This window comes from Balaenoptera ricei, chromosome 3 (assembly GCF_028023285.1).
Source record: "Balaenoptera ricei isolate mBalRic1 chromosome 3, mBalRic1.hap2, whole genome shotgun sequence".
NCBI lineage: Eukaryota > Metazoa > Chordata > Mammalia > Artiodactyla > Balaenopteridae > Balaenoptera > Balaenoptera ricei.
Genome location: NC_082641.1, coordinates 171,722,228 through 171,794,316, shown reverse-complemented (window position 1 = coordinate 171,794,316; position 72,089 = coordinate 171,722,228). Strand labels below are relative to the sequence as shown.

Genomic DNA, 72,089 nt, shown 5'->3' with positions numbered 1-72,089 from the left:
CGAGAGAGGCCGTGATGGAGAGAGGCCCGCACACCGTAGTGAGGAGTGGCCCCCACTTGCCGCAGCTGGAGAGGGCCCTCGCACAGAGACGGGGACCCAGCACAGCCATAAATAAATAAATATAAATAAATAATTAAAAAAAAAAAACAAAAAAACCCCACGAAATCCCTTGAAATGCCAATACAAAGAAAAATGAGTCAGAACATGAAAAAATGTTTTAGACAAGTTGACAACATACATTCTTTGCTCATTTCTCTTTTTGAGACAAGTTCCATCTTATTCACACCCACATGTACAATAGACTGAATAAAATACAACCCCATCACTCGATGGTGATAAAAACAGGAAAGACAAGCTGGTTCCAGAAAATTCCTCTGTTTATTCCTAGTGTCTTGTTGCATCTGGCAAAAAAAGAGCATTTTGAAATATTCTCTAAAGTTTTGTATTGTATTTTATAATAATTTGCTTATTTATCTCAATGTAAATATTAAAAACGCATGAGAAATATTTTAACATTTGGCATTTGACTATTCCTATCTATTTCCTTAATGTTTCCTTTGCCTCGTATGATGATCTTTTGGGATAGACAGCACATACCACTCTTATACTCCCCAGACTCTACAGCCCCATACACATGCAAAATAGCTCGTGCGGATGTGTTAACATACACTTGGTTGAGGCAGGAAGGCTGTAGAATACATAGTTCTTACACCTCAACCTTTTAAGTGTTTTTGGAAAGTAACCCTAGTTTGAGTGCAAGATCCATCGATTTATCAAATGCATTTCAGGTATACCTAGGTATGTCCAGTCAAATGGTAAGGCTATATTACTGGGAGACTATTTACATGAGCAAGTGAAAAGACTCAGTGAAAGAATGTATTATAACCAAGAGTCAGATATAATACGTCAGTCAAATAGAATGTAGATCCCAGAAACATATGCACACATATAAGGACAATTGATTTTTCAACAGAGCTGCAAAGCCAATTTTGAGGAGAAAGGATAGTCTTCTTGACAAATGTTGCTGGAAGCATATAGCACACGGATATTGTGCATAGATAGCCATATGCAAAAGTATGGCCTTTGATCCCTACTTCACATCATATAAAGAATTAGCTAAATGTAGATCAAAACATAAATCTCTAAAACTTGGACAAAATCTTTTTGACCTTGGGTTAAGCAAAGATTTCCTAGAGATGACACCAAAAACAAGATCCATAAACGAAAAAAAGTGATAAATTGGGTTTCATCTTTGGAAGCCATTATTAATAAAAGAAAAGCCACAGGTTGGAAGAAAATATTTACAAATTATATACCTGAAAAGACTTGTGTCTCTAACACATATAGAACTCTCAAAACTCAGTCATCAGAAAAATTTTTTAAAATTAACAATATGGGTAAAAATATTTAAAAAGAGATCCTGCCAAGGAGGTGTACGGATGCAAATAAGCACATGAAGTTGCCCAATGTAATGAATTATTATCTAAATGAAAATGAAAGCCCCAGGAGATGCCACTACACACCTATTGAATGGCTAAAATTAGAAAAGTCCAAGCACACCAAGTATTGGTGAGGCAGTGTAGGAACTGGAAGTCTTTTGCACTGCTAGTGGGAAGGGAAATGGTACAGTCACTTCAGTCAACAGTTTGGCTGTTTCTTTATAAGTTGAACATACACCTACCGTATGATCCAGCCTTTCTGCACCTAGATATTTATGCAAGAAAAATGAAAGCATATGTTCATACAAAGACTTGTACGTGGATCATCATAGCATGTTTATTTTTAATAGACAGAATTGTAACAACCTCGAGCACCCATCAACAGGCGAATGAATAAACATACTGTGGTATATTCATACAGTGAAACACTACTCAGCAAAACAAAGTGATCAACTATTGATACCCACAAAAATATGAGTTACTCTCAAAATAATTACATTGAGTGAAAGAAGCCAGATAAAAGAGTCCTCACTGTGTGAATCCATTTATATAAATTTCTAGAAAACTGCAAACACATCTCTAACGATAGAAAGCATATCAGTGGTCACTTGGGGATGTGGAGGGGTGGAATGTGAGGGAAAATAAGGGGCTTTATGAATGAGGCTTAAAAACACTTGCAAGTGATGGATATGTTCCTTTTCTTGATTGTGTTGGCAGTTCCATGGGTATATGCATATTTCAGAACTTAAATTGTGTTCTTTAAGTATGTGCAGTGTACTGTGTGTCTGTTCTGTTTAACAGAGCCATTACAAAAAGGCTAAGAACAGACGTTTGTCTCAACAAATAAATGTAGCAAAGAACAGAAAAGTCAAGTACAGTATGATCTCTGTCAGTTGAATTTTCCTATAGTTGAGTTCCCTCAAAAAATATATCCCAGTTCTTAAAAGAGGTGGGACTCTTAATAAAAGGTAAAAAAAAAAAAAACCAGCAAAGCCATCAGCAGGGTGAGCTCCAGCTAGTTTTCAATTGTGAGACACGAGGTGCACAGTGCAGACATGCTAGGACGTTTGTTCTTCCTGCCCAATATTTTAGAGAGGATATTAAACACCCCCGTTAAATGCCTGCAAGTGATGGCCAGAGTGGAGTTTGGAGAGTGATGGCTGTGATCTTTAATATGGTTGTGCCTTTGTAAAGAGTCTCACTCAGAATTTCCACGGTAATTTTGGAGTCAACTTTTTTTTGTTTTTTGGATGATATATATGTCTAACTCACCTCAAGAATATATCCACATAGACTTCAAGTTAGGGACCAGCTGGTGTAAATTTGTGTGGTTATCTCCTGACCTAACCTTTTAGCTTCTCTTTGTTCCTTGATTGTAGTTAAGCTTCATCTTGCCTCAGGGCCTTTGTATTTGCTCTTCCCATGTTTTGGAAATATTATTTCCAGAAAAATTGTCCATAAATGATTCCTTTCTATTCTTTGGCACTCATCTCTTCAAGATATTTTTTCCTTGATTGTCCTACTAGCCTAACTTAGTCCCAATTTATCAGATTACCTTACTTCTTTCACAGAATAATAATCAAAACAAATATTATCTTTGGTGTCTCTTTGTATTTAGGTGAACTTTTTCCCAAAGAACTCAAGCCCCACAGTGACAGAGGTTGTTACCTTTCGTATCCCTTATTCTGTGTCTTAGAACTGTGTCTGGCATGTAGTAATCACTCGAGGCCTGTTGACTGTGTAAAGAATATGTGAGTAGATGAACAGATTTGGAGTTATTTGAGGTCGCTCTTAATGATGGCTGGTGTTGGTGATTAAATTAAAACTGTAGGTTTTAGAGTTGGAAGTGATCTTCCTGAGTCTCACAGCTACGGCAAAACTCTCCCTACCGTAGCATCCCTGACAGATGATCAAGTGTGAGCTTGAATAACTGTGTATGAAAGACCCTAGCCAGGGCAACCTCCTAGCTTTCTTCCAAGCAGGCCACAAACTTCCATGGGAGTTTGCTCCCTATTATTCAGCTGTAATTAGGAGAAAACGGTTTGATTTACCCAGAATCATCTTCTCTCAGTCCCCTTGTTCTAGTTCCTAGAGAATAGACAGGACAGAGTTTCCTCTAAATTACATCCTTTGGGTTTGCATTCCTGCCTGTAACAAAATAAGCACCGTGCTATGGCAAAATTCCCCTTGATTGTCTGCCACTTGTTGCTACATTGCTTGTTAGTGTTTAGAAATAATTTGTGTTAATGTTCCACATTATAACTGATGGAGTACAGAAATAAAAGAGATCTCGGGGTTATGTCAGAAGCAATCAGACAGATATTTTAACTTACCCTTTTAATGTATTTAATGCTGACACTGTGAGGAATTGAGTAGTATAGTCACCGCATTATTGCCATTGCTGAAAAAATGTATTTATGGTGAAATTTATGGTAACTTTGAAAGCATTAGCTGATGGGGGAATTGTCAGCTACATCTTAGAGCTCTGAGCATTTCTCAAAAAGTTGTGATACGAAACACCTCTGCCTTTTCTTGTATTTCTGTTATGTTCAGCTACTTCACAAAAAGCATTCTTCATATTCCTGAAATAATGATGGGCTTAGTTGAGATTCTTTTGGGTCCTAAGGGAACAACATGTGTGCATAACAGTGTCGAGTTACACAGAGCCTGGATGTTTGGCTCCAGACTGAAAGCCCCATGGAGTCGTTTTTTCACATCTGTTCACCCATGTGTATGAATGGGAGAAAACCAAAGTTCTGGTTTGTTCGATCAAGGGGAGCCACACTCCTTTTACTTTTGCTGTGACAAACAAGTAAAGAGGTGTAAAACATCTGAAAAGAGCCTCTTAGGGTTTGGTAGAACGCTTAAGTGGGATGTAGAGAATATACAACAAAAAGAAAAGCAAGTGAGTACTGCTGGCAAAGTTTTTCAAGGACAGCTAACAAAATAATAATAGTAGTAACAACAATAGTAAGATTGATTTTAAAAGACTGAAGAGTGGCATGGATTCCTAAGCACTCTACCTGTATTAACTCCACGCCACAGCTCTGTAAAATGGGTGAGGTTATTAAGAGGAGGTTGTTTTTCAAAGAGTAGATGAAACACAAAGAAGTAACACTCCTGAAGTCCCACCACTAATAAGTGGTGGAGCTGGGGAAAAAAGATCCAGGCAAATTAATTTCAGAGTTAGTGCTCTTAACCAGTAGGTTATGTCCCATGGGTAATATTTGCACATTTTGAAATCACTTTACAAATACTATTTTTACCCCTAAAGTACGCAGGGAATACCCAGGGAAATTGGCATTATAATTATTTTTATATCTTTGCCACTAATCTGTTAACTTTTGGCAGTTCAGTATCCTTCCCCAACTTCTTAAAAATTCAGCCTACAATCCAAAACAATAAGAGCTAGTGAAAATAAATATCTTGTAAATCCAGTTCAAGAGAGCAACTAAAAACTAAGGCCCCCAAGGATGTAAAAGAGAAAGCAAAAGAAAAGAAGAGACAAGAAGCCCAAACCTTATGATTAAGCTCCACGTTGTTAGGTAAAGGGGCATTTAATTAATGCTTCTTTAATACCTTGTGCACAGAGGCATGGCTCTACAGAAGCCAAGGAGTCTCCCTTTCATCACGGATTCATGGTATGCTTCTGGCAGGGTCACTTCCTTCTTTGAGCCTCAAAGCTTTTCATCAAGACAGTGAGGGAATTGGAACAAGGTTAGCTCTCACAAGCCAGCTCTCATGTTCTTTCATGTTACCTGTGAGTCTAGGTAAGTGCCGAATGTCTTTACCATGACAGATTATATTTTTTCTTAACCATTTCTCTTCTCCTGATTTTTACATAATTTCTAATACATAGTAGAATAGTAGAAAAGAAAAAATACCACACTGAAAAGTAACTGATACGCTAACTTTCCATTCTCATTTCACTGCCAATTCAGCCAAAAACCTTCTGTAGAATTCTGATGCAGACCATGAAAACACACTGTAAGTGTTCCAAAGTCTTTTCCATATTTGGTAGTCCTGTGATTTCCATTGGCAGAACTATCTTGGACTGTCATCTGAAAATCTACCAAAAAGAAATTAAGTAATAGGAATTCATATCGATGATATTGGAGAAAGAAATCCTTGAACTTATCTTACTGTGTGAACCTTCATCCATGTGCAAGACCAACAAGAAAGGTTCAACTTTAAAGGCAACATATTCCCATGAATAGAAGGGAGAACATAACACAAATAATATACAATGCTAACATTATGTACATACACATATATACAAGTGGTCTTGAAATATATTCCCAGATATTAATTGGATTAAAGTTTGGGGCAATAAAGCATTTCTTCTCATAGAGAACATTATTCTTTAAGGCACATACAGACACACATATCTGCCCTGCTGGCCTCTCACAGTTTCAGTTGATTCCAGTCATGTCCCCAGTTCATTTCCACATATATTTATTCTCGGATTAGTGATTTTTGAACCGGTGTTCATCTCTTTAGAAATACCTGTGCCATGACCGCAGCGTACTCAGATTTCTTTTTGGCATTTGGTGGCATATGATGGGGAAAGTGACGAGTTGTATGACAGGAGAAGTAAAAGGTGAAGCTTAGAGTAAGTAAGACTTTATGCATAGGTCTTAGTCCCAAAAAGAAAAGAGAAGGATAGCAGCGAAAGTCATTGGAATAAAGGATCTCTCAGATGAATCAGCATTAGGATAATTCATTGGTTACCGACTGTCCAGTCGTTTTAGGTTATAAAGTATTCCTGAGTGACTGCATCACTTTATGAAAGGATCTACCTAACTATAGCTTTCTTTTGCTGGAGTTAGTTTATATGGCAATAATATGCATAGAGAATGGCAATTGTGAATTCCTGTCTTCCGCAAAGTGAAGACACTCGTTAAGGTACAAGTTTCCCCAAGACTGCAAATGATTTATCTGTACTATACTGACTGAGACTGTGTCTTACCATTCTTGTTTGTTAAAGGAGATAACAAGGCTAACTTTGAGTAGAGTAATAACAGGATACTTAGAAAATACTTTCAGGTTAAGTTTTGTATACAAAGTTCAGTGTTTACCCACCAAAAGGAAATCAGCTCATTTAGTATTGCAGGAAATGCCTTCATACTTTTTCATTGCCACTAAAGGAATTTAAAACACCTGTTGGATGTATTCCCTCCTAGAATGCCATTTGTACACTTATTCCTAATAGGACCTGTTATTTTAAATGCAAACTCATATTAGAAGGCTCAGAATTGATACTCAGTATTTTTAGTGATCACATGGTTTAGGGTCCTCAGATTTGGGCTCAGACTTGCATTTCAAGCATTGCAAACTGAGCTTGTTAAATGATTTCCTTGCAACCAGGAAAAATTGTTTATCTGAATCTAAAGTCCCATTAAAGAAATGTGATAGTGGTGATAGTGGTTGATGAAGCAGACTAGCATAGCAGCTAGGGCAATTATGGACAAGTTACATTTAACCTCTCTGTGCCTCAGTGTCTTCCTCTGAAACTGAGTTTCTTCATCAATGGTGATAAATACTGGTACCAATCTGACAGAGTTATTGTAAGAAATGAAGGAGTTCACAAATTTCCTAAAGGCTTAATGTTTGGCTTGTCATTACTAAATGCTGGTAATTATTAGGAAAACAATATCCCTCTATTATTTATTATATCAAAATAATAATGATAAGGGCCTGTTATTTTAGTAGTTCTATTTTTTGGTCATATAGTTTAGACTAACTCATATTGTTTAAATGTGAAACCAAGAAGAAAAACAGTTTTGTTTTGTTTTTTTAACCTGGTCAAGGAACCCAAATCACCTAATTCAGAAATGTTTCTAACTTGGCATCTGCTTTGAATCTGTCACAGCCAGAGAAAGTTTTTTGTCTCAGAAAGTGACAGCCTTGTATTTGTGTAGCATAAAAAAGAAGATACATGCTAGATAAGATATAGACCCCTTATCATAGTCATGACACATAGAGTGCAAAACTATTCCTGCTGGGTTCAAACATTGTGATCCAGAGCCTGCCATTGCCTATTATCAGGAGCAGGAAAGCGTAAGAACCGTATGTGTTTGCCCTTAAGTTGGTCTACAACACAGATACTGTCAATCAGCCTCTGATAGTACCCTCCCCGTGGACAAACTTCTGTGCTCTTTTGAGCATGCTCAGATGGAGTCTACCATCAGTGTGGTGGGAATTCACTTGGCTTCAAGTGTGTCCACGTTGAAGGGTGAAATTAACAAATACTAACCAAATTTGTGGCTGTCCAAACTAGGAAAATAGTTAAAGAATCAGGACATGAAGAATCAGGCAAATACTCATTTGGCGTCAACCCAATAAAAAAGCTTCTTGGTGAGAAAAAAGTTGCCAAAGATGAAAGCCCAGAATAGTGCTACTTTAGCCTAACCACAGTGTCAAAGCAAATAACACACATACACACAAACGCAAAAGGAAGCCCTCTTCACACTAATGCCCCAAAGTCCTTTATGGGTCTTCAAATTGAGCAGATTAGGTAGGTTGCCCTTTACGGACTGGGTCCACCTAACAAGACTGCTTACTAACTCTGTTTTGTCATTTAACAGACCTCCCAAACTTAATATACCTTGCAATCAAATACACACATAGTCACTCATGCTTTTCCTGTAGACTTTCCAAAACAGAAAAGGGCAGCTCCACTCTTCCTGGTGCTCAGTTACAAAATGTGATTCATCTTTGACTTTTTCCTTTCTCTCTCCTTTCACATCCAATACAGAAGCAAAATGTGTCAGCCCTATCTTTGAGATAGAACCAGAATTTGACAGTTTCTTGATTTTTCCACTATTACCACTCAGGATTAAGATTTCGTTGTCTGTCATCTTAATTATTATCCCTCTGAAAGGTATCCTTAACACAGTGGCCGGAGAACCCTTTGAGAATCTAAGTCAGAAGAATTATGTGACTTCAGTGTCTTCCCCTTCATCATAGTTGAAGCTGAAGTTCTTAAAATGCCGGAAAGTTGCTACATGATTACCCTCCACATTATATATTTGATCTCATCTCCTCTACCTCTACCCTTGCTCACTCTTTTCCAAACACCTTATACTCTTTAGTCCTTGATGTTCAACAAGTATAGTAGGCAGACATTTTCACTTGCTGTTCCCTTTACCTGAATTGCTGTTCTCTTTACTATCTACAGTACTCATCCACTCACTTTTTTAGGTCTTTTCTCAAATATCACCGTCTCCATTATGAGGCCTTGCTTGGATTCCCTGTAATAACCTGCAGCCCCACTAATACACACTACCTCCTTAGAAGCCTCCCTTCTGCTGTAGAATCTGTTGAATGAATGAATGGAGTGAGCTATGTCTAATTTCCAAAAAAATAAACATCAGTTGTAAACACTTGTTGAGAGATGGGTTCAGGGTATAAAGAATAAAAGAAGTGTAAATTCAGGCCTTACCATTCACCATCCATTCCCTCAGGGTTCTGCTATGGTGTATCTTTGAATAAAAAGCGCAATTTGATAAGACTAATTAATAGCTTAAATTCATTAGACTCCCAAACCTTTTATAGTAGAAATGTGATAAAAATTGTGTCAGAGATTCTCAACAAAGTGTTAGCAAATTGAAGCTACAAAAGTATAAAAACAATTATATACCATGACCAAACAAGATTTGTGTCAGGTATGTAAGCCTGGTTCAACATTTGAAAATTAATTAATATAATTCATCCAAGACAAAAAAAGGAAAAAAAAACATATAAATACATGCGGAAGAAGCATTTGACAAAATCCAGTGTGTACTCATGAGAAAAACTCTCAGTAAACTAGGAACAGAGAGGGACTTTCTTAACTTGATAAATATGATCTACAAAAAAACCAATAGCTAACATCATACTTACTGGAGAGAAACTCAGTGCTTTCCCACTAAGATTAAGCACAAGGCAAGGATGTCCTCCTTTATTATAACTTTTCAGTATTGTGCTGCAAGTCCTTGCTAATGCAATAAGGCAAGAAAAGGACATAAACGGTGTACAGATTGAGAAGGAAGACATAAGGCTGTCTTTGTTCACAGGTGACATGATCATCTATGTAGAAAATCTTAAAGAGTTGACACAAAACTCCTGTAACTAATAAGTGATTATAGCAAGGTTGCAGGATCCAAGGTTAATATACAAAAGACAACTGCTTTCCTATATACCAATAATGAGCAAGTGGAATAGGTTTTAAAAAACCCCACACTATTTACAATAGCACTGCCAAAAATGTAATACTTCAGTATAAATCTAATAAAGTAAGTACAACCTCTATAGGAGGAAAACTACAAAACCGTGATGAATGAAGTCAAAGAATAACTAAATAAATGGAGAGATATTGCATGTTCATGAATAGGAAGACTCGGTATTATCAAGATGTCAGTTCTTTCCGACTTAATCTATAGAAATTCAGTGCGATCCCAATCAAAATCTCAGCAAGTTATTTTATGGATATTGGCAAACTGATTCTAAAGTCCATACGAAGAGGCAAGAGACCCAGAATAGCTATCACCTCATTGAAGAAGGACAGAGTTGAAGGGATGACACTACCCAGCTTGAGGACTTATTATGAAGGTGCAGTAATCAAGACAGGGTGGTATTGGTGAAAGAACAAATAGATCAATGGAACAGAATAAAGAGCCCCAAAATAGACCCACATAAATACAGTCAACTGATCTCTGGCAAAAGAACAAAGGCAATACAATGGAGCAAAGATAGTCTTTTCATCAAATAGCGCTGAAACAACTGGATGTCCATAGTAAAAAAAAAAAAAAAAATCTAGACACAGACTTTATATCCTTCATAAAAATTAACTCAAAATGAACCACAGACCTAAATGTAAAACACAAAACTGTAAAACTCCCAGAAGATAACATAGGAGAAAACCTAGATGACCTTGGGTATGGCAATGACTTTTTAAATATAACATCAAAGGCACAATCCATGAAAGAAAGAGAATTGATAAGCTAGACTTCATTAAAATAGAAAATTTCTGCTCTGTGAAAATCACTATCAAGATAATGAAAAGACAAGCCACAGAGTCGGAGAAAACATTTGTAAAAGACGCATCTTGGGCTTCCCTGGTGGCGCAGTGGTTGAGAGTCTGCCTGCCGATGCAGGAGACACGGGTTCGAGCCCTGGTCTGGGAGGATCCCACATGCCGCGGAGCAACTGGGCCGGTGAGCCACAACTACTGAGCCTGCGCGTCTGGAGCCTGTGCCCCGCAACGAGAGGCCGCGACAGTGAGAGGCCCGCGCACTGCGATGAAGAGTGGCCCCCACTTGCCGCAACTAGAGAAAGCCCTCGCACAGAAACGAAGACCCAACACAGCCAAAAAAAAAAAAAAAGACGCATCTTGTTAGGATAAAGTGGCAACTTGCAAGCTTCTTACATGTGCAACTGGTGTAATTTATTTTGGTATGTAGTGTGAGGTACAGACTTTAGTTTTCAATGTGTGTGTACTTTTCTAGGCATCAATTTTAAAGATTATAACTTGACTTTATCACAATCAAACTTCCCAGACATACTTAGAACTATTTGTGGATATTCTTTTCCGTTTAATTTGTATATGTGTTCATTCATGTAGTAATGCTACAATGTTTGAATTGTAGTGGCTTTATAGTTAAGTTACATAGCTGCCTGCTAATTAACAGATACTCAACTTCTAATAAAATTTATGACTTGTACTTGAATGCCTCCAGATTATGTTCTTCATTCAGACTCTTTACTATTCACTCAATATAAATTCAGAGCTGATATACATTAAAAACTGAACTAAGGTGGCTAACATTTTTTAGTTTTCATCTATATTCCTAGATTTAAAATATGAGAAAGTAATAGAATGCAACATTTTAAAAAACCTCTAATGACTCACATTTTGTATCTCTAATTAAAACAGAATACCCTGTGGAATATCTTTGCATCATTTACCCGGTTTCATTAATTCTGGCTGCTGAAGTTAATTTAAGTTCACTCTGGTAAAATGAGAGCTCAGTATAAGCTTTTAGCATACTCAGTGAGACTTACAAATAGTCATCTGCTAGGTGGTAAACAGTAAACAGTCTTGTTTATTGCAAATAATCTTAGCCAATAAATGTTATTTATGCTCCATTTAAGAATAAAGATGTTAATCTGAGATCACAAAACGATCTTTTTGTTAAAGCTAAAAGCAATTCTGCTTTAATTAGTTGCAGATGCAAATATTACCCAACTTCTTTCTCCTTCTTTGATAGTTGTATAGAAATAAAACGAAATATAAGAATGTAAGCCAAACCCACTACAAATGAAACTGCACTACAGGCCCAGTATCTTCAGTGATTTCTAGATGATTTCTATGCTCAAACCTTCATTCTATCCTCTTTTCCTAAACAGAATTTTTTTTGGGGGGGTGGTTTTGAGTAACTTTTATTACACAAGGGATTCCTATTCTTTATAGAGAAATCATGTAATCAAATAATCCAAAAATAGATTAAAAAGCAGCCATAATTCCACCTCTCAGATATATTATCACTGTATCTATTTTATAGTATAGCTTTCATATATATATTTTTAACATCTTTATTGGAGTATAATTGCTTTACAATGTTGTGTTAGTCTCTGCTGTATAACAGAGCCTCAGCTGTATGTGTATATATATATCCCCATATCCCCTCCTTTTTGCGTCTCCCTCCCACCCTCCCTATCCCACCCCTCTAGGTGGTCACAAAGCACCGAGCTGATCTCCCTGTGCTATTTGGCTGCGTCCCACGAGCTATCTATTTTACATTTGGTAGTGTATATATGTCCATGCCACTCTCTCACTTCGTCCCAGCTTACACTTCCCCCTCCCCATGTCCCTAAACAGAATTTTAAGAAGTTAGCCAAGATAAAATGAGAAACTGATTTAGACTTAGGTCCCAAATTTACAGCTTCAATGATTTAGGAAAATTCCTTGACAGCTATACTGAGCCTCAGTTTTCACATTTGTAAAAGGGTGAGGATTAAAAAAACTGATACTTCTGGAAATGCCTGTCATTCTGATTGGATATTTTTAAAATGTTAACTGAAATTTAAATGTATAAATTATAAAAAGAAGATGACAAAAAGGCCTATTATCATTTTATTACCCTGGTGGTCCACTGATAGGAGAAGGGGCTTCTCTAAGTAGTTTACTTCATCCTGATTTCTGGACACTCCCTTCTTTAATCTGCTTTTGGAGGCAGCGGGTGACATTTTGGCAAGTTTTATTCAATTTCTTTATGCCTTGATTTTAGGAAAGAAGAATAGTAGCTGTGCTGAGCTCTGCCAGGTCAGATAGAATTTTGGAGTATTCTCTGTCTCTCTCTTGTAGACAGCCACTGTCATTTGGTAAGCCATAAGCCTTCCTTTGCTTTGACTGTGGTTAGTGTGTTTGCTGGATTTCTAAAATAGATTTTTAGTGTTTACTTGTTTAGATTGAAAAGATTGGGCTATATTTTTAAAAGTTTATCCCTTCATTTTGGAAGGCCTTTTAAGTTGTGTTATTGCATGCAAGAGAGCTAACGGAATTCTGGACTCCATATTTTCGTTTTTACCTTTTTTTTTTCTCAGACTTTGAACCAACAATGGCTAAGAATGAAAGGAACTCAGACCCAAATATTTTTTCCCTTGTAAAGCACAGAGAATATGGGAAAAAATTAAATTGGGAAATTGTTTTGCTCCTCTTCCTCCTCCTTGTTGGTCAGTTACCTTAGTCGTCCACCTCACTTTGTATTTCTAGCCTGGCTTCAGAAAGACCTGAATTTGATGAACTACACACTGTTGGAGTAGTAGATTGCTAGAAGGAACCAAGATCCAGACAACCTTAAATGGCGGCTTCATGGAATATATTCAAGAAGGATGGTTCAGGGCTTCCCTGGTGGCGCAGTGGTTGAGAATCTGCTTGCCAATTCAGGGGACACGGGTTCGAGCCCTGGTCTGGGAAGATCCCACATGCCTTGGAGCAACTAAGCCCGTGTACCACAGCTACTGAGCCTGCGCATCTGGAGCCTGTGCTCCGCAACAAGAGAGGCCACGACAGCGAGAGGCCCGCGCACCGCGATGAAGAGTGGCCCCTGCTCACCACAACTAGAGAAAGCCCTCGCACAGAAACGAACACCCAACACAGCCAAAAATAAATAAATAAATAAATAAGTAAAATTAAAAAAAAAAAAAAAGGATGGTTCAGCCAATTTCCTCACTTCCATTTGTGAAAGGAGTTCCCTATTCCTAAGAAAATGGACCTATGTCCGACTGACACAGAGGGTGGAGATTTATCCCAGTGCATTTATATATGTATATATATTAAAATTATATATATATATTTATATATATATAAAATGCCTAATGGAAATATCTCAGATGGTCTATTTTGTGTTTTTTCTTTAATTTTACTTATAAAATTGTGACCATTTTTTAACTCAAAAGAGGAGAACCTTAAAAATTAATTAAGAAGACATTCTCAGTAGTCTAAGGTTCAGAGTGACTTGGCAGAGAAAATTGCTGAATGGTTAGGTAACAGTGCTGGTATGCTTGGCTATTGTAACACTTTACATTTGAGTTTCTCTTCCTTGAAATTACAAGAACTATATGACTCAAGAGAGAGACTGATAATTAGGAATATTCTGCTTGCTTTTTATATAGCCTGTTGAAGAACATTTTGATTAATTATTTGGAGGTCATAGGAAGGAACCTTCACGATCTAACTTTTGAACAAGTAGTGTTGCAACACAAAGCTATGACTTCAAATTAAAAAGGAAATTTGAAATGACCTATTTCTTTTGGCATCTCAATCCAGATATCTGTCAGTAAAATGAGTCACTTTTCAGTCAAATGGGTGGTCAGCAATAATTTTTTATTGGGAAGCTGAAAGACACTATTGCCAAACAGAGCATCTGCAGTGTTAACATCTATATTTGAGCATCTTTCGTTTTCCCAAGGGGTGCACATGAGAAGAAGGAAGGCAGAGAAATGCACTTGAATAAAGCTTTTCAGGATGGATAGAACAGACAGCATTCCCAGAGGCAGGTCAAGTTCAACCCAAGAACAACTCTCTCAGTGCTTTCACAAGTAGTTAAAATACAAGACCAGTAGTAACTCAGCTCTCAAATCAGTGCTGAAATCAAGCAGAAGGTTGTTAATATTGATACGGTTAACATACATCAAATAGGATTACTGAATTTTCTGAATCCAAAAGTTCTCCACAGTGTTGACATTTCCTTACTGAACTCCCAGGATTGTTTGGTTTCAAAGTCTGTTGGGCTCAAGACACATTTTGTTTTAAATAATCCTTCATAAAAAGTTCAGCTTTCAGTCTAATATGATTGAAACCCAGCTTGAGTGTGTTTTATAATGCACTGAACTGGAAAGACTATGGGCATTGAATTATTCAAAACATGGTAGGCGAAGGAGTGATATGTGGGGAGGAGGTGATCAAAGAAATCAGTGAGACTTGATATTCTTGTTATCTCATTTTATTTACCTGTTAGAACTCTTCCAAATATTAGAGGAAAGAAATCAATATCAATTTTCACCTGTCACGTTCCACACTTCAATTATTAATGAATGTCAAATTTGACCACAGTTTTCTGTACCACCTGCTCTGCAATAATATTTCTGAGCCTTTATTAAAAATGTAAAATTGTCATTGAATTTCCAAATATGATTCTGCAGTGGCTAATTCAGCTTGTTTTATTAATAAGCAAGTTCTGATGAGTAATACTAATTTAATACGCCTGCATGTAAAGTTAAAGTGTAAATTATTCCCGCCAAAGGTGATGAGACATGACTGATGTGGTGGTAGGGCACTCACCTTCCTGAACGAACCCTGCGAGCACACAATTCTTGGGAGAAGCCAGTACTTCATATAGTAGCAAATCTGATATTATTCTGCATGTCTCCTGTAGCAGTGGAATGCGCACACACACACACACACACACACACACACACATGATCATGGGTGAAAAGACACACATGTGCACCTTAGCTGCTTACATTAATTTCTGAATATAGTTCTCTGGAAAGAAAAAGCTTTACTGATGATTTGTATTTTTATAGTTTATTATTTTATCCATACTAAAACACTTCATGAAATCACTTCCTGTTTTGTTGTCCATAGAATCCTTTCAATTTTGAGATGCTAAATAGAAATCGAAGTAATGATTATAGTCCTTGGCCATGAAGGACTAAGTTACAGAGAACCCGGTGATTGGAGGTCAGAGCTGCCACGGAATTATTCCCTGCTCCAGACACCATTAGAATATCACTGTGTACCCACTTAAGGATAGAATGCTGCTGTTGAGAAACTAGCTATCTTTTATTTATGCTAAAAGGAGAGAACAGTAGGGGACCTTGGCTGCATGAGTGTATGAGGCTTTCTCTGTTTTGTACAATAAGCCAAAAACTATACATGAAATAGCCTCGGGCCTTTTGTCTTTTGTACCCAGCTCTTTCCTGTATTGTCCTGATCAATTACACTTAAATCAACAAGAGTTGCTTGAACATTTTGACAGTTATGTTCCCCATACCCTGAAACATTTTTAAAGGGTTACTGAGATAAAGCTATTTCCAAAAATACTCCCTCCAAATTTTTTCAGGGTGGCATCAATGAAAGTAACTTATATGAAAAAAACTCCACCTTAAGTTCCTGGCCTACCACTCTAAGGCCAGGCAAGCATAAACCTTCATAGCAAAACCTAAGTTTGCTCCCAGTTGAGAATTTGATTTCCATGGTCTTATATAAAAAGTATATGGAGACTTTAATTCCCTATAAGCCCTTTCCAAAGAGTAAATACAGTTCATCATTCGTAAGAGATGATGAAAATTACAATTTTGTTGAATAGGTGGAATATATATTATATATAATATATATATTTATTTTTAATATATATATAAAATATATAAAGTTACTATTCAGAGTCCTAAAACATGGATTTTTCTTACTTACCAAGAATGAACAGTAACTTGATCTCTAAACACAATAAAGCACCTGGTCATAGCAGAATCATAACAAATATTTGATATCAGAATGAATTCACTGTTCAGGTGTAAAGAGGGAATACCTTCAGTTTTCCTCTTTCTTGTACCCCATTATTGCATCCTGGACAGAGGGGATTTTCTTGATTTTAATCTAAAGGAGAAATGTTCACTTTTGTTAAGATGGACATTGACAACCTCAGTAGGCAGAGGCACTGTTTTTATTTGGCTGAATTCATGTTTCTAGAGATAATTCAAGGTGTAATAGGGTTTTCTCTGCCACTCTAAAATCTGAAAATGATAAGCATCTCACCAGAGTTTCAGGACAGCCCATTACCTATTCTGTGGAAAGGATATTCAAAATACCATGCTTCATCAATGTCTTCTTTGACTTATTCATCAATGGACAACTACTGAGTTAAGACAGTGTCTTATCCTTGCTTCAAAAGAATAAAAAAAACCCCACAAACACAAAAAAACTGTTAACGATGAAAACTTATTATGCCAGGCCTTAGTATGGCCTGACGTGAAAATTTAGTTTCAGAGGCTTTTGTGAATATACCAAGGAAAGAGGACCTAGGTGTATCTTATTCCCACAGGCCACCAATAAATATTTGCTAAACGGAGAAAAAATTAATATATAGTATAGGAGAGAACCTGACAGATCCTTAACATTATTGAGTGATAGCAATGCCCAAACTCATCTGTGACCAAACACTATGAAGTATCCTCCTAAGGATAAACTGATTACAAATAAGAAGTGAATATTCAATTATGGAGATACTTTCAGTTTCAGCTCTGATATGCAAAAAGCTTGGAAGTTGTCACTATATCTTGTCCTTACAAGATAATACTGTACAAAATGAAAATCAATGACTTTTCTCAGACGTGATTAATAAAACATGTAGCTACGAAAGAATTTTAAAACTGTAATTATGTATGTGTATATATGTGTCTCTGAAAAATCTGTGTCAAAGAAAACTGAGGCTATCAGTATAAACTCATTTAACTTCTATCTCTTCTTACCTTTATTTCCTCACAAACTTACCAGTATCCATCCAACTCGAAGGATACAAGTGAGGTTTATATACTGTGCAAGGTTTTTTTCTAATTCATATGTCCATGTTTCCCCAGTTCTCTAAATTATTATCTACATCTTCAGGATCTCCTTTATCAGTTCCTTCATTTCAACATATAAGATATAAGTCCTTCTCATTCTAAAAAATTCTTTTTTGCTAATTAATTTCTCTTTTCATCCAAACTCCTTCAGAGCAGCCTATTCCCGCTGTCTTCACTAGCCCCACCTGGCCCCCACAGGCAGCCCTACACCCTCAATTTATTGCAATCTGGCTTTCTTGTCCACCACTTCACTGAACTGCTCTAAGGTCACTGGGAACCTAACTGCCCAAATCCAATGGACACTTACATTCTCTGAAGGATGACACTGTCCTCTACTTCCTCCTTCTTGAAACTCTATCACCTCTCTCCTTCCCAGAATTCTTTCTCTGCTTATTGCTTAAACGTTGTCAGTACTCACAATTCTCTGAAATCTCATCCATTTTCATGATTTTAATGACTGCTAAGTGCTGATGACATTCAAATTTTTATCTTTCCATGTCTTCACCTGCATGTCCGGTTATCTACCAGTTTGTCTCCTGAATTCTACAGGTGCTTTAAAATTCTACATGTCCAGAACTAAAGTCTTTTCCCCAATTCAGTTCTTTATCCCCTATTTCCAAACTCAGTGATACCACCACCCAACCTTAGTCACACAGATGGGGGTTCAGCCTCTGCCTCCTACTTCTTCCTTACTTCCCAAGATCAAGTCTTGCTTGTAATTTCCTAAATAAAATTAGAACTTATTTCCTCCCTTCATCTATACCTTATTTCAGACCCCTTTCTATTACCTGGTCTAGAAGTTACCAAATTGCTGTTTGCTGGAACCAGTTGTTAGGCAGTTCTATTAAAAAAGGACTCTAGGGTCAAATAGCTTTGAGGATGGCTGTGTACCATACGCCTGCTGTGACGGTCCAGAATGAACATTAGCCGACAGCAGCCCCGAGAAGCTGTGCAGTAAAGAAACCTGATTACCTTTACTTAGGCTAGGTTCTCCCTTCTGCCGGCCTATAAACCTTTCAGTAGGGACAGGAGAGGAGGTGGCAGCGTGAAAAGTCCCACTCAAAAATAAAAAACACTGCTCCTCAGAAGAGTGGGGCATAATTGTCTCCAGGCTTCTTCAGATTCCTCATCCATACTGACGTCAGTGGTCTAAAATGCCACCTGAACTTGTCCTTTCCATTCTCAGCTATTTTCTGAGGAAACCAGCTCCACGCACATGGATGGCTAAGACCCGCTCTCCTCCTCCTCGCTGCCTCCTTTAGGGGCGCTTGCCGCTGCCTGGTGACACTGCACTGATGCGCCAGAGCCTGTGCCTGTGGCTCCGTAACACACCCCTCGCACACTCACGGCACTGGACTTCCGCCGTCCTCTCTGCCTTGAGTGTCCTTGCCCTTCACCGGCTGACTCACCAGTTTTTCACGAGTCCTTTAAGACTTAGCTTAGGGACTGCCTCTTTCGATGACTTTTCTTTGCCTCACAGCTCCCCCTCTTCTTCCACAAACACTGACGAAACGCCCTGAACATGCCCGTCACAGCATGTCACGCGCAGGATGAGACATCTGCTGTGCGTCTTCCCCTCTCACTCCACTGCTAAAGGGCCCACGCTACATCTTGCTCATTGTTTCGCTCCTCTAACACTCAATCCATGACTAACGAACTAACTAGTACTCTAGTAGTCCTCTTAGTAACAATCAGGCAGGACCTTTTAGAAGAAATCTGACACTCTAGCTTTTCTCTGATCTCACCTTTCAGTCTGATTGAACTAAAGACTTATCTGTGCATGTTTTACCAGGGAGACATAATTTAATCCAGAGATGTGTCATCATATACTCTTACATACTCTGCCGTTTAAAAATTCTGCTCAGATGGGGGAAGGAGACAGGTGTGCTTTCTGACAGCCCCACTGTTTTGCACTTCTACTGCTCACTGCTCACTGGCTTCTCTCTCGGTGCCTTCCTTAAACCCTTCTTCTCTTAACAAGGAAACAGGATAACAAAGTAATTAAGAGCCTGGGTTCTGCCTATCTATGAAACAGAAACATAACCAAGGACATAGAGAATAGACTGGTGGTTGCCAAGGGGGAGGGGGTGGGAGAGGGTTGGATTGGGAGTTTAGGATTAGCAGATGCAAACTGGTGTATATACAGGATGGATAAACAAAAAGGCGCTACATGGGACTTCCCTGGTGGTGCAGTGGTTAAGAATATGCCAGCCAGTGCAGGGGACACGGGTTCCTGACTTTGCTGCTCCTATGGGACATTACATATATTTCCTATTTTAACACATACCACAGTGCATTATAATTATGATTGCAGATACACGTTCTAACAATTTAAAGAGAATGATAACTTTTTTGCTCTTTACATCTTGCTACTTCCCTTCTCATAATATTTCTTGAAGAGAAACCATAAAAATATAAACAAACACAAAAAACAGAAAATATACAAAATGTGTGCTTTGCGGCTTAACACAAACTTAAGTAAAATTCGTTCTGACAGTATCCAGCATGACAAACTTCCATGGTACAAATGAGAATGGACCAAGGTTTGAGCAGGTACAGGAGACAATCCAGGCATGAACAACACCAAGAAAAGGTAGACAGGAAGTAACATGGTGTGTAGGAAATCACGAGACCAGTCTGATGGGAAGAGACTTAAACAAGACTGAAACTCACTTTCTAAACCTCCATCTCCAATTGGACAATTCGCAAGACACAGGTGCCCCAAAGTGGCCTATTTATTCAATCCCTTTAATGGGGAGGAACAGTTTAAAATTTTACCCGTTTAGTTTGCCCCAAAAGCAACTATCAAATGTTGGCAGGACACAATGAAGGCTTACCTTTGTTAACGTAGTTAAGTCTCTCTCTCTCAGAACTAGCCCATTTAGCTCCAGGTTCCTTATTGCACCCGACGCACTTACACAGCATTCATGAGCTTTACACAACTGGAAGGTCACATCTTTATTTCTTATTGCAGGAACACAACTTCTGGAAACTTTATTTCTGTCACAACCTAAAGCAAAATTATTGTAAAATGAGTGATTTAAACCATACATTTTATCATCATTAAAAAGCATCTAAAAAGAAAAAAAAGCATCTGCTCTGTGCTAAGGATTAGAAACGACTCCTGGCCTTAAAGCCTCATTAAGGAGGGACATGTACAAACTCAAAATTTCAATCACATGAGATAAAGAACCATAACCTTTACGCACAGAGGTTCCTATGGAGGCAAAAAGTTATATCTAAGTGACGGCTTCATGATAACCCTGAAGTACAATTGAGAAAGATGAGGCTATGCAGGGTTGGAGGAGGAGGTGCAGTAACTGCAGAGGGAGCACCTCTGCAAAGACACTCAAGCCTGACACCTGCTGGGCACTGTAAATACTGCAGGTGGGGATGACTAAACGCCAGGGGTCCAAGTGTGAGAAGGGACAGAAAATAGAGATGTTGGTCGAAGCAAGCCTGGGAGAGAGCATGGCTTGTATCCCACAGGTGATGAGCCCTGGGGCTACCACTGGCTGAGTAAGGGTGCCTCCGCTGATTAGAAAAAGGCGCCCCGCTGCTGAAGGACCGATTAGATAAAGGGAGTGATCACAAAAAGCTCCCCTTCCTCAGGGCCAAAGAGCCCCAGGAGGCTTGGCCGAGCACAGTTCAGACTACACGCCTCTGGGCAGAGCACACGCTGGGCGGCTAGTGCGCACTAACTCTGTGTGGGCAAGTCATTAGCAGCATTATTTTAGGTGTATCTTTTCATGTTAGAAGATCACTCAACCCGAGTAGGCATATGAACTGAGAGGAACTGAGTCCAGGGGCCGCAAAACCACCCAGGAGCTTCTGCCATAGTCCGGGCAAAATGTAATGTGGATGAAGAAGCAAATTTACGAGGAGGCCAAAATCTACAAGCTAGACCCACTGGATGAAAGACATAAAGAAAGTTCAGTGAAGGAACTCTGAAGAGAATGGGCTCTGCAATAATTTTTTCTTACAATCAATATAAAATATTAGGCAAAATTAAGTACAGTAGCCTTTAAGGTTCCTTCCAGCTCTAATTTCTTTTGATTTCTAACATTACTCTGGTTAAGTAAAGTCCCTTCAGAGATACAGAAGAGTTCCTACACCTGAATGGGATGCAAAGAATAATCTGACTTCTCTTCACCAGGGGATGAGTTGAACTGTCCTTGCAGAAGAGATAATACATGGTGTGAACCCCAGATCCTAGAAAAGGGCCAGGCACACGATAAGTATACAGCTTTTTGAAAACAAATGAACAATCATTTCCTCTCCTAGATCTTCACACCCTTTCTCTGCTGGCTACTTTCTTTCAGCTTATAAACATCCTCAATATACCCACTTAAAAAGCCCTCAGACCTATGATTCTTTGGATCTTCTTGTGGGTAACCTAAGTCTCTCCCATGCCGTCAAACACCTGTCCTCCCAAAAAGCCCAGATCTGTACCTTGGGCCCAGACCTGTCTACCAGGCCCCTCTAAATCACTGAAGATGAAGTAAGATCCTCTCTCCCCCCGGCCAATCCCTTCGTACTGTGCTCTGTATCTCACAAAAAGATGCAGCTGTAAACTGTCACCCACACTTGCTGCCATCCCTTTTCTAACTGGTCACCAGGCCCCACCCATTCTCTCTCAGATCTGCAAAATCCAGTCCAACCTTTTATAACTTAAGTGGGACCCTTAGATTACAATTCACCCTGCACCCAATCAAGTGCCTTCCACATGGAGGTCCGAGTGAGTCTCTAAACCAGAAGTCCATCTCACTGTTCTTTAGGGTTTCCCACAGTTTTCAGGATAAACATCTAAACTTCTGACAGGACAAACAAGGCCCCTTTCTGTTGGGCCCCACTAGGTTTCCAGTATCAACTCTCCTTTCTTTCCCAAACCCGGAGTTCCACTCGTGTACCTTAGTTTTACCATATTTTCTTATATTTCTCAAACTTTGACACACACTGCTCCCTCCTGCCACCCCAGGAGCTTCTACATATCCTTAGAAAGGATGGCACCTCCTCCAAGAAGCCTACCCTGAACTTTCCCTTCCAAGATTCTGTGCTCTGCAAAGGGGAAAGGTGGGGGGGAGGGATACATTAGGAGTTTGGGATTAACATATACACACGACTCTATATAAAATAGATAATCAACAAGGACCTACTGCATAGCACAAGGAACTCTACTCCATATCCTGTAACAACCTGTATGGGAAAAGAATCTGAAAAAGAATGGATATATGTATAACTGAATCACTTTGAATCACTTTGCTGTACACCTGAAACTAACACAATATTGTAAATCAACTATCCTCCAATATAAAATAAAAATTAAATTAAAATAAAAAAGATTCTGTGCTCTGCAGCACCAGAACTCACTTCTTCCAGAGCACTGACTACTGTGCTTGTGTTTACCTGCCGCCCAGTAGAAGGGGAGATTACCTAGGGCAGAAGCATCGTCTCCAGCAGCCCTTGGTTCTGACAACTCATTCAAGTGCCAGGATACTTTACACACATAACCTGCTTAATTAATTCTAAGAACCCACAGAAAGAGTGGTTTTTCATGTCATTTTACAAGTGTGGGGATTGTAGTTCACAAGTAACCTGCCCAGGCCACAGAGAGCGTAAGCCCTGGAATTCAAACCCTAAGCTGCCTTCACACCGGTGCTCTTTCCACTATATGATAGGACTATTGAAAAAAAGATTTTTTTTTTCCTGAGCCCTGTTTTAGTGGAAAGGAAATAAAGCTGGGATATATCCATTTCCTAATCGCTTTGGCGTGTACCAGGCAAAGTCGTTCAACAGACCAGGTAACATCTGTGGAACAATTAACGATGCTCCAAACTGCGCGAAGTGTTCTACATTGTAGAGTCTACAAGCATTAACAGAATGCGACCTTGTAACCGCCACAGAGAGTGAGTCCTGTTCAGCCCATGCTACAGATGAGAACACTGAGACCCAGAAGCCTTAAGGCACTCGGCCGGGGTCACCGAGCCGGCAGGAGTTCTAGGCCGCACGCCCCGTCTAGTGCACGCACAGCCGGGCACTGGGCACCGGTTCTAGTGCCCACCTCCACCTTGCACCATCTAAAACCCCGCTTCGCAGCGCCCACACGAGAGCCCCTGGAAGCGGGAAGTACAAACCTGTCTCACCAAGCCGTGGCTGGAAGAAGCTCTGGATACAGATCGGGGGCAGAGGGTGCTCAGGGGCGGCGTCCAGCCCACCCCGCGGAGGCGGTCGTCGTTGAAGTCCAGCAGGCCCTCCCGCAGGGAAGCGCGCACGGCGGGCAGAGGCACCGAGTCCTGCAATGCGCACAGGCTCTCACAGTGCCAGAAAAAGTCGGCCGCGCTGTCGCGGCGCAGCTTCACTGAGTGATTATGGGCCGAGCGCGGCCTCGGGGACGCTGGCTGCAGACACGATGCCCACACACGCCTGGAGGCCCCGGCTGGCGTCCCCGCCCCTCGGACGGCCACCGCAGTCCAGGGAGTCATAGTAAGGAGCAAAGTGGTAAAAGTCCTGCATTCTTCTTCTTCTTGCATGATTTCAAAACCGGCATCGTGGGCGTCAGGTAGTCCGGAAATTGGGTTCATTTGCCTCCGCGTTATCTGCCTGCCATCTGCTTCCTGAAATGCAAACAGCTACACAGGGTGATTTGCTACAAGAGAGGGCAGGGAGCTTAAGCACCGGATGCAGGATGTCATTTACATAGACAGCTAGGGAGTGATCGGAACAGAATGTAATTTAGCTCTGTGAAAGATAAATCTAGTTACTTACTCTACAGATTAGTAACAGTTTAAATAAAACTAGGATCGATTAACCCTTTCAGGCCAGTTTATGTGTCTTCTCTAGCCTGTTCACTGTCCCCTTTACTTTCCTTATTTTCAGGAGAGGAAAAACTTCATTTCTATTTTTGCTGCAACACTATTATGCTTAGTGAAATAAGTCAAACAGAGAAAGACAAATACGGTATGTTATCACTCGTATGTGGAATCTAAAAAATAAAGAATAAACGTAACAGAAAGGAAATGAACTCACAGATACAGACATCAAAGCAGTGGTTACCAGTGGGTAGAGGAAAGGGAGGAGGGGCAAGATAGGGGTAGGGGAGGGGATTAAGAGGCACAAACTACTATGCATAAAATAAATAAGCTATAAGGATAGCCAATGTTTTATAATAACTTTAAATGGAGTATAATCTATAAAAATATTGAATCACTGTGTTCTAATATATTGTTATTACAGTATAATGCTGTAAATCCACTATGCTTCAATTTAAAAAATGATCACCACGGTATGTCTAGTTAACATCCATTACCATACATGGTAGAAATCTTTTTTTCTTGTGATGAGGACTTTTAAGATCTACTCTCTTAGCAACTTTTAAATATGCAGTACGATATTAACTATAGCCACATCCCCAGGACTTATTTATTTCATAACTGGCAGTTTGTACATATTGACCACCTTTACCCATTTCACCCACCCTCCACCCCCTGCCTCTGGTAACCACCAGTCTATGTATCTATGAGCTTTTTTAAAAATTCCATATAAAGTGAGATCATACAGGATTTTTCTTTCTCTGTCTGACATATTTTACCTAGCATAACGCCCTCACGGTCCCTCCATGTTGTCACAAATGGCAGGATTTGTTTCTTTCTCATGGCTGAATTTTATATATATAATATATAAATAATTTGGCATATATATATGCCTAATGTCTTTTATCCATTTATCCATCGATGAACACAGGGGTTTCCAAGTCTTGGCTATTGTAAATAATGCTGCAATGAATATGGGGGTACAGATTTCATTTTGAATTAGAGTTTCTGTTTCCTTCATACAAATACCAAGTAGTGGAATTGCTGGATCGTATGATAGTTCTATTTTTAAGTTTTTGAGGACCTCCATACCGTTTTCCATAGTGGCTGCAACAATTTACATTGCTACCAACAGTGCACAAGGCTTCCCTTTTCTCCACACCCTTGCCAACACTTGTTAGTTCCTGTCTTTTTGATATTAGCCATTCTAACAGGTATGAGGTGACATCTCTTTGTGGTTTGATTTGCATTTCTCTGCTGATTAGTGATTTTAGGTGTCTTTTTAATTATCTGCTGTCCATCTCTGTATCTTCTTGGTAAAAATGTCTATTCAGACTCTCTGCCCATTTCTTAGTTGGATATTTTTTCTATGTTTTTTGTATGAGTTCTTCATATAATTTGAATACTAACCACTTATAGGATACATGATATGTAAAAATTTTCTCCCATTCAGTAGGTTGCCTTTTCATTTTGTTGTTGGTTTCCTTTGTTGTGCTTTTTAGTTGGATATAGCCCCACTTGTTTATTTTTGCTTTTGTTGCCTTTACTTGGATCAACGTCTTTCCATAAGTTCTGGAAACAACTCTTCCATAGTTTCCATGGATTGTTTTTAGGGGAGAGGGTGAGTGAGATGAACTACTAGTGAAAGGAGGGTCAGTGGGTCGAACGATAGCCTCTGTTACTGTAGGTGACCTCAAGGCCACAACTGATAGGCATTGTCTCCATCCTGTGCTATCCATTCTCAATTCCCCTCATCCTTGGATAATATCTCTGCTAAAATGGATGGCTTACTTGGTGGGGTGACCCTCACCCTCGTCCCTGAGTGAGTGTTCTGAACCCTGGTCATCATTTCTTTCTCAAACCATGGCTGCTGTACTTGACCATTTACTGTCGAAATTGGGAAAGGCAGCACCAAGAAATACCCCACAGACTTCTGTTTTTAATCAATCATTTTCCAATTAAAAATTTTTTTCTTCCCACAGACATTTTTATGACCCCAAAAGGAAACTCTATACCCATTAAGAAGATACTACTTCTCTCTAACAGGCCCTGGAGACCACTAATCTGCTTTCTTTCTCTATGGATTTACTTATTCTGGATATTTCAGATAAATGGAATCATACAATGTACGACCTTTGTGTCTGGCATCTTTCACTTAGCATGATGTTTGTGAGAGTCATCCACACTGTAATATGTATTAGTATTTCATTCCTTAAAAAAATGTTTTTGGCCGTGTAATTGTTTGATATTTAATTGCTCCATTCCTTTTTATGACTGAATTACTATTCCACTGTAGGTATATACCACAATTTGTTTATTCATTCATCCATTGATGGACATTTGGGTTATTTCCATGATTTTTCTATTGTGAATAGTGCTGCTATAAACATGTGTGTACGTAGATTTGTTTGAGTGTTTGTTTTCAATGATTTAGGAGTGGAATTGCTGAGTCATATGGTAATTCTATGTTTATCCCAAAATACACACCCCAAGAAACTTCCTGAAAGTCTGTCCTTGTCTCAGAATCAGCTTTTCAGGAAACATGACGTGCAACAGTATGGACAGTGTCCCATGAGAGCTTATTTGTGATGCCTGGGGGTCTGGAGTTGGAAAGGGCTTCCCTTAGGAAGTGGCAGCTAAACTGAGGACAAATTCAATGTTTTTTCCTTCCTTCCTTCCTTTCTTCCCTCCTTCTTTCCTTCAGAGGGATGACATAGATGTTTTACACAGTATATCCTTTTAAAACTTTTGCATTTGAACCCTGAACTTATTCATAAGACAAATAAATGATTATTTTAAGCAGGGTATTAGGACTCAAATTATTAATATCATAGAACCATTATAGTGACAACATGGATTGGAAACAATTTATTAGGAAAAAATATGGAAACTTTTTTTATAATAATTTTGATAAATAAAAAAGTTGACAAATCAGAGTGTATAGAGAGAATCTTGGTTATTTGGGAAATTGTATCATAAAATGGATGGGCTCCACAAATTCTTCCATTTACTTGAAGAAAAGAGTGCTAAGTCAGTTTGGGCCGCTGTCACAAAGTACCACAAACGGGGCGGGGTGGGGGCTTGTAAACACCAAAAATGTATTTCTCAGTCCTGGAGGCTGGAAGTCTGAGATCTAGGTGCCGGGATCATCGCCTTCTGGTGAGAACTGTCTTCCGGGTTGCAGACTCTCTGCTTCTCATTGTGTCCTCACAGGGCAGAGAACAGAGAGAAAAAGCCAGGTCTCTCATGACTCTCACAAGGGTAAGAATCTCATCATGAGGCTTCCATCCCGATGACCTCATCAAATCCTAATCACCTCCCAAAAGACCCACTTTCTAATACCATCACATTGGAGGTAGGGTGTCAACATGTGAATGCTGGGGGACCCAAATATTCAGTCTATAACAAGTACTAATGGGGAAATGAGAGCTTCTCTTGAGGATGTTAAGGGCTGCTACAAAGATCAACGGTACATGTGTTTCCAGACAGAACTATAATATAGAATACGTTCTATAAGGCGTTCACAGAATAGATTCGTCTTTCTTCCCCAAAACAGTCCTTGGTATCCAGAGACCCATTCATGTAAATACACTCTTGCTCAAGGAAATCCATCCTCTCATTAAAAAACAATCTTATGAAGCTACATGAATGACACAAAGGACTTTTCCTAGCTCTAAGATTCTGTGTGTAAAACCCTCCGCGGGGTCTGCTCCTGCGGGGATGGTGGGACCCGCGCTTGTGCCGTGGCCCCCCAGGTGTGGCTTCCTCAAGTTTGGGGTGAAGCCCCAGCCCCCTTGGGCTCTGCAGCGCTGCGGTGGGCTCGGGGGAAGGAGCACGGTCTCTGGGGTTTCTCGGCAGGAGATGCCGGGCTGCCGCGCAGGAACCCAGCGGCCCTGGGTGGGGCGCAGACTCGCCAGGCCTGGGTGTCCCTGCTGCGCGGCTGCTGAGAACAGGGTCCGCCATGAAGCTCTGCCTGGCAAACGGGGGCTGTGGGCGGCTCCATCCTCCCCGTCCGTCGGCACAGCCCCATCGCAGCCCTCCCTTCCGACAGGCAAAGCCTGTGACGTGCGGCCGGACGGCTCCACACCCTCAGGCCCCGGTGCTCGCCCCACGCCGGGAACAGGCACAACCCCTGGGCCGGCCTCTCCGGACGGCTCGAGTAGGACGGCTTCTTCGGCGCGCCCGTCGCCCACCCCGAGCCCAGGGGCCGGCACGGAGGTCTGAGGGCCGCTCTGGGCGGGGCGGAGGCACGGGCTTCGCGGCTGGGCCGGCCCCCCTCGCCGCCTCCTGCCTCTGCGCCCCGGCCCGGCGCGGGCTTCCCGTGGCCCCGCCTCCTTCCCACCCCCGTCGCGCCTCTTGCCGCCTGGGCCGCGGGCTCCACCCGGAGCAGCACCGCGTCGTGAGGGTGCGGGAGGGCGCCCGCCCTCGGGGCTTCCCCGACACGTACCGGCTGTTCGGCCACGTCCCGGACGGGCAGCGGCAGGTCAGTGGAGCGGAGTCGGCCCGGGTCTCCTCCCCCCCGAGGAGGGGCGACCGGCACCGCGCACGAAGCAGCCCTGGCCGGGGGGAGACCAGGGGGGAGGGGGTCGGTGGGGAGCTTGACTCGCAGTCACTTCCGAGGGGACGCTGAGCCCCCAGAGCTGGGGGCTGACTGGCCTCAGCACTCCCACGAGGGGGTGGTCAGGAAGGAGGGACCCTGTCCCTGGGGCCCAGGGCGCTCCCGGGTCAGCCGAAGTCGCCAAGTGTGTCGGGTGTCCTGGACAGCTGAGGCACTTTTCGCCCAAAGGAAGGTTCCAGAGCATTGCAGAGAGCAGACGAAGTACAAGGTGGTGAAAACTCACTGTTGCTAAGGGTGGAAACGAACCAATAATTCCTCCTGTTTCTCAGGGTGTTCCGTTTGGCCGTTAATGAAATGTATTTCCAAGGAAGGCAGGCATGTGGCTGAAAAGGCTGGCAGTGCCTGGGGGTCACAGCGAGACCCTCCCGTTTCGCCCCCCTCGGCCATCCTGTGCTCTGGGAGCAGAGCTCTCAGCCAGAAGTGAAACATAGTAGCTTCCATATCCGGATTCTAAGATTTTCTAAAGCCCTTTCAAGGCCCCCTTCTCTGAGTGGTGCTTGACCTGCTGGTGTTTGGGGCGGGAGGGTGGGCTGGGTGCTTTTCCTCACGGAAAGCACCATGAGGCAGGTGCTTTTTACTAATTAGCTTCTCCATTTGCAGACAGAGGCTTAGAGATGTCAATATACTTCAAGTTTATACAGCCAGGAAGTGGTATGGTCAGGTTTTGAACCCATAACTGCCTGCTCTGAGTCAGTGCCCTAAAGCAGGAAGCTATCCATGCTACTACATAGCTCCTCTTGCCTATTAATCTGTGTTTAAAACCCTGAACAGAAGTGAACAATTCACCGTGGTGGCCAGCTGGTCTCTGTTTAATAGATGAAAACAATAAATTGAAAAAAAGGAAACAAAAAGTCCCCAGAGAATTCAACTGAAGTGATGTCATAGGGTCTCCTTAGTGGATAATTAGTAGAATTCATCTGAATCTGCCACCTCCAGCCCCATCCCATGGGCTCTCTGTGCCCAACAGTCAAGGTCCCTGGGCATTCTTCCTTGAGAACACTATAAATTAGAAATATTATAGAATTGACTGGCATTATAGAGCCCAGTGGGGCATTCATCTGGCACAGTCTGCCAAACTCTTCGGGCATAGTAATCCCTAGAAGTCAATTCCAAGTTTTGTTAGAGAACAAGTCATGGGATTTTTCAGTGCCACCTGGGGCTCATTAAAAGTTGACTCGTAATTCTCTCCCTTCACTTTCCCTAAGGATCAGCCTCAGTGCTGCAGGCAGATAGGGTCTGATGCATACCTTAGGGATAAGGTGCAGACAGAGTCACGGGTTCACCCCACTCTGGAGGAATGGTCCCCAGATAGATAGTTTCACCCCTTAGCTTCAAGCCCAAACTTGGGCATTTGATTAGCATCAAGAGACTTAAGTGGGAACTGGAGGTGGCATTCTCTTCCTTTAAGCGACAAAATCCCCAGAGTTCCAAGTAGCCAAATGCTACAGCATGCACTGTGGTGCTCTGGGTAGCAGAACCCAAAGCACGCGAAGCCCCTGGTGTGAGTAACCACTGCAAGGGCTCCAGGCCGCTGGGTATGCATGGAAGTGAAGGTCTCTAGAGCTCTGAGGGTGGCTGATGTTTCTACTTCCATTGTAATGCTCACTGTGCTGTGTTATATAAATTACTGACCAACACCTCCCCTCCGCCCCCACTAGACTGGCAGCCCCGAGAGGGTAGGACCACTCTGAACTCGCTCACCAGTGTGTTCCCACAGGTTGGCACCTAATACCTGCTCATTAAATACCTGCTGAGAAAACAAACAACTTTATGGGAGAGTCTGTGAGCTGCAAAATCCTTCTGAAATGTGAGTGGCTATTCCCTTATTTACCTGAAATTCACTTTTTAGGTGCGATTGACATCACAGCAACCCACCTGCCCTCGTGTATGTATCATGGCCAGTATCTGCTGTGTAAATGAGTGTCATCTCATGCCTGTTGGGATTGTGGGGTAATGTCCTTTGTAATCTCCTCCATGTCATTTTAGGCCATTTTGAGCCCTTCACACCCCTCCTTGCTGCCCAGTCTCCCTGTCATATTGCTGTCATATTGGCCTTCTTCTGTTCCTTGGATGGGCCATCATTTTCCCACTTCAGGTCCTTTGCACATGCTGTCTCTTCTACCTGGTGCAACCTTTCCTCTCCCTCTGCCCCTGGAGCAGATTGTCTCGGCTGAAATGCCACCTTCTCCATGAACCACCCCTCCAAGCCATTCCAAACATGCCTTACTCTCTATGGATGATCTTGTTGGGCTCTCATAGACAATAATTGCCTTATCCTAAAACTCCTGACCTTCTTGACTACATTCAGTTATTCATCATCTGCCTTCTCCCCTCCACTGTAATGTCCACGAAACTGGGTATTGTGTTAGTTCTGGTCACTGTGGTCTCCCCAGAGATGGGCTCAGATGTTCCCTACACATCTGTTGAACACATGATTGCTGAGGCTGGACTTCCTTTGAGCTGGAGATAAGCGTTATCTCACACATAGTTTTTAAATGCTGAGGCTGGTCATGCTTATCAAACTAACCAGTGAGTGTGGCCAGTTCTGACTTTTCCCAGTTGTCAAAGAACAGTTCAAGCACGAGATTCCCTTCCTGTATTTACTTTCAGACAGTCACTTACCTCAGAAAAAGAGGGACCTCCCGAGCAAAATGTTGACCAAGGATTTGAAGAACACTTACCTGTCCAATCCTTAGTGGGAATTTTATCTTATGAACATTTATGGTATACACGGTTTGTGCTAGACATGAAAAATGACAGGGAAGCAAATTTCCCTTCTAAAAGGTCCTGGACAAGGGAGGGAGACAGGCGAGTGCATTAGTCATTCATATACTGGAGATAAATACAATGAAGATATGACAGACCCCTGGGGAAGTGATGAGCTCTTTAGCTTCCCTGAAACCCATCAGGATAAAGAGATCCAAAAAGGAAATCCACTGACACTTTACCACAAACATTAAAGAGTATCAACCAAATTCATATATATGAGATCAGATTGAAGACACAATGGAAACTGTCCCACACTCCCTCAGTTAAGGGCATTGGAGGAAAGTAGGTGGAGAACATTTTTCTTAAGGGTGAGATGGGGGTCTGACCAATCTCTTCATCTGCAGCTGTGAGCACAGATTCCAGTACAGGGCAGGGGCTGCTGTATGTTTGGGAAATGGAACGACTTGAACCAATTTTTATTGGTGACCCCTGAAGTCATACCCAGTGGAAAGTTCCGGAAATGCATGGGTCCTGCCTGGGAGAAAAGTTGAGCAAAGCTACAAGTCTGTGATTCAAAGTTATTCATCATCGTTTCTCCAGTGGCCACACACTGCTCAGCTCATAGTAGGTGCTCAAAAAATATCTGTGAGACTCCCTCTTGTAAGAGTACCGGAATCACAACTAACTGCTGGAAGATCATCAACAGGAAGACACTGGAACTCACCAAAAAAGATACCCCACAACCAAAGACAAAGGAGAAGCCACAATGAGATGGTAGGAGGGGCACAATCACAATAAAATCAAATCCCATAACTGCTGGGTGGGTGATTCACAAACTGGAGAACACTTATACCACAGAAGTTCACCACTGGAGTGAAGGTTCTGAGCCCCATGTCAGGCTTCCCAACCTGGGGGTCCAGCAACGGGAGGAGGAATCCTAGAGAATCAGACTTAGAGGGCTAGCGAGATTTGATTGCAGGACTTCAACAGGACTGGGGGAAACAGGGACTCCACCCTTGGAGGGCACAAACAGTAGTGTGTGCATTAGGACCCAGGGGAGGGAGCAGTGACCCCATATGAGACTGAACCAGATCTACCTGCTAGTGCTGGAGGGTCAAAACTACAATGAGGTATCACCTCACACCAGTAAGAATGGGCATCATCAGAAAATCTGCAAACAACAAATGCTGGAGAGGGTGTGGAGAAAAGGGAACTCTCTTGCACTGTTGGTGGGAATGTAAATTGATACAACCACTATGGAGAACAGTGTGGAGGTTCCTTAAAAAACTAAAAATAGAATTACCATATGATCCAGCAATCCCACTACTGGGCATCTACCCAGAGAAAACCATAATTCAAAAAGACACATGCACCCCCATGTTCATTGCAGCACTATTTAGAATAGCCAGGTCATGGAAGCAACCCAAATGCCCATCTACAGACAAATGGATAAAGAAGATGTGGTACATATATACAGTGGTATATTACTCAGCCATAAAAAGAAACAAAATTGAGTTATTTGTAGTGAGGTGGATGGACCTAGAGTCTGTCATACAGAGTGAAGTAAGTCAGAAAGAGAAAAACAAATACAGTATGCTAACACATATATACGGAATCTAAGGAAAAAAAAAAAAAAAAAAGGCCATGAAGAACCTAGTGGCAAGACGGGAATAAAGACACAGACCTACTAGAGAATGGACTTGAGGATATGGGGAGGGGGTGGGGTGAGATGTGACAGGGTGAGAGAGTGTCATGGACATATATACACTACCAAATGTAAAATAGATAGCTAGTGGGAAGCAGCCGCATAGCACAGGGAGATCAGCTCGGTGCTTTGTGACCACCTAGAGGGGTGGGATGGGGAGGGTGGGAGGGAGGGAGATGCAAGAGGGAAGAGAAATGGGAACATATTGTATATGTATAACTGATTCACTTTGTTATAAAGCAGAAGCTAACACACTATTGTAAGGCAATTATACTTCAATAAAGATGTTTAAAAAAAAAAAAAAAAGATGTGGTACATATATACAGTGGTATATTACTCAGCCATAAAAAGAAACAAAATTGAGTTATTTGTAGTGAGGTGGATGGACCTAGAGTCTGTCATACAGAGTGAAGTAAGTCAGAAAGAAAAACAAATACCATATATTAACGCATATATGTGGAACCTAGAAAAATGGTACAGATGAACCGGTTTGCAGGGCAGAATTAGAGACATAGATGTAGTTAACAAACATATGGACACCAAGGGGGAAAGTGGTGGGTGTTGGTGGTGGTGGTGGTGGTGTGATGAATTGGGAGATTGGGATTGACATATATACGCTAATATGTATAAAATAGATAACTAACAAGAACCTACTGTATAAAAAATAAATAAAATAAAATAAAACCCCACAAATATCTGTGAGACAAATGAAAGAATAGCACCCATAGTTTATGAAAAAAGTTGAAATGGGGATAGAGGGAGGGCAGTTCACCTCCACCAAGCACCTACTCTGTGCCAGTCTCCTTACATGCATTGTGTCTCTTATCTGTATAATGCAGCCCCATTTTACAAAGATAGAAAATGAGGTCCAGAGAGGTCAAGTCACTCATCCAAGGTCATAGTGACCCCACAAGGCAGGGCTGCAAGATGGAGCTGAACCATAACCTTGGTCTCCTCCACTCTGTCCCCAGTCTTAGTACTGACTCCCTTCTGTGACCCTAGCCTTATTTCCTGACCTCTCTGGGCATTCAGAAACAGCAAGAAAATATCTTTCTCCTTGGTCCTGGATTCATTTCTTGGTTGAACATCTCTCCCCCTGATGTCCTTTCCCAATTTGAGGTGTGCCAAGAAAATTCCACCAAGATTTCCCCCCCCACATTCTGGGTCTTTTGCTGTCCCAGTGGGAGAGGGTTTAGAGGAAAGTGTTGGCTGGACCCTCAGTCCAGGCTGGCATCTGCCCATGCCAAGTTGGCTGCCCTAGTTCCTTTCTGACCTTTGTTTCCAGCTCACCCTTTCCCTGGGCCCTAGACTGATGGTTCTAAGGTACCTTCAAGCCCCTTCACAATCTGGTCCTGGCCTGACCTCCTAGCCTCCCCTAACCCTGTTCTGGACATTTCTCTACACATTTGCTCATGCTGATTCCTCTGCCTTGGGTGCCCTGCTGACACTGTGTGCCCAGGGACTCTTGTTCACCCTTCAAAATTCAGTTCAGATGGCATGTCCTCATTCCCCCACCTGTACCATAGGGTCTCATGGCACCATGCATGTCCATTCATTATTTTCTTCAACATATATATTTATTGAATATTTACTGTTTTATTTAATATTTAACATTCTAGATGCTGGGAACACATGCAACTAGTCAGATACCCTCTCTGCTCCCAGAAGGTCCATAGGTTTCTCGTGGGAGACACAGACACACAACCGGGCAATAGCAAGACCATGTTATGGGTAATTTCAGGGGAAGCCAGAGGTCAGAGGTATAGGAGGCATGGTAGGCTTCCTGGAAGAGGTGACATGTGACCTGAGACTGCTTGATTAAGGCAGATGGGAGTGAAGAATGGGACATGTGGTGGCACCTGGGGTGAGAGAGAGGCTGGCACATTCAAGAAACTGAAAATATCCCCGTCTCATTTTGGCTTCTAGATATAAAAGTGGGAGCAGGTATTGGATTTGGAGGAAACATGTCCAACTCCCCGCCCTGGAAGAGCCCACCGCTTCCCCTAGAATCCACCTATGAGTCCAGCTCAACACCTGGCAGGTGTTTGAGGGCTCCTGTGTCTACATTTCCACAGACAACTCTTCTGGAGTCAGGCCAAGGCTTCCCTGCACAGGAGGACACTCACCTAGTCACTATCAATAGCCAAACAGAACAGGTGAGGACAGGGAGGACCTTTAGGTCCTTCTCTAAGACAGTGCGTGGTCATGTCCCTGTCCCCTGCAGGATCCTCTCCAAACCCCATAGCCCATCTTTCAGGCCCATGGCTTATGTCCCTCCATCTGCCCTGGCATGTGGACATGATCGAACTGCGCATCTTCTTACTCTATACTTTTATTGATTTCAGCTGCTGTGGTAGGAATTCCCTTTACCCTGCTATCCACCAAGAGAATGCCTATTCATCCTTTAAGCCCCAGAGAAAACATTCCTTCCTCCACATTTTCCCATAGTGACGAGCAGATGTCTCCCCTACAGCTCCACACATTGTGCTGTGTCTTCTGAGTCATGGGTGTGGGACTGGATATGATGCATTTCTGTGTCCTCAAGACCTGTAACAGTGCTGGGCACACAATAGAGACATTGTTCTTGTATGCCTGTTGTGTGGAGTTCAATGGCAGAGCCACTCCTATTGCCCAGAGTCCAAACTCTCAAGCCTGGTGTTGAAAGTCCTGTAATAACACTCACAGATGCAGTGTTTTCGTGGGTATATTAAGTGCATGTAGTGTGTTCACATGAACATGACCAATTGTCAGATCTACTCTGGCAAGAAAGTGCTGTTATTACTACCAGTCTGCAGATGAGGAGACTGAGGTTCAGAGGTTTGTGTTAATTTCTTCTGAGGTCAAAAGAAACGTTAATGATGGAGGTGGGGACCAAACCCAGGGCTCTAAAGAGGCTGTCAATTGGAAGGAACCATTGGCATTACAGAACAACAGTGTCAAAAACATTTGGAAGAGAGAGGCTTGACCATCCTTGGTGGATGGCTGGACATGTGGTGCAGAGCCTATGGTTGACCTGTGGGTGACCATACTGGAGGCCAGCAGTAGAGAATGCACAGGAGAAAGGACTCCTGACACCATCCCTGCTGGCTTTGGAAAACATAGACCAGAGATGGCATCAGAATATGAGCACACAAAGTCAGATGCACAGGGTCACACACAACTCAGGCTCCAGGGTTGGTGTTGACCCATCTGTAATCTAGACCCCTGAACTCATTCTAGGTCCATGGGTGAGTGTCCTCCATAATCAGTGTGTTACCACCATCAGACTGTCATCATACCTATGAAAGAAATGTCATGACAACAAGGTATAGGTGCAAATCTTGGAGCTACTTGAGGCTTCTGGTCAACCCCATATGTGGTCTCAAGGGTTGAGTGCCCCCAAAGAGAGAAATGGTGATCAGGGGTGTTGCTGGCAGATGACAGATGCCAGAGGGGAGGGATACATTTGAGACAATCCTTTCCTATGACTGAGACTCACTCAAACTTACTCTGGTCCTGGGGGCCTAGAGTGCTTCTCTTGAAAGCCACTGACAGTTTTATCTGGTCCCAGCTAGCAGAGAAGGACTGCCTTCAAGGAAGGCACTTGAAACTGAGGGTCCCCAGATGTTCAGGACGCAGGTAGGTGTCATGCTTGGCCAAGTCTAAGAGTATTATCATGCTTTTAAAAAAACCCATAGCTGTATTTATGAAGGGCTTATGAACCACCAGATACCATGCTCTCCATGCAGATAGGCAGGTATTCTAATTATTTCCATTTTACAAATAGGTGAACAGGTTGACAGGTTAAGCAGCATATCTCAGGTTATAGTAAATAAGTAGGAGATCTGGGGCTTAGAATTCTGAGAGTTTTATGAAAATCATGAAAGATAATCAAAAGGCAGATTGAAGGAACTCAGAGAATCCCAAGCTGGGTAAATTCCAAAAAGTATGTGCACACACACACCTACATAAATACACGTCCACACAGACAAATACATCCTGCTCCAACTGCTGAAAAACAAAGAAAAAGAGAAAAATCATAATGGCATCCAGAGAGAAAAAGACATATTAAATGACATGGTGTATGAAAGTTTTCTAACAATGGGTTTGATAAACAGAAGCCTCTCCATCAACGTTAACTTGCTTCTCATTATTGTATCACATTCTCCATTAAAGTGTAAAGTTATAAATCAACATGTGGGGAATGATTGGCCACATGCTCTGAGAGAAGAGTCATGAAAATAACTCCAACGTTGAAATTAACACAATTTTATCTCAGAAAATGCAAGATCTTTTGAAACTAATGCGACCTGAAACCCAAAAGCACAAAGGCACCAGAGACCTTGAGGCAGATTTCTGGGGCAGCAGAAATGATAGTTGTGGAGAATACTTGGAACAGAATACCTTCTCCAAGATGCCAGTATCATTTCCCTGTGACATTAATGATGATAAGCCATCTAGAGATCTTGGAGGCTTTGCTGAGCCAGAAAGGAAATGTCCGATGGTTCACATGGGGGTGGCATTTCCCAGCATAGGAAGGCTGTGTCTTCAATAAAACCAGAAGGGCCGTGGGTAGCTAGAGAAGAAGGAGCCGCAGCCACAGCTGAACGCAGGCACAGAGGGCAGCAGGCTGCGGGACCTCACACCAATGGGGGCAAATCTCTGCCCATGCCCAGGGAGCCAGGTGAGCCAAGAGGCCCAGGGCAGAAGTAGATGCCCAGGGCAGGGGTAGATGCCCAGGGCAGGAGTACATGCCCTTCTCAATACCAACGTTCACTCACTGCCTCCCACTCCAGTGAGTGATTCAGCCTCATCCCTCCACCGCCCTTGCACGAATTCAGCACTTTTCCCGCGCTGTGCGTGCTGACTCACTCTTGCTCCATTCGCTACAGCACAGCGGGATCAAAAGCTGCCCCAGGATAACCCCGGGAAGATGTTCTGCCTGCCGATGACCCTGATGCTGCTTCTGTTGTCCTGCTCCTTGGTGCAGTCCTGACTGGAGGTAAGCTGGCAGGGCCAGTGGGAAAGGTGATCAGATAGAACCGGGCCCCCACACCTGGTCTTATTATAATTTTTTTTTTTAGCATCTTTATTGGAGTATAATTGCTTTACAATAGTGTGTTAGCTTCTGCTTTATAACAAAGTGAATCAGCTATACATATACATATATCCCCATATCTCCTCCCTTTTGTGTCTCCATCCCACCCTCCCTATCCCACCCCTCTAGGTGGTCACAAAACACTGAGCTGATCTCCCTGTGCTATGCAGCTGCTTCCCACTAGCTAGCTATTTTACATTTGGTAGTGTATATATGTCCATGCCACTCTCTCACTTCGTCCCAGCTTACCCTTCCCCCTCCCTGTGTCCTCAAGTCCATTCTCAACGTCTGTGTCTTTTTTCCTGTTCTGCCCATAAGTTCATCAGAACCTTTTTTTTTTTTCAGATTCCATATATATGTGTTAGCATAGGGTATTTGTTTTTCTCTTTCTGACTTACTTCACTCTGTATGACAGACTCTAGGTCCATCCACCTCACTACATATAACTCAATATCATTTCTTTTTATGGCTCAGTAAGATTCCATTGTATATATGTGCCACATCTTCTTTATCCATTTATCTGTCGATGGACACTTAGGCTGCTTCCATGTCCTGGCTATTGTAAATAGAGCTTCAGTGAACATTGTGGTACATGACTCTTTTTGAATTATGGTTTTCTCAGGGTGTATGCCCAGTAGTGGGTTTGCTGGGTCGTATCGTAGTTCTATTTTTAGTGTTTTAAGGAACCTCCATACTCTTCTCCATAGTGGCTGTATCAATTTACATTCCCACCAACAGTGCAAGAGGGTTCCCTTTTCTCCACAACCTCTCCAGCATTTATTGTTTGTAGATTTTTTGATGATGGCCATTCTGAACTGTGTGAGGTGATACCTCACTGTAGTTTTGATTTACATTTATCTAATGATGACTGATGTTGAGCATTCTTTCATGTGTTTGTTGGCAATCTGTATATCTTCTTTGGAGAAATGTCTATTTAGGTCATCTGCCCATTTCTGGATTGGGTTGTTTGGTTTTTTGTTATTGAGCTGCATGAGCTGCTTGTATATTTTGGAGATTGATCCTTTGTCAGTTGCTTTGTTTGCAAATATTTTCTCCCATTCTGAGGGTTGTCTTTTGCTCTTGTTTATGGTTTCCTTTGCTGTGCAAAAGCTTTTATGTTTCATTAGGTCCCATTTGTTTATTTTTGTTTTTATATTTCCATTTCTCTAGGAGGTAGGTCAAAAAGGATCTTGCTGTGATTTATGTCATAGAGTGTTCTGCCTATGTTTTCCTCTAAGAGTTTTGTAATGTCTGGACTTACATTTAGGTCTTTAATCCATTTTGAGTTTATTTTTGTATACAGCGTTAGGGAGTGTTCTAATTTCATTTTTTCACATGTAGCTGTCCAGTTTTCCCAGCACCACTTATTGAAGAGGCTGTCTTTTCTCCACTGTATATTCTTGCCTCCTTTATCAAAGATAAGGTGACCATATGTGTATGGGTTTATCTCTGGGATTTCTATCCTGTTCCACTGATGTATATTTCTGTTCTTCTGCCACCACCATATAGTCTTGATTACTGTAGCTTTGTAGTATAGTCTGAAGTCCAGGAGCCTGATTCCTCCAGCTCCGTTTTTCTTTCTCAAGATTGCTTTGGCTATTTGGGGTCTTTTGTGTGTCCATACAAATTGTGAAATTATTTATTCTAGTTCTGTGAAAAATGCCAGTGGTAGTTTGATAGGGATTGCATTGAATCTGTAGATTGCTCTGGGTAGTATAGTCATTTTCACAGTGTTGATTCTGCCAATCCAAGAACTTGGTATAGTTCTCTATCTGTTTGTATTGTCTTTAATTTCTTTCATCAGTGTCTTATAGTTTTCTGAGTACAGATCTTTTACCTCCTCAGGTAGGTTTATTCCTAGGTATTTTATTCTTTTTGTTACAGTGATGAATGGGATTGTTTCCTTAATTTCACTTTCTGATCTTTCATTGTTAGTGTATAGGAATGCAAGAGATTTCTGTGCATTTATTTTTTATCCTGTTACTTTACCAAATCCATTGATTAGCTCTAGTACTTTTCTGGTGGCATCCTTAGGATTCTCTATGTATAGTATCATGTCATCTGCAAACAGTGACAGCTTTACTTTTTTTTTCCAATTTGTATTCCTTTTATTTCTTTTTCTTCTCTGATTGCCATGGCTAGGACTTCCAAAACTGTGTTGAATAATAGTGGCGATAGTAGACATTCTTGTCTTGTTCCTGATCTTAGAGGAAATGCTTTCAGTTTTTCACCATTGAGAATGATGTTTGCTGTGGGCTTGTTGTATATGGCCTTTATTATGTTGAGGTAGGTCCACTCTAAGCCCACTTTCTGAAGAGTTTTTATCATAAATGGGTGTTGAATTTTGTCAAAAGCTTTTTCTGCATCTATTGAGATGATCATATGGTTTTTATTCTTCAATATGTTAATATGGTGTATCACATTGATTGACTTGTGTATATTGAAGAATCCTTGCATCCCTGGGATAAATCTCACTTGATCATTGTGTATGATCCTTTTAATGTGTTGTTGGATTCTGTTTGCTAGTATTTTGCTGAGGATTTTTGCATCTATATTCATCAGTGATATGGGTCTGTAATTTTCTTTTTTTGTAGTATCTTTGTCTGGTTTTGGTATCAGGGTGATGGTGGCCTCATAGAATGAGTTTGGGAGTGTTGCTTCCTCTGCAATTTTTTGAAAGAGTTTGAAAAGGATGGGTGTTAGCTCTTCTCTAAATGTTTGATAGAATTCACCTGTGAAGCCATCTGGTCCTGGACTTTTGTTTATTGGAAGATTTTTAATCACAGTTTCAATTTCATTACTTGTGATTGGTCTGTTCATGTTTTCTATTTCTTCCTGGTTCAGTCTTGGAAGGTTATACATTTCTAAGAATTTGTCCATTTCTTCCAAGTTGTCCATTTTATTGGCATAGAGTTGCTTGTAGTAGTCTCTTAGGATGCTTTGTATTTCTGTGGTGTCTGTTCTCCTTTTTCATTTCTGATTTTATTGATTTGAGTCCTCTCCCTCTTTTTATTGATGAGTGTGTAATGGTTTATCAATTTTGTTTATCTTCTCAAAGAACCAGCTTTTAGTTTTATTGATCTTTGCTATTGTTTTCTTTGTTTCTATTTCATTTATTCCTGCTCTGATCTTTATGATTTCTTTCCTTCTGCTAACTTTGGGTTTTGTTCGTTCTTCTTTCTTTAGTTCCATTAGTTGTAAGGTTAGATATTTTATTTGAGATATTTCTTGTTTCTTGAGGTAGGCTTGTGTAGCTATAAACTTCCGTCCTAGAATGGCTTTTGCTGCATCCCATAGGTTTTGGATCGTCATGTTTTCATTGTCATTTGTCTCTAGGTTTTTTTTGATTTCCTGTTTGATTTCTTCAGTGATCTCTTGGTTATTTAGTAACGTATTGTTTAGCCTCCATGTGTTTGTGTTTTTTACGTTTTTTTCCCTGTAATTCTTTTCTAATCTCATAGCGTTGTGGTCAGAAAAGATGCTTGATATGATTTCAATTTTCTTAAATTTACTGAGGCTTGATTTGTGACCCAAGATGTGATCTATCCTGGAGAATGTTCCGTGCGCACTTGAGAAGAAAGTGTAATCTGCTGTTTTTGGATGGAATGTCCTATAAATATCAATTAAATATATCTGGTCTATTGTGTCATTTAAAGCTTCTGTTTCCTTATTTATTTTCATTTTGGATGATCTGTCCATTGGTGTAAGTGAGGTGTTCAAGTCCCCCACTATTATTGTGTTACTGTCGATTTCCTCTTTTACAGCTGTTAGCAGTTGCCTTATGTATTGAGGTGCTCCTATGTTGGGTGCATATATATTTATAATTGTTATATCTTCTTCTTGGATTGATCCCTTGATCATTATGTAGTGTCCTTCCTTGTCTCTTGTAACATTCTTTATTTTAAAGTCTATTTTATCGGATATGTGTATAGCTACTCCAGCTTTCTTTTGATTTCCATTTGCATGGAATATCTTTTTCCATCCCCTCACTTTCAGTCTGTATGTGTCCCTAGGTCTGATGTGGGTCTCTTGTAGACAGCATATATATGGGTCTTGTTTTTGTATTCATTCAGCAAGCCTGTGTCTTTTGGTTGGATTATTTAATCCATTCACGTTTAAGGTAATTATCTATATGTATGTTCCTATGACCATTTTCTTAATTGTTTTGGGTTTGTTTTTGTAGGTCCTTTTCTAATCTTGTGTTTCCCACTTAGAGAAGTTCCTTTAGCATTTGTTGTAGAGCTGGTTTGGTGGTGCTGAATTTTCTTAGCTTTTGCTTGTCTGTAAAGCTTTTTTTTTTTTAATTAATTTATTTATTTATTTTTGGCTGTGTTGGGTCTTCGTTTCTGTGCGAGGGCCCTCTCCAGTTGTGGCAAGTGGGGGCCACTCTTCATCGCGGTGCGCGGGCCCCTTACTACCGTGGCCTCCCCTGTTGCGGAACACAGGCTCCAGACGCGCAGGCTCAGTAATTGTGGCTCACGGGCTTAGCCGCTGTGCGGCATGTGGGATCTTCCCAGACCAGGGCTCAAACCCATGTCCCCTGCATTGGCAGGCAGACTCTCAACCACTGTGCCACCAGGGAAGCCCTGTAAAGCTTTTGATTTCTCCATCGAATCTGAATGAGATCCTTGCTGGGTAGAGTACTCTTGGTTGTAGGTTCTTCCCTTTCATCACTTTAAGTATATCATGCCACTCCCTTCTTGCTTGTAGAGTTTCTGCTGAGAAATCAGCTATTAACCTTATGGGAGTTCGCTTGTATGTTATTTGTTGTTTTTCCCTTGCTGCTTTCAATAATTTTTCTTTGTCTTTAATTTTTGCCAATTTGATTACTATGTGTCTCAGCATGTTTCTCCTTTGGTTTATCCTGTATCGGACTTGCTGCGTTTCCTGGGCTTGGGTGGCTATTTCCTTTCCCATGTTAGGGAAGTTTTTGACTATAATCTCTTCAAATATTTTCTCTGGTCCTTTCTCTCTCTCTTCTCCTTCTGGGACCCCTATAATGCGAATGTTGTTGTGTTTAATGTTGTCCCAGAGGTCTCTTAGGCTGTCTTCATTTCTTTTCATTCTTTTTTCTTCATTCTGTTCCGCAGCAGTGAATTCCACCATTCTGTCTTCCGGGTCACTTATCCGTTCTTCTGCCTCAGTTATTCTGCTATTGATTCCTTCTACTGTAGTTTTCATTTCAGTTATTGTATTGTTCATCTCTGTTTGTTTGTTCTTTAATTATTTTAGGTCTTCGTTAAACATTTCTTGCATCTTCTCGATCTTTGCTCCATTGTTTTTCCGAGGTCCTGGATCATCTTCACTATCATTATTCTGAATTCTTTTTCTGGAAGGTTGCATCTCCACTTCATTTAGTTGTTTTTCTGGGGTTTTATCTTGTTCCTTCATCTGGTACATAGCCCCCTGCCTTTTCATCTTGTCTATCTTTCTGTGAATGTGGTTTTTTTCCAAAGCCTGCAGGATTGTAGTTCTTTTTGCTTCTGCTCTCTGCCCTCTGGTGGATGAGGCTATCTCAGAGGCTTGTGTAAGCTTCCTGATGGGAGGGACTGGTGGTGGGTAGAGCTGACTGTTGTTCTGGTGGTCAGAGCTCAGTAAAACTTTAATCCACTTGACTGTTGATGGATGGGTCTTGGTTCCCTCCCTGTTGGTTGTTTGGCCTGAGGCCACCCAACACTGGAGCCTACTTGGGCTCTTTGGTGGGGCTAATGACAGAATCTGGGAGGGCTCACCACAAGGATTACTTCCCAAAACTTCTGCTGCCAGTGTCCTTGTCCCCACGGTGAGCCACAGCCACCCCCCGCCTCTGCAGGAGACCCTCCAACACTAGCAGGTAGGTCTGGTTCAGTCTCCCCTGTGGTCACTGCACCTTCCCCTGGGTTCCGATGTGCACACTACTTTGTGTGTGCCCTCCAAGAGTGGAGTCTCTGTCTCCCCCAGTCCTGTCAAAGTCCTGCAATCAATTCCCATTAAGCTTCAAAGTCTGATTCTCTAGGAATTCTTCCTCCCGTTGCTGGATCCCCAGGTTGGGAAGTCTGACGTGGGACTCAGTACCTTCACTCCAGTGGGTGGACTTCTGTGGTATATGTGTTCTCCAGTCTGTGAGTCACCCACCCAGCAGTTAAGGGATTTGATTTTATTGTGATCGCACCCCTCCTACCGTCTCATTGTGGCTTCTCCTTTGTCTTTGGATGTGGGGTATCTTTTTTGGTGAGTTCCAGTGTCTTCCTGTCAATGATTGTCCAGCAGCTAGTTGTGATTCTGGTGTTCTCGCAAGAGGGAGTGAGAGCATGTCCTTCTACTCCACCATCTTGGTTCCTCTCCACATGACTCTTTTTTTTTTTTTTTTTTTTTTTTTTTCCTGAAACATTTATATTAACATATTTCCATACATATTTCCATACAAATACAAATATGATTTTTAGAAATTTCATGTAATGTCTGAAACATTTATATTAACATATTTCCATACATATTTCCATACAAATACAAATATAAGATTTTTAGAAATTTCATGTAATGTCTGAAACATTTATATTAACATATTTCCATACAAATAACCCAATGAAAGTTTAGTATTAGTTGTTTTGTTTGTTTTTTTATACTGCAGGTTCTTATTAGGCATCAGTTTTATACACATCAGTGTATACATGTCAATCCCAATCGCCCAATTCAGCACCCCACCATCCCCACCCCACCGCAGTTTTCCCCCCTTGGTGTCCATATGTCCATTCTCTACATCTGTGTCTCAACTTCTGCCCTGCAAACTGGCTCATCTGTACCATTTTTCTAGGTTCCGCATACATGCATTAATATACGATATTTGTTTTTCTCTTTCTGACTTACTTCACTCTGTATGACAGTCTCTAGATCCATCCACGTCTCAACAAATGACTCAATTTCGTTCCTTTTTATGGCTGAGTAATATTCCATTGTATATATGTACCACATCTTCTTTATCCATTCGTCTGTTGATGGGCATTTAGGTTGCTTCCATGACCTGGCTATTGTAAATAGTGCTGCAATGAACATTCGGGTGCATGTGTCTTTTTGAATTACGGTTTTCTCTGGGTATATGCCCAGTAGTGGGATTGCTGGGTCATATGGTAATTCTATTTTTAGTTTTTTAAGGAACCTCCATATTGTTCTCCATAGTGGCTGTATCAATTTACATTCCCACCAACAGTGCAAGAGGGTTCCCTTTTCACCACACCCTCTCCAGCATTTGTTGTTTGTAGATTTTCTGATGATGCCCATTCTAACAGGAGTGAGGTGATACCTCATTGTAGTTTTGATTTGCATTTCTCTAATAATTAGTGATGTTGAGCATCCTTTCATGTGCTTTGTGGCCATCTGTATGTCTTCTTTGGAGAAATGTCTATTTAGGTCTTCTGCCCATTTTTGGATTGGGGTGTTTGTTTCTTTGATATTGAGCTGAATGAGCTGTTTATATATTTTGGAGATTAATCCTTTGTCCGTTGATTCATTTGCAAATATTTTCTCCCATTCTGAGGGTTGTCTTTTCGTCTTGTTTATGGTTTCCTTTGCTGTGCAAAAGCTTTGAAGTTTCATTAGGTCCCACTTGTTTATTTTTGTTTTTATTTCCATTACTCTAGGAGGTGGATCAAAAAAGATCTTGCTGTGATTTATGTCAAAGAGTGTTCTTCCTATGTTTTCCTCTAAGAGTTTTATAGTGTCCAGTCTTATATTTAGGTCTCTAATCCATTTTGAGTTTATTTTTGTGTATGGTGTTAGGGAGTATTCTAATTTCATTCTTTTACATGTAACTGTCCAGTTTTCCCAGCACCACTTATTGAAGAGACTGTCTTTTCTCCATTGTATATCTTTGCCTCCTTTGTCATAGATTAGTTGACCATAGGTGCGTGGGTTAATGTCTGGGCTTTCTATCTTGTTCCATTGATCTATGTTTCTGTTTTTGTGCCAGTACCATATTGTCTTGATTACTGTAGCTTTGTAGTATAGTCTGAAGTCAGGGAGTCTGATTCCTCCAGCTCCATTTTTTTGCCTCAAGACTGCTTTGCCTATTCGGGGTCTTTTGTGTCTCCATACAAATTTTAAGATGATTTGTTCTAGCTCCGTAAAAAATGCCATTGGTAATTTGATAGGGATTGCATTGAATCTGTAGATTGCTTTGGGTAGTATACTCATTTTCACAATGTTGATTCTTCCAATCCAAGAACATGGTATATCTCTCCATCTGTTGGTATCATCTTTAATTTCTTTCATCAGTGTCTTATAGTTTTCTGCATACAGGTCTTTTGTCTCCCTAGGTAGGTTTATTCCTAGGTATTTTATTCTTTTTGTTGCAATGGTAAATGGGAGTGTTTCCATAATTTCTCTTTCAGATTTTTCATCATTAGTGTATAGGAATGCAAGAGATTTCTGTGCATTAATTTTGTATCCTGCAACTTTACCATATTCATTAATTAGCTCTAGCAGTTTTCTGGTGGCAGTTTTAGGATTCTCTATGTATAGTATCATGTCATCCGCAAACAGTGACAGTTTTACTTCTTCTTTTCCAATTTGTATTCCTTTTATTTCTTTTTCTTCTCTGATTGCCGTGGCTAGGACTTCCAAAACTATGTTGAATAATAGTGGTGAGAGTGGACATCCTTGTCTCGTTCCTGATCTTAGAGGAAATGCTTTCAGTTTTTCACCATTGAGAATGATGTTTGCTGTGGGTTTGTCATATATGGCCTTTATTATGTTGAGGTAGGTTCCCTCTATGCCCACTTTCTGGAGAGTTTTTATCAGAAATGGGTGTTGAATTTTGTCAAAAGCTTTTTCTGCATCTATTGAGATGATCATATGGTTTTTATTCTTCAATTTGTTAATATGGTGTATCACATTGATTGATTTGCGTATATTGAAGAATCCTTGCATCCCTGGGATAAATCCCACTTGATCGTGGTGTATGATCCTTTTAATGTGTTGTTGGATTCTGTTTGCTAGTATTTTGTTGAGGATTTTTGCATCTATATTCATCAGTGATATTGGTCTGTAATTTTCTTTTTTTGTAGTGTCTTTGTCTGCTTTTGGTATCAGGGTGATGGTGGCCTCATAGAATGAGTTTGGGAGTGTTCCTTCCTCTGCAATTTTTTGGAAGAGTTTGAGAAGGATGGGTGTTAGCTCTTCTCTAAATGTTTGATAGAATTCACCTGTGAAGCCATCTGGTCCTGGACTTTTGTTTGTTGGAAGATTTTTAATCACAGTTTCAATTTCATTACTTGTGATTGGTCTGTTCATATTTTCTATTTCTTCCTGGTTCAGTCTTGGAAGGTTATACCTTTCTAAGAATTTGTCCATTTCTTCCAGGTTGTCCATTTTATTGGCATAAAGTTGCTTGTAGTAGTCTCTTAGGATGCTTTGTATTTCTGCAGTGTCTGTTGTAACTTCTCCTTTTTCATTTCTGATTTTATTGATTTGAGTCCTCTCCCTCTTTTTCTTGATGAGTCTGGCTAATGGTTTATCAATTTTGTTTATCTTCTCAAAGAACCAACTTTTAGTTTTATTGATCTTTGCTATTGTTTTCTTTGTTTCTATTTCATTTATTTCTGCTCTGATCTTTATGATTTCTTTCCTTCTGCTAACTTTGGGTTTTGTTTGTTCTTCTTTCTCTAGTTTCTTTAAGTGTAAGGTTAGATTGTTTACTTGAGCTTTTTCTTGTTTCTTTAGGTAGGCTTGTATAGCTATAAACTTCCCTCTTAGAACTGCTTTTGCTGCATCCCATAAGTTTTGGGTCGTCGTGTTTTCATTGTCATTTGTCTCTAGGTATTTTTTGATTTCCTCTTTGATTTCTTCAGTGATCTCTTGGTTATTTAGTAATGTATTGTTTAGCCTCCATGTGTTTGTCCTTTTTACGTTTTTTTCCCTGTAATTCATTTCTAATCTCATAGCGTTGTGGTCAGAAAAGATGCTTGATATGATTTCAATTTTCTTAAATTTACTGAGGCTTGATTTGTGACCCAAGATGTGATCTATCTTGGAGAATGTTCCGTGCGCACTTGAGAAGAACGTGTAATCTGCTGTTTTTGGATGGAATGTCCGATATATATCAATTAAATCTATCTGGTCTATTGTGTCATTTAAAGCTTCTGTTTCCTTATTTATTTTCATTTTGGATGATCTGTCCATTGGTGTAAGTGAGGTGTTAAAGTCCCCCACTATTATTGTGTTACTGTCGATTTCCTCTTTTATAGCTGTTAGCAGTTGCCTTATGTATTGAGGTGCTCCTATGTTGGGTGCATATATATTTATAATTGTTATATCTTCTTCTTGGATTGATCCCTGGATCATTATGTAGTGTCCTTCCTTGTCTCTTGTAACATTCTTTAATTTAAAGTCTATTTTATCTGATATGAGTATAGCTACTCCAGCTTTCTTTTGATTTCCATTTGCATGGAATATCTTTTTCCATCCCCTCACTTTCAGTCTGTATGTGTCCCTAGGTCTAAAGTGGGTCTCTTGTAGACAGCATATATATGGGTCTTGTTTTTGTATCCATTCAGCCAGTCTATGTCTTTTGGTTGGGGCATTTAATCCATTCACGTTTAAGGTAATTATCGATATGTATGTTCCTATGACCATTTTCTTAATTGTTTTGTGTTTGTTTTTGTAGGTCCTTTTCTTCTCTTGTGTTTCCCACTTAGAGAAGTTCCTTTAGCATTTGTTGTAGAGCTGGTTTGGTGGTGCTGAATTCTCTTAGCTTTTGCTTGTCTGTAAAGCTTTTGATTTCTCCATCAAATCTAAATGAGATCCTTGCCGGGTAGAGTAATCTTGGTTGTAGGTTCTTCCCTTTCATCACTTTAAGTATATCATGCCACTCCCTTCTGGCTTGCAGAGTTTCTGCTGAGAAATCAGCTGTTAACCTTATGGGAGTTCCCTTGTATGTTATTTGTCGTTTTTCCCTTGCTGCTTTCAATAACTTTTCTTTGTCTTTAATTTTTGCCACTTTGATTACTATGTGTCTCGGCGTGTTTCTCCTTGGGTTTATCCTGTATGGGACTCTCTGCGCTTCCTGGACTTGGGTGGCTATTTCCTTTCCCATGTTAGGGAAGTTTTCGACTATAATCTCTTCAAATATTTTCTCTGGTCCTTTCTCTCTCTCTTCTCCTTCTGGGACCCCTATAATGCGAATGTTGTTGCGTTTAATGTTATCCCAGAGGTCTCTTAGGCTGTCTTCATTTCTTTTCATTCTTTTTTCTTTAGTCTGTTCCGCAGCAGTGAATTCCATCATTCTGTCTTCCAGGTCACTTATCCGTTCTTCTGCCTCAGTTATTCTGCTATTGATTCCTTCTAGTGTAGTTTTCATTTCAGTTATTGTATTGGTCATCTCTGTTTGTTTGTTCTTTAATTCTTCTAGGTCTTTGTTAATCATTTCTTGCATCTTCTCAATCTTTGCCTCCATTCTTATTCCGAGGTCCTGGATCATCTTCACTATCATTATTCTGAATTCTTTTTCTGGAAGGTTGCCTATCTCCACTTCATTTAGTTGTTTTTCTGGGGATTTTTCTTGTTCCTTCATCTGGTACATAGCCCTCTGCCTTTTCATCTTCTCTATCTTTCTGTAACTGTGGTTTTTGGTCCACAGGCTGCAGGATTATCCACATGACTCTTTTTGAGTAATGGTTTTCTCGGGATATATGCCCAGTAGTGGGATTGCTGGGTCGTATGATAGTTCTATTTTTAGTTTTTTAAGGAACCTCCATACTGTTCTCCATAGTGGCTGTATCAATTTACATTGCCACCAACAGTGCAAGAGTGTTCCCTTTTCTCCACACCCTCTCCAGCATTTATTGTTTCTAGATTTTTTTGATGATGGCCATTCTGACTGGTGTGAGGTGATACCTCATTGTACTTTTGATTTGCATTTCTCTAATGATTAGTGATGTTGAGCATCCTTTCATGTGGTTGTTGGCATTCTGTGTATCTTCTTTGGAGAAATGAATATTTAGGTCTTCTGCTCATTTTTGGATTAGGTTGTTTGTTTTATTGTTATTGAGCTGCATGAGCTGCTTGTATATTTTGGAGATTAATCCTTTGTCAGTTGCTTCATTTGCAAAGATCTTCTCCCATTCTGAGGGTTGTCTTTTTGTCTTTTTTATGGTTTCCTTTGCTGTGCAAAAACTTTAAAGTTTCATTATGTTCCATTTGTTTATTTTTGTTTTTATTTCCATTTCTCTAGGAGGTGGGTCAAAAAGGATCTTGCTGTCAACCACTGATATGCTTTAAACTCCTACATGAATGTTTATAGTAGCACTATTCACATGAGTGAAAAAACAGAAATAACCTAAATGTCTAACAATGGGTGAATGGGTAAAAAAAATTTAGTCTATCCATTAAGGGATATTGTTTGGTCATAAAAATGAAGTTCTTCATACATGCTACAATATGGATGATCCTTGAAAACATGATACTGAGTGAAAGAAGCCACACCCCAAAGGTCTCATAGTGTAGATTCCATTTAGGTGAATTATCCAGAGCAGGCTAATCCATAGCGATGGAAAGTAAATTAGCGGTTAACTGCCTTTTAAACTTGATATTGCCTAATAAAAAAGATCACATTAAAATAGGTAAGTTATTTATTCATAAAGAGACATTGAAATCTCATTAAATTGACGTTATTTACTGAGCACAGACTATGTACATTTGCTCACTTAATGTATTGATTTAATTATCATCGATAGCACCTATTGTTTTCCAGGTCACAGTCCAAGAATAACTCATTTAGTTCTCACAACCATTCTTTGAGGCAGGTAGAGAGAAATGGAGGTATAGAGAGGTGAAGAAATTGCTCAAGTTTACACAGTGGGCAGAGCAGGGATTCAAAATCAATCAGCTGACTCCCATACCCCTTTGTCAGATGGCTATGTTGCATTGCCTCAGAACGTACAGATGGGCTGCATGAGACCTGGAAAACAACCAGAACATTATTTCAACAGTTTCCTGCTTCGGATGCCTTGCATGAATAACTCCAGAGGAAGAATCGGATTGATCCATGTTAAGGTAGAGATACCATAGGGTAGGTATGTCTTGTGGTATCTGCAGCTCTGGGAAGAACAGGATTTATCAGAAGGGAGCAGGAGGGCAGAGCAGCAATGACTGGAAGGTCTGATGAAGGAACATTTTCATTTTTGCAAGCAACCTAGAAGGATAGAAAGGAAGAGTCTTTGGGGACAGCCAGCCATGCGTTCAGGTGTTGGCTCTGCCATTTCAACAGCTTTGCCATAAACAAGTTGCTTAGACTCTGCACCCCAATATTCTCAATGAGTATTCTCAAGATACTCAAAACAGAGTGATAAAAGCAGCACCTCCCCCAATACATTGATGAAAGGATTAAATCACAGAGTAGGAACTCAACCAAAGCCACCTGTCATTTATCAGGAGCAGCCCCTTGGGCAGGGCCAGGAATGGTGGAAGCTGATGACCTTCCTCCACCCAGTAGCTGACCTCTGCGTGTCACACCTCACTGCAGGTACAGTCTTCATGCAGGGAGCCAACCTCTCAGCAGTGACTGAATTCATCCCCGTCGGCTTCTCCACCTTCACCCACCTTCAGCTGATGTTCTTCCTGCTCTTCCTGCCGATGTACCTGTTCACGCTGCTGGGGAACCTGCTCATCATGGCCACCATCTGGAGCGAGCCCCGCCTCCACACGCCCATGTACCTCTTCCTGTGCGCCCTCTCCATCTCCGAGGTCCTCTACACCTTTGCCATCATCCCGCGCATGCTGGCCGACCTGCTCTCCACCCACCACACCATCGCCCTCATGGCCTGTGCCAGCCAGATGTTCTTCTCCTTCACGTTTGGCTTCACCCACTCCTTCCTGCTCACCGTCATGGGCTACGACCGCTATGTGGCCATCTGCCACCCCCTGCGCTACAATGTGCTCATGAGTCCCCGTGGCTGTGCCTGCCTGGTGGCCTGGTCCTGGGCTGGAGGCTCAGTCATGGGGCTAGTGGTGACATCTGCCATTTTCTACCTCACCTTTTGTGGACCCAGTGAGGTCGGCCATTTTGCTTGTCATGTGCCCCCACTATTGAAGTTGGCCTGTGATACTGATGTACAAGTAGTGGCCATGGGCGTGGGCCTGGTGTGTATCACTGCCCTGCTGGGTTGCTGTCTCCTCATCCTCCTCTCTTATGCCTTCATCGTGGCCGCCATCTTGAGGATCCCCTCAGCCGAGGGCTGGCACAAGGCCTTCTCCACGTGTGCGTCCCACCTCACCGTGGTGGTCGTGCACTATGGCTTTGCCTCTGTCATCTACCTCAAGCCCAAGGGTCCCCAGTCTCTGGAAGGAGACACCCTGATGGGCACCACCTACACAGTCCTCACTCCCTTCCTCAGCCCCATCATCTTCAGCCTCAGGAACAAGGAGCTGAAGAATGCCATGAAAAAGACCTTCCTTAGCAAACTCTACCCAGAAAAAATGTGATTATCTGGGAGGAATTCCTTGGAAATAGCTAAATTGGGTTACCACATGCTACCTTTAGAGATGACACCCTGTAAGCATGTAATAACCTATATTTGTCTGATGCTTTATGGTTTACAAGGACCCTGTAGGCAACGTCCAAATGTTTGCAAAGTGGTTAAACAGCCTCATGAATGTATTCAGGGTGGAAAGATGTATGAGTTGATAACACATAGAAAGTCAGATTCATTGATTATCTGTTGCAGGACATTTTGTCAGATAGCCTTAAACCAGGAATCTGTTCTTCTCCTGCCAGAAACCAGGGTGGTCTAATTACTCCCATCACCATCAACCCATACGGCAAAGAGAAATGCAATAGTTCAGGCCTCCACCCTCCTCTAGGCAGCAACAGGTAGTTACAACTCAACTTCTGTGAGGCTACGGAAGACTAAGCCAGATTACAGCAGAGGACAGCAAAACACCCTAAATTTCAGCATTGTGCGTATCTGTAATAAGCAGACTCAGAAAATGTTGAAGATACCTCCACGTTTCAAGTGTGAATCTTGAGCAGCTGCAGAGAGACAGAGAAGTCTCTATAGTTAGGTCAAGGAAAGAAATCTCACGGTGAGAAATCACCTGCTGTGTTAGAAAGTGACTTGGCACATAGGCCAGTGGGTAACTGTTTGTTGAACGGCAATAATGAGTGCAGAGCCCAGAATGAAGGTGTATCCAATGGTCATACTGATTTAATGATCCCCCATGGGAGTGAGGGGGGATTTAAGGTTGACCATACTCAATATTACCTATAATTTGTTGAAAATCCATGTATTCAAGAGAATGGCAGATACTGTATGATATCTCTTATAAATGGAATCTTAAAAAGGTAAACTTGTAAAAACAGAGAGTAGAATGATGGTTGTCGGGGGCTGAGGGGTGGGGGAATTGGGGAGATGCTGTTTAAGGGCACAAACTTGCAACCAATAGATCAACCAGAAGACAAACAAGATCTGGGGCTCAAAAACACAGCATTGTGAGTATAGATAGTAATACTGTATTATAAATTTCAAAGTTGCCAAGAGACTAGATCTTAATCTTTCCCACCCCCCAAAAAGATATGATAATTATGTGACATGATAGAGGTGTTAGCTAATACTGCAGTGGTAATTATATTGCAATATATAAATGTATCCCTTCAGCACATTGTACACCCTAAACTTATACACTGTTATATGTCAATTATATCTCAATTAAAAGTCTCTTGACAAATTTAAAACTTTTCAGAATATGAATTTATGCACTAAAAATAGCAATTTATAATACTTAATGGACACTAGTTTATGGTGATACAGTTTTGTACAACAATAAATGTAATTATCATGCATAAGTAATAGTCAATTAGCCAAAGTTAAAAAAACATGTAAGTTGAATAGTAAACTATACATCATTTCCCTAAAGTTGAATTCAGTCTTTCTCTATAACTTGAGCAGTAAAAACATCTCATGTTACTCTGCAGTGGGAAGATGTGGAAAAAATTCCAGTCAAAACTGAGGATCCTAGATCATCCTCCTTTGCATAATGTACTCCATGTTTCATGTTACCCCTCAAATACATTACCTCATTACAGCCTCACAACTGGATATCAGGGCAGATAAACTCACATCCACTTCACTTGACAGAGGGGAAACTGAGGCTCAAAATTGTTGCATGATTCATCCAAGATCACACAAGTTAGAAGGGCCAGGTTTCCCTTGTGGGTCTTTTCTGATTCCCAGGCCTTTCCACCCACTGCTTCACACAGCATTCTCCTACAATGGGTTTTGTGAGTCCCCCATCCAAGGAGGACTAGCCCATTTTCGAATCAATCTCGTCAGTATCCTAAGAGCCTTTTTTTTTTTTTAATTTATTTATTTATTTATTTTTGGCTGTGTTGGGTCTTCGTTTCGCGTGAGGGCTTTCTCTAGTTGCGGCAAGCGGGGGCCACTCTTCTTCGCAGTGCGCGGGCCTCTCACTATCGCGGCCTCTCTTGTTGCGGGGCACAGGCTCCAGACGCGCAGGCTCAGTAGTTGTGGCTCACGGGCCTAGTTGCTCCGTGGCATGTGGGATCTTCCCTGACCAGGGCTCGAACCCGTGTCCCCTGCATTGGCAGGCAGATTCTCAACCACTGCGCCACGAGGAAAGCCCCCTAAGAGCCTCTTAAACCACAGGTGGGCAATTGGAGCCCACCATAAACTGGAGTGTGCAACCTTGGGACATTGATGGAATATTTCTATAGATTCCAGATTTTAAAGTTTTGAACTCGTAGGAATTCCTGAGTTACTCTTTCACACTGATCCTGAGATGATCCCCTCCCCTGGCAACAAAGAAAGTCTAGACAAGAATATAAGCTAGGTTCTTTCATTTTCTTCATTAAAGTCAACTCAGCCTCTGAGCCTACTAATAACCAAATGGAAAGAAAACCTGGAATGTGATTGGGTATCTACAATGAGTGGGGCACTCAATGTCTTATGCTAACTTATTATGATTCATTAGGCTATCAGCTTCCTGAGGTCAGGAAATCTGTCCATTTGCCCACCGTCACACCCAGCACCAGCATAGTACTTGGAAGATATAATTGATTAACTGATATTTCGTGGGTGGACCAGTGTAATCCACAGAATACTATACAAACCAGAATGTCGGCTTGTAATGTTTACTATGAGAAACCTCACTGCCCTCCAAAGCAGTGGGAAACAGTGTGTGAAAAGCTGTGTTGAGGTCAGGATAATCTGAGTTTAAATCTTGCCTCCCTAATTAGATGGATATCTAATTAGATTGAAACCTAATTAGATAGACATCTTATATATTCCACATCTGAGTAAATAATGGAATGTTCAGAGCTGTGACATTTAAGACTGTAAACCTTAGATATATCCATTAATAATGGACGGTTAAACAAATACTGGTTCATTCATAAATGGAACACAAGTCAGCCATTAAAACCATTCAGTCCTTGGACTTCATCAGCATCCTCTCTCCCTGGCGATCCCACCTAGTACCATGTGTTTATGTACCTTATGCACACAGGTGATCCCCAGATTCTTATATTTATTCCTATCCAACTGCCTATTCAATATCTCCAAGTGGATATCTAGTAAGCATCTCAAACTTAATGTATCCAAACCTTGGATGTTCTTGTTGACATTATCATACTTACTTTTTCTCTCTCCCTCCCTCACTTTGTCCATCCCTCCCTCCCTTCCTCTGTTCTTTTCCTCTCCTTTTCTCTCTTTTCCTCTTCCACTCCCTCTCTCTCCCTCCCTCTTTTCCCCTCTCTTCCCATCTCCTTCTCCCTCTCTCTCTCTCTCCCCACCACCCTCTCCTTCACACACACACACACACACACACACACACACATCATTCTCCCACAGTCTTTCTTATCTAAGAAAAGAGAAACTCAGATTTCAATTCCTTGGAGTCTTTTCTGCTCAAATATCATAGAGCCCTTCTTTAACCATACTACACAAAATAGAAACACCCCTGGCCATGTCCTACCTCCCTGATCTGCTTTACTTGTCTCCCACATGCTTATTACCTCCTGACATGTATCTGCTTAATGAAGTCTGTCTCTGCCAATTGGAATGTTGCTCTGAGGAGGTCAAGGACTCTTGGTTCATTTTGTCCACTGCTGTATTCCTACACAGCATATGGTAGGCTTTCAAAAATTTGTTAACTAAATTAATTTAAAAGAATGAAGGTAACAGTTAGGTGCTATTTTTCCCATCCAATCGGATGGACAAAAAATTTTCAAACTTATTAACACTGTTGGAGTGGGCATGGGGAAATTTGCTCTCATGTGTTGCTGTGTGTCCATAGGCAGGTCAATTCCCTTCTCTGAGCGCACCCTGTAATGATGAAAAAGCACCTACCTTCTAAGACAGCTATGAGACTGAAGTAAGACAATGTTTGTGAAGGGCTTAGCATGGTGCCTGGCACATGGATATGCTCAATAAACAGTAATTAGGATGATATTATAATTTCAAGTTTTGCTTAATGAGCTTGGAAACAGAGGCGTTGGTTGAGGAACTGTTCAGTTGTCCACCAACTTTGACTATCACCTGGGTTATCAATGTGGCCAAAGGAGTGGGACCTCAATGGAGAGCATTTTTGTCTAGAAGGGGGTGCTGTTGGCAGAAGTTCTACACCAACTGAGCTTCCTGACCTCCCCCTTTCTCCCAGGATCCCCTTCTACACAAACAGCCTCATTTCTATGGCTACTAGTCTCTAAGTGTGGTCTCCACAACTCATCTCTATGGCAACAGCTGATGGGCAGGGAGACAGGTGATACCTTGCACTCTAAAGAGAAAAGAAAGAGTTGCTCAGAATTGTAAATAGAGCTGTGCAGTGGGTAAGTGATGAAGCAAAGTGGCTTTGGTTAAATCACATGTAATCTCTCAGCCTCAGTTTCCCATCATTAAAATAGGTTTAATAATAAGGTAGCCACCTCTTAGGATAGTTCTGAGAATTAAATCATATCTAGGTAGGGTAATTGACAGTGACTGGCAACCAATAAGCACTTAATAAATGCCAGATTTTTAAGATTTATTTAATAATTAATTGTCTTCTGTGTGTTAAATCCTGTGCTAGTTTTGGGAGTACAGAGATGGGTCTGTTGCTAGCCTCTCTCTTTGAAGAGTTTACACAGTGCTTGGTGGAAAGACACACAGAGAAATGTCAGGGCTCTCACCAAGATATGGCCCAGGTGCTAAGGGCCACAAAAAGGGGTGTGACTCTGCAGCTTGGGATCATCAGCCAAGTCTTCCCTCATTTCTGTCCTCAAGTGGCTCTCAGAGCCTCCAGAGGACACTTGGAAGTTTCTGTAGACATTTTTTATTATTACAACTGAAAGAGGAGGAGATGTGTTACAATATCTAGTGGGTAAAGGTAATGGTTGCTGCTCAACATCCTGCAATGCACAGAACAGACCCCACTGCAAAGAATGAGCCAACCTCAAGTGTCAACCGTTCCAAGGATGATAAACCCTGCTTACTTACTTAACAAACATTTATTGATTATCTACTGTGTGCCAGGCATGTTTTCAGATGCCACTGGGGATTCAACATGGAACTGATTAGATGTGACACTGATCTCAGTGCTTGCAGCTGAGAGAGGAAGATGTGGCTATTAAACAAATAATCACACTAATTAATATATATGATACATTGTGATAAAAGCTATGAGGAAAGAAAGAAGTTGCTATGAGTGCTTATAATAGGAGTGGTGACTCAGTCTGGGGAAATCAGGGAAGGCTTTCCTGAGGAGGTGACATTTAAGGTGGATGGATGTGTAGGTTATGCCAGCGGAAGGGTATTCCAGGTAGAAGCAGTAGCATGGGCAAAGCCTGAAAGGTCTGAGTGTGCTTGGTTTATTGTAGGAATAACCAGGACGTTAGAGAGGCTGAAGAGCTGGGGAGGGCTGGGGTGTAATGTTGAAGATGAAGCATGGACCTGACAACAGGAGAATTCGTACTGTGTCCCAAGGTTATAAACAGACAGGTGATTTTTCAAGTTTTCCCTTTACAAAGATCCTTCTGGCTGCTGGGCAGAGACAGCTTGTGGGGGTTGAAGGTGGAGGAGAAGAAAAACATCCTTGAGGAGGGGACTGGACTTTCATCCACAAGCACGGCTGTCAGGGTCAACACTGGGGAAGAGCAGAACAATAGAAGAGAAGGCAACAGGTTGCATCACTCAGGACGGTCTTTGACTTGAGCAGTTAGCATGGAAGCCCACGGTGGCTCCATTAGCACCAGGAGGGGGGACCCCTAAAGTCTGGAGATCTCTCCATCAGCAGCCTTTCTCTGTGCTCCAGGCCCTTTAATCACCTCTCTGGGCTCTGGCCCCACCTTGAGGATACCAAAGCATGTGGCACAGCGGGTACCATTAGTAAGGAATGGCAAACAGCTAGGAATGCAGGCGGTGGAAGAACATAAGAAAGTGGAAACTGAATAATAGAGGGGAAGTGAGGACAGGCCCTGGGGGGGACGGGGTGGTCCTAGCCAACACTAGTGGGCAGAGGGGCAGGGCTGTCTTCACTCCTGTGATGGGAGGGTCATCACCCAAAGATGTTGGTTGTGTTTACACTGATGTTTTGGCATTTATCTCTATTTTCCATCACCAGATAAGTGAATGATGGCTTCAAATTTTTGAACTGTTGCAGGGAAAATAAAGGCAAGGTATTTTCGGGGGTTGGGGGAGATAGGGATGTCTAACGGTATCAAGACTAGGGTCAGGCAAGTGAGACACTCACGTTGAAAACTAAATTTAGGGGGTCACCACAAAATTCAGTAATTAAGATAAATCATATTTTATGCAATATTTTACAAAATCAAAATTAATGCAAAAAATTCACGATGAACAATATATCAACATTTTAAATAAAGAAAGGAAGCAGCACTGCAGTTTCATGACCCTGCCTCATTCTTCTAGCCCTGACCCAGCCCTTGGGTCTAGAATATGCCACTTAGAGAAACAACATACATTCACTAAGTTCAACTTCTTTGGTCATTTTAAATTTACAATACAACTAATAGTAAATAAAGTAAAGGAGTAAAAATATGGTTTATTTAAATTTCAGAAAGTGTTGTCATTGGTCAATCAAAGTAGAGTAAGTTGATTTTTTCTATTATGACCACAGGGAACCACACTGGCACTTCTTGGGTATAATTCAGAAGTCACCTTTGCTGTCAGCTCCTTCATGTTCACATAGTCTGACTCTTACATATTTCCCGGGACAATCGGTATATTCGAAAAGTCTCCAGATCTGTGATTTGCCAAAGAGCATTGGCTACACCTCAAGGCTTGTGCTGGCCACTTAAACATTCCTTGCACGTGACAGCTTCAAGAGGGGCAGTCCTTATATCTGGTATTCCTTCACCATGTATAGGGGAAGCAAAGGATGTCCCCAAATATTGCTAATTAACTGTCTTAAGTCTTCTCAATATAACCCAGGAACCTGGCTTTAAAAGGATTCAGTTCTTTTTGTTTTGTTTGTTTGTTTGTTTTAGCTCAAGCAACTTCATATTTAAACATGACACTCTTTTCCATATTAATACCACTGCTAAGGAAAACCAAACACAGAATGCCTATAGCCTGTTTTTGTCAAGGTTAGGTTATGTCTCCCCAGTCCTCTCACATTGGGTGTTTCTTCCTAACCCCCTGAGGTCAGCATATTTTCAAGGTCTGGGCTTATTTCATTTGGTGCCTGCTAAAACCGGTCTTTTCTTTCCAATCCAGGTTTTCATCCCTTCCTGGAACAGCTGACCTCCTCTCCTCATAACCCCTGAGAAGTGTATGCTTCTGAGCCCCAGCTCCAACTTAATGAATTCTAGCTTTTTTCCACTTCAGGAGAAAGATTTAGCTAGCAGACTTAATCTCTTTATATCTCAATTTCCTCATCTTGAAAATGGAACTAATAATCTGACCTCCCTCGTGGAGTAAAAGAACTGATGTGTGTAAAGCATTTAAGACCTTACCTGTCTTTATCCATCAGGGAAATGCTACTCAAAACCACAATTAGATACCTCTAGAATGACTACAATCAGAAAGTTAGATAACAACAAATGCTGGTGAGGATGTGGAGAAATTGGAACCCTCATACGCTGCTGCTGGGGATGAAAAATGGTTCAACCTCTTTAGAAAAGAGTCTAGCAGTTCCTCAAATAACTAAACATAGAGTTACCATATGACCCATCCATTTCACTGAAAGGTATATACCTCCCAAAATGAAAACATAGGTCCACGCAAAAACTTGTACATGAATGTTTATAGCAGAAACACTCTTGGTGGCCAAAATGTGGAAACAACCAAAAAATGTATCAACAGATGGATGGATAAACAAAATATCATATATCCAAACAATGCAACTTTATTCAGCTATAAAAAAAGGAATGAAATTAGTGATACATGCTGTGACATGGATAAACCTGGAAAACATGGTACATGAAAGAAGCCAGACACAAAATGATAAATATCGTATGAGTCCATGTATATGAAATGGCCAGATAAATCAAATCTATAGAGACAGTAGATTCATGGTTGCTTAGGACTGGAAGGAAAGGAAGAAAGAGAGGTGATAGCTAAAAGGTACAGCTTTCTTTTGGACGTGAGGAAAATGTTCTAAATTCGCTGTGGTAATGATTACACATATCTTCATATGGGTATGTTATATGGTATGTAAAGTACATTTCAATACAGGTATTTTTTTAAAGACCATAATAGCTGATGATAAATGCTCAACAAATGGGAAGCTGTTATCTTCATAACTATTAAAAAGAAAGGAAGGAAGGGAGGAAGGAAGGAGGGAGAGAGGGAAAGGGGGAAGGGAGGGAGAGAGAGAGAGAGAGAGGGTGAGACAGAAAAGCTACCTCTGCCTCCAACTCAAATATGTGGCTTCATATTTGAGCTAAGGATTCTTTAGAGCAGTGGTTCCCAAAGTGTCATCCTCAGACCAGCTGCAGCGTCACCTGGGAGCTTGTTAGAAATGAAGATTCTAGAGTCCCCCTTGCCCAACCACACAGACCTACTGAATTAGACACTCTGAGGTGGGACCCAGCAGCCTGATTCTGATGTGCCCTCAAGTTGGAGACCCATTACTACAGAAGACTCACTCAGCCCACCCCATTCTACATCCATGAACCTACCTGGCTTCTTGATTTTGGACAAGTACCAAACCTCACTGTGTCCATTGCCTCATTTAAAAATGTAGCGTAACCCAAAGCAGCTACCTGATTCTGCCTGAGCACTTCCCTTGAAGCAGGCCCAGCCTGTGGATGCATCCCCCCAATCTATCTGACTCCACAACCCATGAAAGGGAAATGGATTTTTATTGAGGATTTCAAGGGCGTCCAGAAAGGGGATTTACATCAGGTACTTTATGGCAACCTTATTAACCTTATAAAATATCCATTTATGTCCCTGCTCTTTCCCCGTATTTCTTCACCAGCCACTGGGTCCATCATCCCCTCCTAGGTCCCCATCAACTGCTAGCAATCTGGTTTTTCTACCTGTTCCTCCCTTATTCCTCAAAGCAGCCACCACTTAATCTTCCCTCTCCCATGTCTTCCCCCATCTCTTTCCATATTGTTTATCTTAGAAGGAGAAGTTCAGATCCCCTCTCTCTTCTTTCTATAATTTGTATCCTTAGACCTATCATTCACTCAGCCAAAAAAAGCAACTCATAGGAGAAGACACCCTACCTCCAAAAATGTGAAGACTTGAAATGAAAAACAACAACAGTCAACAATGCTCTCCTTCCCTCAATATGATACATGAGAGAGATGAGGTCTCCAAAGCATAGAGTGCAGTTCTTGATACACAGCAAGCACGAGATCAATGTCGCTGTTTATGTCATCATTGTTTTAGGTAGAGCAAGCATCCCTCCTTCACACAGTGAAGATAAATTATGCACGCAGGTTCCCCAACACAGGACATGGGCGTCCCCTCTTTCGTGCTGCTCTCAGGCACAGTAAACAGGAGGAAGTTGACTCACAAGGTCAATATTGGGGAGATTGTGACTCCAGTGAATGCAGGAGGAATGAGGTCAACCAGACTGGGGGAAAGGAGAGAAAGCAGACATCTAACATTTATAGAGAAGTTGCTGAGTGGGGACGAGTGGAAATTCACAAACAGGAATCATCACCAGTGCAGCACGATTATTCCCATTTTACAGAGGATAGACTGAAGTGCCTCTACGTGCCACATCTCCTGTTACAAAACCTGCCATTTCAGGAGCTATGGAGAAAGAATTTGTTGAGGATGGTCTTTTTCATGGCATTCTTCAGCTCCTTGTTCCTGAGGCTGAAGATGATGGGGCTGAGGAAGGGAGTGAGGACTGTGTAGGTGGTGCCCATCAGCGTGTCTCCTTCCAGAGACTGGGGACCCTTGGGCTTGAGGTAGATGACAGAGGCAAAGCCATAGTGCACGACCACCACGGTGAGGTGGGACGCACACGTGGAGAAGGCCTTGTGCCGGCCCTCGGCTGAGGGGATCCTCAAGATGGCGGCCACGATGGAGGCATAAGAGAGGAGGATGAGGAGACAGCAGCCCAGCAGGGCAGTGACACACACCAGGCCCACACCCATGGCCACGGTGGAGACGTTGTCCCCACAGGCTAACGTCGCTAGAGGTGGCATGTGGCAGAAGAAATGGTGGATCACATTGGGTCCACAAAAGGTGAGGTAGAAAATGGCTGATGTCACCACTAGCCGCATGACTGAGCCTCCAGCCCAGGACCAGGCCACCAGGCAGGCACAGCCACGGGGACTCATGAGCACGTTGTAGCGCAGGGGGTGGCAGATGGCCACGTAGCGGTCGTAGCCCATGACGGTGAGCAGGAAGGAGTGGGTGAAGCCAAACGTGAGGGAGAAGAACATCTGGCTGGCACAGGCCCTGAGGGCGATGGTGTGGTGGGTGGAGAGCAGGTCGGCCAGCATGCGCGGGATGATGGCAAAGGTGTAGAGGACCTCGGAGATGGAGAGGGCGCACAGGAAGAGGTACATGGGCGTGTGGAGGCGGGGCTCGCTCCAGATGGTGGCCATGAGGAGCAGGTTCCCCAGCAGCGTGAACAGGTACATCGGCAGGAAGAGCAGGACGAACATCAGCTGAAGGTGGGGGAAGGTGGAGAAGCCGACGGGGATGAATTCAGTCACTGCTGAGAGGTTGGCTCCCTGCATGAAGACTGTGCCTGCAGTGAGGTGTGACACGCAGAGGTCAGCTACTGGGTGGAGGAAGGTCATCAGCTTCCACCATTCCTGGCCCTGCCCAAGGGGCTGCTCCTGATAAATGACAGGTGGCTTTGGTTGAGTTCCTACTCTGTGCCTCCTATGGTTTAATCTTCTCATCAGTGCAGTGGGGGAGGTGCTGATTTGATCACCTCATTTCGAGTGTCTTGAGAATACTCACTGAGAATATTGGGATGCTAAATGCTAAGCAACTTGTTCAAGGTGAGCTGTCAAAATGGCAGAGTTAAGACTTGAACACATGGCTGACTTTCTCCAAAGGCTATACACCTCTCTCCCTCTGGTTACCTCCGATAATATAAATGTTCCTTCACCAGAGCTTCCAGCCATTGCCTTCCTCTCCCTAATGATAAATCCTTTTCTTCCCATAGCTTCAGATACCACAAGACCTACCTACCCATGGCTACAACACTTTGGACCAGTGTGCATCTCTAACTTAAGATGAAGCAATCAGATTCTTCCTCTGGAGTTATCCATGCAATGAATCAGAAGCAAGAGACTGTGTAGAAATAATGTTCTAGTTGTTTTCCAGATCCCAGGAGGTGCATCTGTACCTTCTGAGGCAATGCAACATAGCCATCTGACAAAGGGATGAGGGAGTCAGCCAACCTGTGTTCGAACCCCTGCTCTGCCTGCTGTGTAAACCTGAGCAAGTGTCTTAACTTCTTTGTACCTCCGTTTCCCCCTACTTAACTCAAAGTGTTGTTGTGAGAATTAAATGAGTTATTCTTGGACTTGATCTGGAAAACAGTAGGTGCTACCTATGATAATTAACTCAATACACTCAATGAGCAAATGTATATGATCTGTGCTCAGTAAATAACAATTCAGTGTCTCTTTATGAATAACAATTTTAAATCCTTTTTAAAAATAAATGTATTTATTTTATTTATATTTATTTTGGGCTGCATTGGGTCTTCGTTGTTGCGCGCAGGCTTTCTCTAGTTGCGGCGAGTGGGAGCTCCTCTTCATTGCGCACGCGGGCTTCTCATTGTGTGCCTTCTCTTGTTGCAGAGCACGGGCTCTAGGCACACGGGCTTCAGTAGTTGTGGTTCGCAGGCTCTAGAGCGCAGTCTCAGTAGTTGTGGCGCACGGGCTTAGCTGCATCCGTGGCATGTGGGATCTTCCTGGACCAGGGCTCGAACCCATGTCCCCTGCATTGGCAAGCAGATTCTTAACCACTGCGCCACCAGGGAAGCCCCAAATCTTTTTTTTTTTTAATTAGGCTATGTCAAGTTAAAAGGCAGCTAACCACTAATCTTTTTTCTGTCTCTATGGATTTGCCTGCTCTGGACAAGTCGTCTAAATGTAATCATATACTCTGTGGACTTTGGGGTCTGGCTTCTTTCACTCAGCATAATGTTTTTGAGGTTCATCCATGCTGTAGCATTGTCATAACTTCATACCTTTTTATGGCTGAGCAATATTCCATTGTATCGACAGACCACATTTTGTTGATCTATTCACCCACTGATGGACATTTGGTTCTTTTCCACTTTTTCACTATAGTGAATAGTGCTGCTATGAATATTTATATAAGAGTTTAAGGCATATCAATGGTTGCTGGGGGCTAGGGGAAGGGGATAAATGGGAGTGACTTCTAATGGATATGGGGTTTCCTTTGGGGGTGCTGAGAAGATTCTGGAACTAGATAGATGGTGCTTGTACAACATCGTGAATGCATTTAATGCCACTGAATTGTATGCTATAAAATGGTTAAAATGGTAAATTTTATGTTATATGTATTTTACCAGAATAAAAAAATAAGAATAAAGTAGTAAATGCCCTCTTAAGCGGGCTCATGTCCTTGATCAAGCTCTGACAAGTTGAGAACAAAACAAAGTGGGGGAACCAGACACCTTGGTGACCAAAGGTTGCTTTCCCCAAACATCACTGGTTTCCAGAGTTTCTTGGCCTCCCTCCCTTGGAGTCACTTGTTTCTTTCCCTCACTTCTGGGTCAGCACCTGCCATAGGTCCCCAGGTAGCCCCCGTGGCCTCACTCATTCCTGATACCCTGAGATCCTAGAGGGGGTGAGTCAAAGTCAATGACTTGGAAACAAGAGCCCCCAAGAAAAGGCTGAACGGGTGAGACTGGGATCATGTGGGCTGTGGTCTCAACTTCCTGTAGCTCTCCAACATCTAGTGCAAGTTTTTTCAGTATTTGGTTCCAGATCATCCTTTGCTACGGATGCCCTGTAAGGTGTTTAACAGCATCCCTGGCGTCTACCAGCTGGATGCCAGTAGCTCCTGCTCAGTAGTGACAACCAAAAGTGTATCCAGACATTCTGACAGGTGTGAGGTGATACCTCATTGTAGTTTTGATTCACATTTCTCTAATGATTAGTGATGTTGAGCATCCTTTCATGTGTTTGTTGGCAATCTGTATATCTTCTTCAGACAAATGTCTATTTAGGTCTTCTGCCCATTTTTGGATTGGGTTGTTTGGGTTTTTTTTGATATTGAGCTGCATGAGCTGCTTGTATATTTTGGAGATTAATCCTTTGTCAGTTGCTTCGTTTGCAAATATTTTCTCCCATTCTGAGGGTTGTCTTCTCGTCTTGTTTACGGTTTCCTTTGTTGTGCAAAAGCTTTTAAGTTTCATTAGGTCCCATTTATTTATTTATTTATTTATTTATTTTTAAAGACTAAGGTTTTTATTTATTTATATTTATTTATTTAATTTTTATTTATTTATTTATTTATGGCTGTGTTGGGTCTTCGTTTCTGTGCGAGGGCTTTCTCTAGTTGTGGCAAGCGGGGGCCACTCTTCATCGCGGTGCGCGGGCCTCTCACTGTTGCGGCCCCTCCCGTTGCGGAGCACAGGTTCCAGATGCGCAGGCTCAGCAATTGTGGCTCACGGGCTTAGTTGCTCCACGGCATGTGGGATCTTCCCAGACCAGGGCTCGAACCCGTGTCCCCTGCATTGGCAGGCAGATTCTCAACCACTGCGCCACCAGGGAAGCCCCCATTTGTTTATTTTTGTTTTTATTTCCATTTCTCTAGGAGGTGGGTCAAAAAGGATCTTGCTGTGGTTTATGTCATGCAGTGTTCTGACTATGTTTTCTTCTAAGAGTTTTATAGTGTCATTGCCAGTGTCCCCATGGGGGGCAAAGTCGCCTCCAGTTGAGAACCAATGATCTAAAGAGTACAGTTGTAATTCCTTAACTGCTCTTTCTCCCTGGATCTCAGTTCTTCCCCCTCTTCAACTGGCAAACACCTGTTCATCTTTAAGTCTAAGCTTAAATGCCACCTTCTCTGTGCAGCTTTCCTGGACATCTCTTCCCAAAACAGATTTAGTCACTCATCCCTGTGTGCTTCCAAAACAGTACTCCTGAGTAAGCTTAAAACTTCTTGAGTTTAACTCTTTCATGACCTTCATTACAATGTATCATGTTGGAGACACAACTGTCTTTGGCACTGGATTTCAGTTCTTGATGAGAGTAGCTACTCTTTATTGGACGTTGGCACCTGTGCTCGTATGTTTCTTATGAAATCTTTAATCCAATATTGTGAGGCACCTGCTATGATCCCTGTTTTACAGAAGTGGCAGCTGCCTCCCACAGAGGACACATCACTTGCCCAAGAGACCATGGCTCCTGAGTGGGGGAGCCAGGATCTAAACCTACATCAGAATAACCCCAAAGCCTATCTTTTCCTAAACTCTCTGTTATACTCATCACTTACTGGTGGCTGTTAATGAATGTCAGGGCTACTTCCATATATATCCATATATCCCCATATCCCCTTCCAGGACCAGGGACATGTTATATCCATTTATCCCTACTTCCATATATCCCCATATCCCCTTCCAGGACCAGGAACGTGTTAGCTTCACCATACCAGACCATTCCCATACTCCTTCCCTATATTAATAAAGATCACAAAAACCACAGCCATGAAGAAAGAAAGAGGTACTATAAGAAAACAAGAGCTCACCATGTCCTGGGAAGGTGGTCCAGGGCTGCATATACATCTTCTGGGATGATGGGGACACAGAAAACAGCTAAGATTGGTGTCTGTTCATTCTGGAAAAAGGCAAAACTGTGGAGACAGTAAAAAGATTGATGGTTGTCAAGAGTTCAAGGAGAGAGCAGAAAGGATGATTAGGTGGAACTTGGGTTTTTTTTTTTAAGGGGGTGAAACTCTTCTGTATGATACTATACTGGTGGATACATGACATGGTGCATTTGTCAAAACTCATAGGATGTACAGCACCAAGAGTGAACCCTATTGTAAACTGTGGGCTTTGGTTAATACCAGTGTGTCAATATTGGTTTAACAGCTGTAACGCAGTTATCTCACTAACGCAGGATGTTAATAATAAGGGAATCTCTGTGGTGGGAGAGAGATGGTACATGGTAATTTTCTGCACTATCTGCTCAATTTTCTGTAAACCTAAAATTACTCTAAAAAAATCTACTAATTTTTTTAAAAAGAAAAACAAACAGTCATAGAACCACGGTGGGCATGGGAGTAGGACAACAGAGAGGTAGACTGAAGTGTCCTAGCACTGATCCACTAGGAGGACACGTAGTGGGTCCCTCTGTAAGTAAACTGAACAACCACAGAGAGAGTGTAATCTGGCAATCTTGCACTTAGAGGAGCCCACAGTAGGGCCAGCTCCCCACCCAGGAACTCAGGGACCTAGCCTGTCCATGGACAAATCCTGTCCTCCTATACCCCTGCAGCAGTTTTCCAACTTCAGCATTAGGGATTTTAGGGGCCGATAATTTTGGGGGGCTGGGGCTGTCCTGTGCATTATAAGATGCTGTGAAGCATTCCTGTCACCCACTAGATGGCAGCAGCATCTCCCAATTGTGACCATCAAAAGTACCCTCAGACATTGTCAAATGACCCCTGGGAAGCAGAACCGCTTCTGGTTGAGAACCACAGACCAGGTCTGTGTCATCTCCATCTTGCCTTACCTGTCTGCCCCCATCCTGGCTCTCTCTTCTCACTGAAGCTGTTTAGGCTCCCCTCTCCGCATCCTCCCTCCCATCTCAGCCACCTCCTGCCTCCCTTTTTTCTCTTATTTTCATCTCTGACTCCTTACCATCACTGCATCTGTCCACCCTGGTGCTTCCCTGATACTTTATACCCTCAGAGTCGGGTGGTGATTGGAGCCTTCAGTCCTAAATCCTCTTGACTATCTCTTTCCTGTGCTTCCCCACAATCCTTTTACCATTGGTTTTTGGCCAGGACAGAGAGGAGAGAGAGGTTAAAATTCAGGCAGGTGTTCTGGGTAACTTGGTGTGGCAGCTCTTTTCTCTCTGCACCTTAGTTTTCTTACCTGTCCTGCAAAGCAATCATCACATTACCTTGAAGCTAGAAAGTAGAGCCCTGTCTACTGCTCCCACCCCATTCACACAAATTGCACAAGGAGTCGTATAAACAGGGTGGCTTCTCTGAGTCTGTGGCAGATACTGGTTCCCCGGGTCTCTCCTGCTCAAGTGGGAGGGAAGGAGGTTGATTCACCTAGGGCTCCAGCTCTGCATTTGCTTCTGCCTCACTCCAGCAAGAGGTCCTGGTTTGGTGTTTCCCTTGAAGTGAGGGCTACAAGGCAAGGGACATTCCACCCTGAGCATGCCAGCGCAGTCGGGGGATTTACCTGAGTCTGTCCTCCATTTTTTATGCTGTCTCTGCTCCCTGCCTGATGCCTTCTCTCACTGTGGTACCACTGCCTCTGCCTCTGCTACAGGTATGCTGGGACCCCGGGGAACACTGCGAGGCATCGGGCAACCCCAGGGAGACTCTGTCCTCACTTTCCTTCCCTCCCTACCTTCCAGGGGTGAGTTGATTACATGAGCTTCTCAGGGGCTTCAACAGAATCTAACACTCTGCAATTTGGGATTTGGGGCTCTGGCTCCTAACTTTGGCAGGAAGGCAGCCCTTCTATTGCCTGCTGGGGCTGAAAAACTACCCAATGTGCCTCTCCACCTTCATTCTTCCCCTTCCAGGTTATTTGCCCAATTAAATGTCTTTTTTTTTTTTAATTTAAATTATCACATAAATATTTGTTTCTTCTTATTAAATAATCGAAATGCTACAAATCGGGCTAAAAGTCATGCAATGGCCAGCCATGCTATTACCATGATGAATTTGATGGGCACCCTTGCAGACCTTTGTATGCATGGGGCATGTGAACAAACACAATCCCATAAAATAAGAGTAGTATTGTGGAGTTTTGTTGTGCTTTTTGGGGTTTTGTTTTATTTTGGGGGTGAAATTCACATAGCATAAAATTAACCACTTTAAAGTGAACAATTCAGTGGCATTTAGCACATTAACAATGTTGTTAAACCATCATGTTTATCTAGTTCTAGGACATTTTTATCACCCCCAAAATGGGAGATCCCATCCCATTAGCAGTCCTCCGCTGTCTGCTCACTAGCCCCAGATTAGCTTCATAACAAAGTGTTATGTGTTAACAAACCACTAATCTCCTTTTTTACCCTATGGATTTGCCTGTCCGGGACTTCTCAGAGAAATGGAATCATACAGTATGTAGCCTATGGGGTCTGGCTTTTACACTCAGCATATTTTTGAGATTCATCCATCATGTAGCATGCGTCAGTGCTTCATTCCTTTTCATAGCTGAGTAATATTCCGTTGTATGGCTTGACCATATTTTGTTTATTCATTCACCCATTGATGGGCATTTAGGTTGTTTCTAACTTTTGGCTGTGTGGATAGTGCTGCTATGGATATTTGTGTACAAAGATTTAATTGAATTCTTTTTGTTTCTTTGGGGTATATTCCAAGGAGTGAAATTGCTGGGTCATATAGTAATTCTGTATTTAATTTTTTGGTGAACCACCGGACTGTTTTTCATACTATGTGTTTTAACACAGGTCTGATTGTCCTTTAGGTACCTTTCTGTAACTTGGGGCTTTTTTACACATCACTTTGGAGCGATATTCATGTTAGTTTATATAGTCCAAGGTTTCTCAGCCTTGGCAGTGTTGACATTGGGGGCTGGATCATCCTTTGCAGTGGGGGTTGTCTGAGCATTGCTGGACGTTTAACAGCATCCTTGGTCTCTACCCACTAGATGCCAGTAGCCTCCCCACCCCAGCCGTGGCAAAAATGTCTCCAGACATTGCCAAATGTCCCCTCTTTGGCAACATCACGCCTAGGTGAGAACCACTGCTACAGAAACACCTCATTTTTATAAAATCAGTTTAATAAATCAATTTTATAAATATATTCAGTATACATTTCACTTCCAGTTTTTGTCCATTGTTAGGAATACATATCCTTGTATGCCTTCTACTACAAACAGGCATTATCTGATTCAAATACAAACGAGTAGTGAGATGATCATGTTGTAAAAAATATAATTCTTAAATTTAAGAAAAATTGCCAAGTTAAACTCCCAAGTGGCTGTGTTAATTTACACTCTGAGCACTTGTGTGTCAGAAGATCTGCTTCCCCACACCCTCTAATGCTTGACAGTATGAAACTTAATTTTGCTGACATGGTTGTCAAGTGGCCAAGTGGTTTCCCACTGTCACTCTAAACTGCATTTCCCTAAATACTAATGGGGTTGAAAAATCTCCATTGTTTTTTTTTTCTATTTTTTATTTAAATTTTATATTGGAATACATTTGATTTACAATGTTGTGTAAGTTCCAGGTGCATAATAAAGTGATTTAGTTATACATATACATATATCTACTCTTTTTCAGATTCTTTCCCCATATAGGTTATTATAGAGAATTGGGTAGAGATCCCTGTGCTATACAGCAAGTCACTGTTGATTATTTTATATATAATAGTGTGTATATGTTAATCCCAAACTCCTAATTTATTCCTGCCCACTCCTTTCCCCTTTGTTAGCCATAAATTTGTTCATAAATTTGTTCTCTAAGTCTGTGAGTCTGTTTCTATTTATAAATAAGTTCATTTGTATCATTTTTTTTAGATTCCACATATAAGTGATATCATATGATATTTGTCTTTCTTCACTCAGTATGACAATCTCTAGTTACATCCATGTTGCTGAAAATATCATTATATCATTCTTTTTTTATGACTGAGTAGTATTCCATTGTATATATGTACAACATTTTCTTTGTCATTGGACATGTAGGTTTTTTCCATGTCTTGGCTATTGTGAATAGTGCTGCAGTGAACACTGGGGTGCATGTATCTTTTCAAATTATGGTTTTCTCTGGATATATCCCTAGGAGTGGGATTGCAGGACCATATAGTAGCTCTAGTTTTAGTTTTTTAAGGAACTTCCATACTGTTCTCCATACTGGCTATATCAATTTACATTTCAACCAACAGCGTAGGAGTGTTCCCTTTTCCCCACACCTTCTCCAGCATTTATTGTTTGCAGGATTATTAAAAAACATCTTTATTGAAGTATAATTGCTTTACATTGTTGTGTTAGTTGCTGCTGTATAACAAAGTGAATC

General features: G+C 41.7%; 2 protein-coding genes across 6 annotated transcripts; one reads left to right on the top strand and one right to left on the bottom strand.

The window, feature by feature from the left end:
• Positions 1 to 28,728: 28,728 nt before the first annotated feature.
• Positions 28,729 to 64,112, top strand: LOC132364034 (olfactory receptor 10H1). Of its 5 annotated transcripts, XM_059919782.1 has the most exons (6): positions 28,729 to 28,838; positions 30,691 to 30,780; positions 35,314 to 35,543; positions 38,259 to 38,368; positions 51,348 to 51,490; positions 51,960 to 53,803. In XM_059919782.1, exon 6 carries the CDS (start codon positions 51,971 to 51,973, stop codon positions 52,916 to 52,918), a length of 948 nt encoding a protein of 315 aa, XP_059775765.1. In that variant the 5' UTR covers positions 28,729 to 28,838; positions 30,691 to 30,780; positions 35,314 to 35,543; positions 38,259 to 38,368; positions 51,348 to 51,490; positions 51,960 to 51,970; the 3' UTR covers positions 52,919 to 53,803. The 5 variants fall into 5 exon arrangements, 4 of the variants coding, with proteins under 4 accessions (XP_059775765.1, XP_059775766.1, XP_059775763.1 ...); XR_009502683.1 differs by lacking the exons at positions 35,314 to 35,543; positions 51,960 to 53,803 and adding an exon at positions 64,037 to 64,112; XM_059919783.1 differs by lacking the exon at positions 35,314 to 35,543 and having other exon boundaries at positions 51,371 to 51,490.
• Positions 62,652 to 63,599, bottom strand: LOC132364033 (olfactory receptor 10H1-like). The gene has a single exon (XM_059919779.1). It carries the CDS (start codon positions 63,597 to 63,599, stop codon positions 62,652 to 62,654), a length of 948 nt encoding a protein of 315 aa, XP_059775762.1.
• Positions 64,113 to 72,089: the final 7,977 nt, after the last annotated feature.

Bases quoted from the DNA above. Each gene is read 5' to 3' on its own strand.
- LOC132364034 (XM_059919783.1), top strand. From the start codon at position 51,971: ATGCAGGGAGCCAACCTCTCAGCAGTGACTGAATTCATCCCCGTCGGC.
- LOC132364033 (XM_059919779.1), bottom strand. From the start codon at position 63,599: ATGCAGGGAGCCAACCTCTCAGCAGTGACTGAATTCATCCCCGTCGGC.